At 54.1% G+C, this 69,335-nt stretch overlaps 2 protein-coding genes across 2 annotated transcripts; one reads left to right on the top strand and one right to left on the bottom strand.

The window, feature by feature from the left end:
* Positions 1-16,306: 16,306 nt before the first annotated feature.
* LOC144610955 (fucolectin-like) lies at positions 16,307-21,151 on the top strand. The gene is made up of 4 exons (XM_078429992.1): positions 16,307-16,379; positions 16,891-17,167; positions 17,807-17,974; positions 20,689-21,151. Exons 1-3 carry the CDS (start codon positions 16,313-16,315, stop codon positions 17,964-17,966), a joined length of 504 nt encoding a protein of 167 aa, XP_078286118.1. The 5' UTR covers positions 16,307-16,312; the 3' UTR covers positions 17,967-17,974; positions 20,689-21,151.
* Positions 21,152-30,851: 9,700 nt separating this feature from the next.
* Positions 30,852-59,741, bottom strand: LOC144608510 (fucolectin-like). The gene is made up of 4 exons (XM_078426370.1): positions 59,675-59,741; positions 59,070-59,349; positions 39,553-39,725; positions 30,852-31,122 (listed from the first exon to the last, which is right to left on the bottom strand). Exons 1-3 carry the CDS (start codon positions 59,739-59,741, stop codon positions 39,566-39,568), a joined length of 507 nt encoding a protein of 168 aa, XP_078282496.1. The 3' UTR covers positions 30,852-31,122; positions 39,553-39,565.
* Positions 59,742-69,335: the final 9,594 nt, after the last annotated feature.

Genomic DNA, 69,335 nt, shown 5'->3' with positions numbered 1-69,335 from the left:
GCCTTTGAATGATGCGATCTCCCGAAGCCCCCCCCCCCCCCCCACCGGACTTTTCACTGATCCGATCACCCGCACCCCCCCCCCCCCGGGCCTTTAACTGATGCTAAGAGTGTGTCTGGGGGAGAGAAAATGTGGGGGGGGGCTGAGAATGGGGAATGGGACAACAGGGGTAGTGCGGAGGGGAATTGGTGGTGGGGAAAGAGGGGTACTGGGAAAAGGGGAGGTCCATATCCCTCCCCTCTCCCCCATCCCTCCCTCCCCCCTCTCTCCCCCCCCCCCCCCCACCTCCCTCCCTCCACAAAAATATGGGGGGGGGGTTGAGAATGGGGAATGGGACAACAGGGGTAGTGCGGAGGGGAATTGGTGGTGGGGGAAAGAGGGGTACTGGGAAAAGGGGAGGTCCATATCCCTCCCCTCTCCCCCATCCCTCCCTCCCCCCTCTCTCCCCCCCTCCCTCCCTCCACAAATACCACCCCATCTCTCATCACCCTCCCCCCCTCCCTCCACCCTCCATCCTCAACACATCCCTCCCTCCACCACTCCCTCCACAACTCCCTCCCCCAAACCTCCCTCTCCCTCCCTTCCCCCCTTCACTCCCTCACCCCCTCACGGATACAATGGAAACCCTAAGAGGACGGGCCAAAGGGGAGAGTGTGGGGAGAGTAAGAGTGGGGATGGGGGACGAGAGAATGGGGGAGTGGGGAATGGGCCCAACGGGCACACTTTGTCTAGTATACTATTAAAACTCAGATCTTGTGTTATATATATATATGTTTTTTTTTGTGGTTTGGCCGCGTATATAGGTAACAGCGATTGCGGCAAATCGGTGACCGTAGCGCGACGGTTTTCACACCGCCTTAATCGCCAATCTCGCGCTCGCTCGGCCGTGATATTTTCATTTACTTTGGTCGCGTGTTTTTTAAGTTACAGAGGTTTTAAAGCGCTACCCCCCCCCCCCCCCCCCTTTTCAGGGGGGCGCTGCGGTGCAGATTTAGTCTTCAGCGTGTGATGTCACAATGCCCCTGTGAGATGAGCTCGAGCTGAGCCCCTTCCCCCCCCCCCTTCAGCGTGTGATGTCACAATGGACAAGCAGCTGCTATTGGGTGTCTACTCTTTACAAATTTACATATTTTTATTTTTAACCATTTTTTTCAAGGTCTTCAGCTTGTGACGTCACAATGCTTGTGTGAGATGGGTTCTACATTGTTGCAAAAAGCAGCTGATTGTTTTTAAAAGTTGTGTTTTTTATTGCAAGTCACTTAACATAGACAGATCAGCATGGGGCCCCTATGCTCGTGGGCCACCGGGGCAAGTGTTTCGAAAAAAGAAAGGGGAGGTCCCCCTTCCCCCCTCAACCCCTTCCTCCCCACTCCTTCCCACCTCCATCCCCATTCCCTCCCCCCCTCCTCCCCAACTCCCTCCCCATCCCTCCCCACCTCCCTCACCTCTCGGGGACGGGCCCAACGGGGAAAGAGGGGTACCGGGAAAAGGGGAGGTCCCCTCCCTCCCCCCCTTCCCCCCTTTCCCCCTCCCCTCCCTCCCCTCCCTCCCCTTCCACCCTCCCCTCCCCCCTCCGTCCCCCTCCCCTCCTCCCTCCCTCCCCCCATCTCCCCGCCTCCCGGTTACAATGGAAACCCTACGAGGACGGGCCCAACGGTGAAAGAGGGGTACTGGGAAAAGGGGAGGTCCCCCTCCCTCCCCCCTTCCCCCCTCCCTCCCCCTCCCTCCACCTCCCCCCTGCCCCCCTCCCCCCTTTCCCTCCTCTCCACCCCCTTCCCTCCCCTCCTCCCTCCACACCTCCCTCCTCCCTCCCTCCCCCCTCCCTCCCCGCCTCCCGGTTACAATGGAAACCCTACGAGGACGGGCCCAACGGGGAAAGAGGGGTACTGGGAAAACGGGTGGTCTCCCTCCCTCCCGCCTTCACCCCTCCCTCCCCCTCCCCCCCTACCCCCTCCCTCCCCTCTCCCTCCCCCTCTCCCCCCCTCCGTCCCCTCCCCCATCCACACCTCCCTCCTCCCTTCCCTCCCCCCCACTCCCCTCCCGGTTACAATGGAAACCCTACAAGGACGGTCCCCCTCCTTCCCCCCTCCCTCCCCCCTACCCCCTCCGTCCCCCCACTCCCCTCCCGGTTACAATGGAAACCCTACAAGGACGGGCCCAACGGGGAAAGAGGGGTACTGGGAAAAGGGGAGGTCCCCTCCCTCCCCCTTCCCCCTCCCTCCCCCTTCCCCCTCCCTCCCTTCTACCCCCTCCCTCCCCCCTTCCCCCTCCCCTCCCCCTCCCCTCCTCCCTCCTCCCTCCCTCCCTCCTCCCTCTCTCCCACTTCCCTCCCTCCCCTCCTCCCGGTTACAATGGAAACCCTACGAGGACGGGCCCAACGGGGAAAGAGGGGTACTGGGAAAAGAGGAGGTCCCCCTCCCTCCCCCCTTCCCTCTCCCCTCCCCTCCCTCCCCCTCCCCCTCCCCCCCTCCCTCCCCTCTCCCTCCCCTTCCCCCCTCCCCTCCCCCTCCCCCATACCCCGCTCCCTCCCCTCTCCCCCCTTCCCCCCTCCCCTCCCCTCCCCACTCCCATCCCCCCTCCCCTCCCCCCTCCACACCTCCCTCCTCCCTCCCTTCCCTCCCCCCCACTCCCCTCCCGGTTACAATGGAAACCCTACGAGGACGGGCCCAACGGGCACACTTGTGCTAGTATATACTATTAAAACACAGATCTTGTAGGTTTGTATCAGGATTTGTGTATATATCAGTGATTCCGGCAAAACGGTAAACCGTGGCGCCACGGTTTTTGCACCGCCTTGATCACCAACCTCCCGGCTGACCGGCCGCGATATTTTCATTTAATTTGTTCGTATGTTTTTAAAGTTACAGAGGTTTTAAAGCGCTGCCCCCCCCTTATTGAAGTTTCTATAGGGGGCGCTGCGGTGCGGATTTAGTCTTCAGCGTGTGATGTCACAATGGACAAGCAGCTGCTATTGGGTGTCTGCTCTTTACAAATTTACATCTTTTTATTTTTAACCTTTTTTTTCCAAGGTCTTCAGCTTGTGACGTCACAATGCTTGTGTGAGATGGTTGCAACATTGTTGCGAAAGGCAACTGATTGTTTTTTAAAGTTGTGTTTTTTATTGCAAGTCATTTAACATACACAGATCAGCATGGGGCCCCTATGCTCGTGGGCCACCGGGGCAAGTGTTTCGAAAAAAGAAAGGGGAGGTCCCCCTTCCCCCCTCAACCCCTCCCTCCCCCCTTCCCCGCTCCCTCCCCCCTCCCTCCAACTCCCCCCTTCCCCCCTCCCCTCCCACCCCTTCCCCCTCCCCTCCCACCCCTTCCCCCCTCCCCTCCCCTCCCCCCCTCCATCCCCCTCCCCTCCTCCCTCCCTCCCCGCCTCCCAGTTACAATGGAAACCCTACGGGGACGGGCCCAACGGGGAAAGAGGGATACTCGGAAAAGGGGAGGTCCCCCTTCCTCCCCTCCCCCCTCCCTCCCCTCCCCCCTCCCTCCCCCCTCCCCCCTTCCCCCCTCCCCTCCCCCCCCTCCCTCCCCCTCCCCTCCCCCTCCACACCTCCCTCCTCCCTTCCCTCCCCCCCACTCCCCTCCCGGTTACAATGGAAACCCTACGAGGACGGGCCCAACGGGGAAAGAGGGGTACTGGGAAAAGGGGAGGTCCCCCTCCCTCCCCCTTCCCCCCTCCCTCCCCCCCTCCCTCCCCTCACCCTCCCCCCTTCCCCCCTCCCCCTCCCCTCCTCCCTCCACACCTCCCTCCTCCCTCCCTCCCCCTTCCCTCCCTCCCCTCCTCCCGGTTACAATAGAAACCCTACGAGGACGGGCCCAATGGGGAAAGAGGGGTACTGGGAAAAGTGGAGGTCCCCCCCTCCCCCCTTCCCCCCTCCACTCCCTCCCCTCCCCCTACCCCTCTCCCTCCCCCCTCCCTTCCCCCCTCCCCTCCCTCCCCCTCCTCCATCCACACCTCCCTCCTCCCTCCCTCCCCCTTCCCTCCCTCCCCTCCTCCCGGTTACAATGGAAACCCTACGAGGACGGGCCCAACGGGGAAAGAGGGGTACTGGGAAAAGGGGAGGTCCCCCTCCATCCCCCCTTCCCCCCTCCCCTCCCCTCCCTCCCACCCACCCCCCCTCTCCCTCCCCCTCTCCCCCCCTCCCCCCCTCCCCTCCCCTCCTCCCTCCCCTCCCTCCCCCCCTCCCTCCCCCTCCCCTCCCCCCTCCCTCCCCCTCCCCTCCTCCCTCCACACCTCCCTCCTCCCTCCCTCCCCCTTCCCTCCCTCCCCTCCTCCCGGTTACAATGGAAACCCTACGAGGACGGGCCCAACGGGCACACTTGTGCTAGTATACTACTAAAACTCAGATCTCGTGAATATATGTTATGTATGTATCAGAAAATAACTGCAGATGCTGGTACAAATCGATTTATTCACAAAATGCTGGAGTAACTCAGCAGGTCAGGCAGCATCTCGGGAGAGAAGGAATGGGTGACGTTTCGGGTCGAGACCCTTCTTCAGACTGATGTCGGGGGTGGGACAAAGGAAGGATATAGGTGGAGACAGGAAGATAGAGGGAGATCTGGGAAGGAGGAGGGGAAGGGAGGGACAGAGGAGCTATCTGCAGTTGGAGAAGTCGACGTTAGATGTCAACTCATCTATATCGGCGAAACCAAGCGCAGGCTCGGCGATCGCTTCGCTGAACACCTGCGCTCGGTCCGCATTAACGCCACTGATCTCCCGGTGGCCCAGCACTTCAACTCCCCCTCCCATTCCCAGTCTGACCTCTCTGTCATGGGCCTCCTCCAGTGCCATAGTGAGGCCCGCCGGAAATTGGAGGAGCAGCACCTCATATTTCGCCTGGGCAGTTTGCGGCCCGGTGGTATGAACGTCATGGTAGAGTAATACAGCTGAGGGTATCGTTGCCTGAAAATCACTGGTATATATCGTGGTGAAGAAAGCTCATTCATCAGATAAAGAACTGAGTACGTAGGTTGGGATGTTATGTCGCCCTTGGTCTTTAGCAATGCCTTTGAGACGATTCTACATGGTAGGCTCGTCTGGAAGGTTAGATTGCACGAAAATGAAAGTGGTGTATGAGGTGGATTGGGTGGTCAAGAAGGTTTTAGATACATTGGCCAGCATCAATCAGGTATTAATAATAGAAGTTGGGATGTTATGTGACTGGTGTATAAACGTTGGTGGGGCCATATGTGGAGTATTTTCTTCCGTTTTGGTTATGCTGCTACATGCAGGGTGTCACTAACAAGGAAAGACTGCAGATACAGTGCATTCAGAAAGTATTCAGACCCCTTCACTTTTTCAACATTTTGTTACGTTTTAAAAATGGATTAAATTCATCTTTTCTAATCAATCTACACTCAATACCCCATAATAAAAAAGCGAAAAGTGTTTAGATTTTTTTGCAAATTAATTACAGAGAAGTAACTGAAATCTCGCATTTACAAAAGTATTCACACCCTTAGCTATGACACTCAAAATTGAGCTTAGGCTCATCCTGTTTCCATTGATTATCATTGAGATGTTTCTACAACTTGATTGGAGTCCACCAGTGGTAAATTAAATTGATTCGACATAATTTGGAAAGGCACACGTGTCTATACAAGGTCCCACAATTTACAGTCCATGTCAGAGCAAAGCCAAGCCATGAAGATGAAGGAATTGTCCGTCGACCTCCGAGACAGGATTGTGTCGAGACACAGATCTCGGGAAGGGTACAAAGCAATTTCTGCAGCATTGCATGTCCCGAAGAACACAGTGGGCTCCGTCATTCTTAACTGGAAGGATTTTTGAACCACAAGGACTCCTCATAGAGCTGGCCGCCCGGGGGAGCGGTGGAGAAGGGAGAAGCAATCGGGGGAGAAGGACCTTGGTCAGGGAGGTAACCAAGAACCCGAAGGCCACTATGACAGACCTCCAGAGTTCCTCTGTGAATATTGGAGAACATTCCAGAGGGACAAATATATCTGCAGTACTCCACCAATCAGGCCTATATGGTGGAGTGGCCAGACGGAAGCCACTCTTCTGTAAAAGGCACATGACAGCACGCTTGGATGGTCTGATGAAAACAAGATTGAACTATTTGGCCTAAATGCCAAGCAGCACCGCTCATCACCTGGCCAATACCATACCTACGGTGAAGCATGGTGTTGGCAGCATCATGTTGTGGTGATGTTTTACAGGGGCAGGAACTGGGAGATCAGGCAGGATCGAGGGAAAGATGAACGGAGCAAAGTACAGAGAGATCCTTGACGAAAACCTGCTCCAGTGCGTCTGGAACTCAGACTGGGGCGGAGGTTCACCTTCCAACAGGACAATAACCCTAAGCACACACCCAAGACAACGTAGGAGTGGCTTTGTGACAAGTCTGTGAATGTCCTTGAGTGGCCCAGCCAGAGCCCGGACTTGACCCCGATCTCTGGAGGGACCTAAAAATAACTGTGCATCATCGCTCCCATCCAACCTGACAGAGCTTGAGAGTATCTGCAGAGAAGAATGGAAGGAATGACCCAAATACAGGTGTGCCAAGCGTATAGAGTCATACCCAAGAAGACGAGGCCGTAATTGCTGCCAAAGGTGCCTCAACAAAGTACCGAGTAATGGGTCTAAATATTTATGTAACTGTGATTTTTCAGTTATTTCCTTTTAGTGGCCAGCTCTATGAAGAGTCGTGGTGGTGCTTCACGGCCTATTATTTTACAAACATTTCTAAACACTTGTTTTCGTTTTTTTCTTATGAGGTATTGTGTGCAGATTAATGACAAAAAAAGTGCATTTAATCCATTTTTAAATAAGGGTGTAACGTAACCAAATGTTCAAAAAAATGAAGGGGTCTGCATACTTTCTGAATGCGCTGTATTTACGTGGAAATTGCCGGGATTCGAGGGCCTGACTCTATAGGAAGTTCAGCATAACTCTTATCGAGGTGTATAAAATCACCAGGGGCACAGATACGGCGAATACAGTATCTTTACATGGAGTAAGGGAATAAGAACCAACGGGAATATGCTTAAGATGAGAGGGGTGGGGATTTAATAAGAAGTCGAGGGGCAACATTTTCACTCAGTGGGCAGTGGATATATAGTATGAATTGCCGGAGGAGGTAGTTGGGGTACTACGACAATATTGAAAAGATATTTGCTCAGGTACCTGTTCCTAGAATATTTAGAGTGACATACAGTAAACGTGGGCATCCACTTTGGTGGTAAGAACAGGAAGGCAGATTATTATCCGAATGGTGTCAAGTTAGGAAAGGGGAAAGTACAAAGATATCTGGGTGTCCTTGTTCATCAGTCACTGAGAGTAAGCATGCAGGTAGAGCAGGCTGTGAAGAAAGCTAATGGCATGTTGGCCTTCATGACACGAGGAGTTGAGTATGGGAGCAAAGAGGTCCTTCTGCAGTTGTACACGATCCTAATGAGACCACATCTGGAGTACTGTGTGCAGTTATGGTCTCCAAAATTGAGGAAGAACATTCTTGCTATTGAGGGAGTGCAGCATAGGTTCGCTAGGTTAATTCCCGGAATTCCGGGGCTATCGTATGTTGAAAGACTGGAGCGACTGAGCTCGTATACACTAGAATTTAGAAGGATGAGAGGGGATCTTATTGAAACGTATAAGATTATTAAGGGATTGGACACGCTAGAGGCTGGAAACATGTTCCCAATATTGGGTGAGTCCAGAACCAGTGTCCACAGTTTAAGACTAAGGGGTAGGCCATTTAGCACGGAGATGAGGAAACAATTTTTCACTCAGACAGTTGGAAATCTGTGGAATTCTCTGCCTCAGAAGGCAGTGGGGCCAATTCTCTGGATGCTTTTAAGAGAGAGTTAGATAGAGCTCTTATTGATAGCGGATTCAGGGGGTATGGGGAGAGGGTAGGAACGGGATACTGATTGTGGATGATCAGCCATGATCACATTGAATGGCGGTGCTGGCTAGAAGGGCCGAATGGCCTATTGTCTATTGTCTATTGGGCAGGTGAAACTAGTGCAGATGGGGCATTTTGGTCGGTGTGGACGAGTTTGGCCGATTCTCCCGTTTCCCTGCTGTACGACGTTCAGAATGTATCATTCTTCAATTAGGTTAATGGTAGAAACCATATGGGGATGGTGGAATGATTTCAGGACTAAAGGGGCCGTGAGTTGTGCTATGCCGGGGGGCTTTTCCTGTGCCATGTTGCTTATCATCTGCTTCAACGATTTGGCTGAGAATGTAAAAGATGTGATTAGTAGGTTTGTAGGTGACACTACAGTAGTGCGCCATAACACCGCAAAGATAAGTATCAGCATGCACAGCTGGTTGTGGGTCAGCTGCGGAACTGGGAAAAAATGAATATAATTCAGACAACTGTTAGTGCTGCATTTTGAGACGTGCAATCGAGGATAGACTTTCACTGTGAACTATTAGGCCCTGGGGAATGTCATCTAATGGATGGACTTCTGAGTTAAAGTACATACCTGTAGTTCCCTGAAAGCGGCATCACAGTTGAACAGAAGGACGAAGAAGGTTTTTGGCGCAATTACCTTCATCAGTCAACGGTGAATATAGAATTTACATTTGTTGAAGATGTAAAAGCGTAAAAAGTAGAAGATGTAAAAGATGTAAAAGAAGATTGTAAAAGCGGCACTTGGAGTATTGTGTTCAGTATTTGGTCACCCTGCTATGGGAAAGATGCATTAAGTTGCAAAGAGCATGAAGAATGATTTAAAAGGAAGTTGACCAAACTCTGGGGATTGAGCTATATGAAGAGGTTATGTAGGCTTGGACTTTCTTCCGCTGAGCATAAGAAGCCGAATGCTGATCTTTTTGAGGTGTATAAAGTCATGAGGGGATTTAGGGTGAAATCACATCATATTTCTCGAGGCTGGAGAAAGATTTAATGAGAACCTGATGGGCAACCTTTTGCACACCGAAGGTGTTGGGAATATGGAACGAGCTGCCAGAGGAAGTGGGTGAGGCAGGTACAATAACAATATTTAATAGACATTTAGATAGTTACGTGGATAGGAAAGGTTTAGAGGAATATGGGCCGAACGTGGATAAATGGGATTTGTTTAGAGAGGGCATCCTGGATGGTACGAACGGATTGAGTCGAAGGCCATCTAATCTTTCTCTGCGTTGTCTGACTATGATTCCTGGGAAATCGTTCACTATGTTAAAGCAGGCCCTTGGGGAAAATATGGTCATCAGGCAAACTCAACATTGCTTTCTGAGTGGGAATCATGTTTCAACAAAATATTGGAGTTATTTGAAAGAAGATGAATTGTGAATGAAGGGGGAAATGGTGGATGAGCTATTCTGAGATTTACAGCAGGGATGTAATGGTTCTAGAGAGAGTTCAGGAGAGATTTAGAAGGATGTTGGCTGGATTGCAGAGATTGGGTTATAAATCGAGATGGAATAGGTTTTGGGCGTGTTTTCCTTTCAGCAAAAGAGGCCGAGCGATGACACAATAAATATAAAACAATATAAACAATAAAATAATAAATATAAAATATATAGGCGTAGATAGACAGAAGGTAGACAAAAAATGCTGGAGTAACAGCGGGTCAGGCAGTATCTCTGGGGAGAAGGAATAGGTGACGTTTCGAGTCGAGACCCTTCTTCCGACTGAAGAAGGGTCTCGACCCGAAACACCATCCATTCCTTCTCTCCAGTGGTGTAGCCTGGCCCGCTGAGTTACTCCAGCATTTTGTGTCTATCTTCGATTTGAACACGCATCTGCAGTTCTTTCCTACACATAGATAGACATAATTTGTTTTTCATGGAAAGGGTGTCGAAAACTGGAGGGCGTAGGCTTATGTTGATAGGGGTGGGAGTTTGTGGAGACCTGAGAAGTATATTTTTCACACAAGAGGTAATTCAAAATTCAAGATTCAAGATTCAAGATAGCTTTATTTGTCATCCAATATTGGACGAAATTCAGTCACCCACAGTCCAACAATAAAAGCATTAAATAAGCATTAAAATTACACAACCCCAAAAAACTCCCAAAACACAGTCCAACAATAAAAGCATTAAATAGGCATTCAAATTACACAACCCCAAAAACCCCCAAAACACAGCCCAACAATAAAAGCATTAAATATGCATTCAAATTACACAACCCCAAAACCCCCAAAAACACAGTCCAACAATAAAAGCATTAAATAGGCATTCAAATTACCCAACCCCAAAAACACACAAAAAAAGAAACATCCATCAAAGAAACATCCATCACAGTGAGTCTCCTCCAGTCCTCTCTCTCCTCACTGTGATGGAAGGCCACAATGTCTTTCCCTTCTCCTGCTGTCCTCGCCCGCAGTCAGGTTGTTGTGGTTGTAGGCCGCGCCGGACGGTCCACAGCGGGCCAAGCCCAAGGCGCGTCGCGTCGCAGCCGCTCCCGCAGCCTCCGAAGACGGCCGGCTCCGCTGATGATAAGTCCGATCCGGGGCGGGCGAACACGCTGCTGCTGCCGCTGTTGTTGCACGTCGGGGCGGTCGTGGCTCCCGACATTGAAGCCCCCGCCCAGCAGAGAAATATCCCGCGGCATATCTTAGGCCGCGCCGGACGGTGAAATGTCCTCGACCCAAGCCCCGCGATCCGGGGCGGGCGAACCCGCTGCCGCTGCCGGAGCTCCCGATGTCGGCATCCACGCGGCCCGAGCCTAAGGCAAGTCGCAGCCGCTCCCGCAGCCTCCGAAGACGGCCGGCTCCGGTGATGGTTAGTCCGATCCGCGGGCTCTGCGAACCAGAGCCCTGGAGGCCGACAGCTCCAGGAGTTGGGCCGATGGTAGGCCGCAGCAGGAACGGAGACACGGCCCAGAAAACAAAGGTCGGGTCTCCGTTCGGAAGGGACATCTATTTACAATGTTACAGTTCCCCCCCTCCCCCCCCCCCCCCCCCCCCCACATACACACACAGTACACAAACACAAAAACACCACATCACAACTACAATTAAGACCAAAAAAAACAACAAAAACACAAAGACAAATGGACCGCAGGTGAGCCGCAGCTGCTAGGGCAGCGCCGCCATTTTGACCATAATTGAGTTCTGTGTCGAGCTACCAGATCAGGTGGCGCAGGCAGGAACAATAATAGTAGGTAGGAGGCATCTGGGCACGTACTCAATTCGCAGGGTTGAAGAGGATAGGAAATGAATGCAGGTCTGGGATTCGTGGTCGGTACGGCTGAAGGGTCTGTAGAAGTCTATGACTTCCAGGTAGTTGAGAGGATGCCGCATTAAAGGTTAACGTGGAAAATTAAACCTCGTGGGATAGGACGGGACATATTTATGTGAATCGATCAGTCAGTTAACAACCTGCAACCACACAAAGATCTCACTGGGGACCCTCTGATTATTTTAAATCGGACTTTACTGCACTTTATTTATACTAAATATTATGCCACTTATCGTGCATCTGTGGAAGGCTCGATTGTAATCATGTATTGTCTTTCTGTTCACTGGTTAGCACGGTTAAACAAATAGCGTTTCACTATACCTCGTTACACGTGACAATAAACTAAACCAAACTAAATATTTATCTGTTGCACCACTCTTTCTAGGGTTATTATAAACGGTGCATCAACTGGAGTGTACAAGATGGCATGATCCCGAGAGGTATCCTCACGGTCGATGTACAAAGAGTGTTTCCTCCTGTGGAAGATTTGCAATTAGAGCCCACCATTTAAGAACAGGAAGACACTGGTTCAAAAATGCATGTAAGTAGGAGTAGGATTTGACTTCCAGGACACAAGGGCATGCCCATCCCATTTGAGGAAGGATCGTGCCCCAAAACGTCATCTGTCCGTTCCCTCCACAGACACTGCCTGGCCCGTTGAGTTCCTCTAGCACTTTGTGTTTGGGTCAACATTGCAGCATACGCAGTATCTCAAGTCGTCATTTCATATGATGGTGCCTGATTAATGCTGCTCTCACTCTTTCTTCTTTTCCAATTCCCCGTGATCCCCAATTCCTTAATCTTTCAAACATTGGTCTATTTCTATCTTATTTACATCTAACGACACCACCGCCAGGAAGAGAGGATCCAATGGGTTTGCTCTGCTCCCCTAGAGGACACGCAGACAGATATGAGGCTAGATACATGACCATGACTATTCTAAACCAAAAATGGTACTACTGTGTGTGAACTAAGGGTGAACGGTTACGGAAGGCAGACGGGAAGGGGGACTTCGGGAGCATTCAAGTGATGGCTCGACGGGCTGAGACTCTCTCTCTGCTATAATGTTTACATCGATGCCCATTCCGTCTGCTCCTTTCTTTGGCTGCAACAGGCTAAACGAGGTGGTTCATCATCTATGACAGAGTAGATGGGGGTTCTCCAGTATATCAGCTATTTATTAACCAACTCCTCACAGACCTCCGCCAAGATGGGCTGAGGTGGGGGTCAGCTGTGAGATTGAGTGGCCCATTGTCTGATAGGACTCCCACACGTATGGGTTGTGAAGGTAGGTAGCTCATCAACAGTGACAGAGTCACAAAGTCGTAGGCCTGTTTGGCATGGAAACAGGCCCTGCGGCCCACCTTATCCATGTCGACCAAGCTGGCACTCTGAGCTGGTCCCATTTGCCTGCATCTCGCTCATATCTCTCCAAACCTTTCCTATCCACAGATTTGTCTGGCTCAGTGATGCAGGAACCAGGGGTCACCTCTTCCCGTTGACGTAGCTGTCGATTAACATGGAAGGGGGCTTCCCTGTCCTGTTTGGTGGCTCCACCGTGAAGCCTTATTGGACCTTTCCACCTTGGAACCGGGAAGCTTGGGTTCGAGGCCTGCAATCCTGGCAGATTGAACAATCAATACGTTGGCCAACTCTAACCAGCAACTAACCTGGATGTTCTCTTTTCATAAACACCCGGCCAAGATACTCGGCACGGTGCTCTCTCATACCCACCCTCACAATGCACCAGACATAACCATTCAAAAGGGGATCATTTTCCAATGTTCTGTCGGTTCTGGACCAGTTCCTGTAGATTGGAGGGTAGCTAATGTAATCCCTATTTTTCAGAAAGGAGGGAGAGAGAATGCTGGGAATTATAGACCAGTTGGCCTGACATCGGTGGTAAGGAAGCTGCAGGAGTCGATTATTAGAGATGTAATAGCGGCGCATTTAGATAGCAGTAACAGGAACGGTCCTAGTCAGGAAGGATTTACGAAGGGGAAATCATGCTTGACTAATCTTCTGGAATTTGTTGTCCATTTTCATGGCTACATCCTCAAAAAATTCCAGAAGATTAGTCAAGTGTGACATCCCGGCATGTTGGCCTTCATAACAAGGAGCAAATAGGTCCTTGTGCAGTTGTACAGGGCCCTTGTGAGACCAAGGTTAATTCCCGCGATGGCAGGACTGTCCTATGTTCAAACAAATGGAGCGACTGGCTTGTATACACAGGAATTTAGAAGGATGAGAGGATCTTATTGAAACATGTAAGATTATCAAGGGACTGAACACGCTCGAGGCACGAAACATGTTCCAGATTTTGGGGGAGTCCAGAACGAAGGGTCACAGTTTAAGAATGGCCATTTAGAACGGAGATGAGGAATACCTTTTTCACCCAGAGGGTTGTGAATCTGTGGAATTCTCTAGCTCAGAAGGCAATGGAGGCAAGTTCTCTGGAAGCTTTCAAGACAGCGTTAGATAGAGCACTTAAGGATAGCGGAGTCAAGGGATATGGGGGGAAGGCAGGAACGGGGTACTGATTGTGGATGATCAGCCATGATCACCGTGAATGGCGGTGCTGGCTCGAAGGGCCGAATGACCTACTCCTGCACCTATTGTCTATTGTCTATTGTGTGTTGTTGGGGAGTCCAGAACCAGGGTCCACAGCTTAAGATAGGGGTAGGCCATTTAGAACTGAGATGAGCGAAAACTGTTTCACCCAAAGAGTTGTGAATTTGTGAAATTCTCTGCCTCAGAAGGCAGTTGAGGCCGATTCACTGGATGCATTCAAGAGAGAATTTGATAGCCCACTTAGGGTTAGCTGAATCACGCGATACGGGAGAAGGGAAGAACTGGGTACTGATTGTGGATGATCAGCCATGATCACATGGAAATGTGTTGCTGGCTCGAAGGGCCGAATGGCCTACTCCTGCACCTATTGCCTATGTATCTATGTCTACGTAGCTATGGGTAAGCTGTCCAGGATTGCTATGAAGATAGGTATCTTAATTTAGAGAGTGGTGGACCTTTAAATAACTGGAGAATTCTGCCCGTGTTATCTTCACTGACAAAGCGTTGTTGATTGCCATTTACAAGTCCCGAGTCTATAGACTCAGCCCGTGAATACGCTCCCCATGAATCCTTACTTCTTACGTTCTGTGTCTCCGAAGGTCCATTTTCCCCATTGCCCCGACCACCCCACCCAGCCCTGAGCTCCCACCATTTCCACACTTCCGCTTTCTGGTGGAACGTTTCTCTTTCCTCACACTTCCCGAGTAACGGCCGCCTCACATTGCGCACCCCTCTCCTTTCATCGCACTTGTGCAATTCCCCATTGCCCAAGACTGAGCAAATGGCACGAGGCGCCTGGCCAATGGAAAGGCGTCTGTGGTCGGCATGTGACCGATGGGCTGCGGAGCCATCCCACAGCTGCCTCGATATAAACACGGAGCAGGAGAAGGTTCCTCAGCTCCCGTGAGGACCCTGTGGAAGGTGAGCAACTTTTGCTGTCCCTTGGGTATAGCCTGCGATTGAGGGAGTGGAGTCACCCACTTGGTGACACAAAATGCTGGGGTAACTCAGCGGGTCCGGCAGCGGGAGAGAAGGAATAGGTAACGTATCCGGTCGAGACCCATCACCCACTTTGTGCCTAACTTCGATTTAAACCAGCATCTGCAGTTTTTCCCTGCATATTCCGTTCCTCGATAGATGAGGGATTATTTCGCAGCGAGAGAAGAGGCTGCAGAGCAAAGCCTTCTGCTCCGATGATTGGTATGAGAGGTGGAATCTCAGTTCAGGGCAGCTAACCCAGACCACCCTGTCCTGGGAATCTTTGAGGGGATTTTAATCTGTACATAACCCGTGCTGCTTCTGCTCAGAGAGGGAGATGTGAGAACCTACGCTGTCTAATCCATGCTACCAAGGACATAGGTCATCAAAAGGAGGAGGACCTGCAGAGTCAATAAAGGGAGCTAACAAGAAGGTTGATAAAAACAGGAGCTGTAGTTTTTATCAACCTTCTTGTTAGCTCCCTTTGGGATATAAACACTGGATTATATCCAGTGTTGAGCATTAATGAGAAGAGGAATAGGAGGACAGGGGAGAGGAATGAATGGCTAGAAATCCGATGCAGACGGGAGGGCTTTAAATTGTGGGAAGACTAGGCTCACATCGGGTGACACTTGAACTAGCGGGGCGGGGAGGATAGGATAAACCAATATAATTGCGGGTAGGTTTACCCGAGCTACTCGGAGGGGGTTAACATTGTCCGGCAGTGTGGTGGGACCTATAGTAGTAATGAGGCAGTTGGCAAAGTTGAACCACCTGAAGAGGTTATGGCGTGGAAGTTCAGTGGGCGGACCGGCGGGGGCGAAACGGGAAGTGAAGAAGGTTTAGGAAACTGCAATCATAACCCCTAACAAGCAATTATATGCGGACACTGGTTGCTCATCTAAATGGTCAAAGTAGGTTTGCCCAAATTATTCTTACCACTGCTGCTTAAGACGACTCATTTTGTTCCATTAGCTCTCCATGCCAATTTTCTAACCACCCCATGTAGCTTATTAACTACAAGGAGGAGTTGGATAAAGTTGGATTATTTTCTCTGGATAATCGGAGGCTGAGGAGAGAGCTGATAGAACAATATAAAAATATGAAAGGTCTGGACAGCGTATCCTAGGGTGGAAATGTCAAACACCAGAACATATCTTTGAGGTTAAAGGCTTCAGATGTTGACGGTTCAACTGAAAAGTCTTTCGTGGGATAAGCACTTTATCAACATTCCGAAGTCTGTTCGTAATTCCATCATGAAACTGGAAATATTGGCCGGAGAGTGGGCTCTGTGAGGTGAACAGCAGATATGCTATTCTAGGGGATCCAGGAGGGGGGGGAGATCAAGGGAAGTAAGTGGGTGAATGAATAGGCTGCTGTGAAGCGGAAAGGATAGTATAGACCTATTGGGTTGAATGGCCAGCAACCGGGTTTGTCTTTCTCTGCAACGATCCCCAGATGAGACGGCAGTGTCTGGGCACAACGGCAGCATCAGAGCAGCGACACTGGGCTGTACATATTAAAGCTGGTATTTCTCTCTCAAGGACGAGAGGACAAGTGGAATCCCTGTCTGCAGCCACCTTCTAAAAAGATGGACAGTCGACTACTGCTGGTCTTTGTCTGTGTCTGGGGTGTGGCCAAACCTCACTACCCCACAGGTAAGGCTTTTACTCTGTCTCAGTTCTCGTTGGTTCGAAATCTGCTGTGGGAATGACACCGGGTTCCTCCACCTCTCCTCAATGGGTATTGGGCGCACTGGTGCTGATCGGAGGAGGGGGGGTGGCACTGGTGAGCGACTGAGTGACCCAGGCAGTCCGCTCTCAACACAAGGGGAGCTGAAGCAAGTAGAAAGTCTGGAAGCTCTGCGTCGGTCGCTCGTTGACTTCCATGGGGATAGGGAGTGGTGGGAAGTGATGGTGGATCATCGGTGGTCAGAGTGGTGAGGCCGAGGAGACGGTTTTAATGAAAGAATGACAGCTAGACATGACGGCAGAGCCGCGAGTGGCAAGGGGGGCCGGATGTGGTGGGTGGGGAGGGGAGACTGCCGGAGCCGGAGGTGGTGGGTGGGGAGGGGACACTGCCTCTTGCCCATGTACCACATCTTTACACCCCCCTTTGCGGAAAATGGGTGTAAGACAAATTCTGACGCCGCCTTCGCGCTTTGTGCAGGCAACCTGTGCGCCACCATCCGCGCCAGCCAGTCCAGTCTGATGGACTTCCACGGAAATGCCGCCAACGCCATCGACAGGAACCCAGACAGCAACTACGAGAAGGGGTCGTGCAGCAGCACCGCGGTGGAGATGTCGCCCTGGTGGAGCGTGGACCTTTTCTACCATTTCCGCGTCTACGTGGTGAAAATCACCGCCAGCAGAACAGGAGACGGCATCAATGATGCCGAGATCCTCATTGGAGACGACAAGGCAGTCAATGGCAGTGGAAACCAAGTGTAATGCCCCACACCCGCGATACGCAAACCCCGAGTCACGTAACCCCCGAGTCCCGTACACCATATTCACGCAAACCCTGAGACATGTAAACCGCGAGATATTCAGGCCCCAAGAGACCCCAAGAAACGACAATCCCAGGGATCCCTGCTCGCGAACATTTCGACACCCCCTCTAACGTAGAACATAGAATTGCACTGCGCAGTACCAAGCTCCCAAGCCCACATAGTACGTGCCAAACACGATAACAAGTTAAACTAATTTCCTCTATCTGCAAGTGATCTAGATCCGTCTATTCTCTGCAAGTTCGCGAAAGCCACATTAACGCCATTATCTATCTGCCTCCAAAACCAACCTCAGCAGTGTGTGCCAGACAGCCACCAGCCTCTGTGTAAAACGAAACTTGCCCCGCAAAATTGCCTTCAACAATCCCTTTCACCTTAAACCTATGTCCTCCAGTCATTGGCAATTCAACCCTGACAATGTCTACTCTGTCTGTATCTCTCACCTTACAGCAAAACCTTCTAATTGAGTTAACACGTTAAGATTCCTCTACACGTTAAGATTCAGTCGTCTTCTACATAATGTACAAACTAGACCCCACTCCAGATACGTTGCTCATTGTCCGTCTGTTTTTACAGCTGTGCAAGGAACGTGAGGGTTCCCCGGGGCGAGTCTGTCTCCGTGTTCTGCAAACCACTTGGCGTGCACGGGCGGTACATCACCATCACCATCCCCGGGAAGACGACATCTCTGTCACTCTGTGAGGTGGAGGCGCTTGGAGCACCCGAACCTCACTAACTCTCACGGTGAGTATACGTTTTGGGATGGAGTCGCATATTTCAATTCTCAATTAGCCCGCGCTCTCCGTTCCCACGTCCCATTTCCCCAGCCCAATCTCAACGTCTGGCTGTGGGTCCGCAACCCTGCTAGTCATATCATGTCCCCCTCTCCCTCTCTCCCCGCCCCCCCTCTCTCCTCCCCGTCTACCCCTCTCCAACTTTCCCCCACTCACTCTCTCCACTATGCCGCACTCTCCATCTCTCTGCCACTCATCCCCTCTCCTCCTCCCCTCCCCACTCATCCCCCCACCCTCCCCTCTCCCTCTCTCCCTTCCTCTCCCCCTCTCCCCTCTCCCCACTCACTCTCTATCTCCTATAACCGTCTCCCCACCCCCCCCTCTCTCTCCCCTATCTACCTCACCCCCGCTGCCTCCCCGCCATCCTCTCCCATTCTCCCGCACTCCCTCTCTCCCGCTCTTTCCCCCTCTCTCCCACTCGCCCTCTCCCTCTCTCTACCGCTCTCCTCTTCCCCTCTTCCCCTCACTCTCTCCCGATCCCCTCTCCTCTCTCCCCTCCACTCCCGCTCTCCCCTCTCCCCACCCAACAATCTCCCCTCTACCTCCCTCCTCTCTCTCTCTCTCTCTCTCTCTCTCTCTCTCTCTCTCTCTCTCTCTCTCTCTCTCTCTCTCTCTCTCTCTCTCTCTCTCTCTCTCTCTCTCTCTCTCTCTCTCTCTCTACCTCTCTCTCTCTCTCTCTCTCTCTATCTATGTCTCTCCCTCTTTCTTTCTCTCTATCCATCCATCCATCCATCCATCCATCCATCCATCCATCCATCCATCCATCCATCCATCCATCCATCTATCTATCTATCTATCTATCTATCTATCTTTCTCGCTTTCTCGCTTTCTCTCTCACTCTATTTCTCTCTCGCTCTCTGTCTCTCTCTCTCTCTTACACACACACACACACACACACATTTCAATTACAGGTTATTTATAGAATTATCTTTTATCGATATCAGAGACGTGCAGAGATACGTGTAGAGACACAGGGAGCAGAGTGCATATGGGCTATATATTTATGGAATATTAAAGGTGCAGTGAAATTAGTGCGAATATGAAGAGACGAAAGAGCGTGCGAAACTTCAAATAATTAATTTCCGAAAACAATTATTGATGGGGAGAGTCGGGAGATGGAAGCAGACTGAAGCAGCCCAGCCAGACATTCCGTCCCAATACCAGGCCAATGGTGACAGATATTTAGTCATCGTCAGAGCTGTAGTTCACGGAAATAGGCCCTTCGGCCCACCTTATCCATCACAACCATGTTTGCATATTGGACGAGTCCTTTTCGTCTGCTTTTTCCTAGAAACCATTCCGAGCATTTTCTCTGTCCAAATATATTTGAAAATGTTGCATCTTCTTCTACAGCTTCCTCAGGCTGCTCCCTCTGGTTGCTGACTACCCGCTGATTTGAATTGTTGACGCTGAGATCTCTTTTTAATCTCTCCCCCCTCATCTTCGTCCTGTGCCCTCTAGTTTTCGAAACTTCTAGTCTGGGTAAAAGACTGTGAGTGTTCACTTTATCCGTGCTCCTCATGATCTTGGACACCTCAACAAAGTCATCCCTCTACCGTCCACGCTTCATGGAAAATAGTCGTAGCCTGTCATCCTCTCCCTATAACCTCAGCCCGCACGTAAAGCTAACATTCTGGTAAATCTCTTCTGCAATTTACTTGCCGAGCATCTGAGAATAGGCAATAGCTGCCGACACGTGCTACATCTTGGCGAAATGAATGCTATTCATCTGGAGCCATGAATCAAATGGCGTCCAAAATTGGCGCTGGCTTTGATCGGTATAACGTATTCTGTCATGGTTACACAGAAAATACTGGAGTAACTCAGCAGAGAACGTGGACAGGTGACTTTTCCGGACGACCCATTCTTCAGATGGAAAACGTCAACAATCCATTTTCTTCAAATACTGCCTGACGCGCTTAGTTACTCCAGCATTTTAGACTTTAGACTTCATAGATACAGAGAAAAAACAGGTCCTTCGGCCCAACGAGTCGGCGCCGACCAGCGATCACCCCGCACTCTAACACTATCCTGCAACATTTTGTGTCTATCTTTGGTATTAACCAGCAACGACAGTTCCTTTTTATTACACTCTGTGATGGGGTTGCGTTGTGCAGTGTATTGTTTTTTTCATATTTCATATTTCAGATACAGCGCGGAAACAGGCCTTTTCGGCCCACCAAGTCTGCACCGCCCAGCGATCCCCGCACATTAACACTATCCTACACACACTAGGGACATTTTTTTTACATTTACCCAGTCAATTAACCTACATACCTGTACGTCTTTGGAGTGTGGGAGGAAACAGAAGATCTCGGAGAAAACCCACGCAGGTCACGGGGAGAACGCACAAACTCCGTACAGACAGCACCCGTAGTCAGGATCGAACCTGAGTCTCCGGCGCTGCATTCGCTGTAAGGCAGCAACTATACCGCTGCGCCACCGTGCCGCCCATAGATAGATAGATAGATCCCTGTAGATAGATCCCTGCCGTTTACCGTCCCTGGGCTAAAGGTCGGTAGCTTCGCGTTTCTTCTCTCCCTCCAAACTGGCGCTGTAGACGGCTTCCCGCTGGGACACGCAGCTCTCTCTGCTGCAGCGAGCTGAGCGGGAGGAATGATGGGAGCAGGAGGCACGGCCGCTTCAATCTTACCTCTGTTTCAGGTACACCGACGCGGAGACTTGCGCGGAACCGACAATCTCCACTTTGTGCTTCCGGCTTATGCATCAAATCCGGGTGGAGATCCATCCCCTTAACGCCGGGCCGCTCGGCCCTGTCCCCGCTTCAAGCAACACAACTGCAACCCTTTCAGTGATTGTGCAGCCGGCTCAGAGCGAAAGACAGTGGGCTGATGGGTGCGATGTCGCCACCATAGAAAGAACAACTCCGGCGAGCGACGGAAGACCGGGAGCTGGGGCAGAGCCGGTAGCGGACGTCGAACACACTGCCGGCAAGACAGAATACCCCGCACCTACCCACTGGGCTTCTAAAGGCCTCCGCCCCGTCCCCGAACTGGATCTGTGCTGCAGCCCGTCAGTCCCGGTCTGACGGACCGGTGCCCGGCCACCATCGTCCCCTGCTAGCACTGGGGCGTCCTCTCTCTGAGCTCGAGTACGACCCGCAACCTGTGCATCTTCTGTCTGAATAAATCATGCTACGGCTGTTTGCAAACCCTCCTTGTCGCGATTCAATCTGTTCCTGTGTACCAATCACACAAGTGTGGGGTTTAGTGCAGGAGGCTGGAGTTTAGCGACAGGTAACTTTACACATCAATCTGAAGAAGCGTTCTGTCCATTTCCTCCACAGTTCCTCCAGCACTTTGTGGTCTGCTCAACATCTAGCACCCGCAGTCCCTTGTTTTTTATTGTTACGACTGTGCAGAGTGTTGGCGCGGTCATACCTAAAGGCCGATGCACAGTTCTGGGTATCTTATTTAAGAGAGAATATCATTGCATTGGAGGCAGTCCAAAAGAGATTCGCTAGGCCACTTCCTGGGAGGAGAGGGCTCTCCTGTCACGTGAGGCTGAAGGAATTAGATGCTTGTCCCTATGTAGAATATACAACAGCATAACAGAGGACGGGCCCTTCGGCTCAATGGCGTCCGTGCCGAAAACGATGCTAAAGCAAACCAATCGGTTCTGTTTGCACCAGCTCGTCCATTCCCTACATATCCCTGTGCCCCGTTGTGTGAAAAAGTTGCCCCTCAGATTCCTATTAAATCCTCTGGCCTTTGACAGCTCAGCCATCAGAAATAGCTTCTGACCATATTGATGCCATATTTATTACCATATTTATGCCTCTCGTAATTGCATGTACTTCTATCCGGTCGATGCCCTTCTTCAGACCTGAAGCGTCACCTATTCCTTTGCCCCAGAGATGCTGCTTGACCCGCTAGGTTACTCCAGCATTTTGTGTCTACCTTCCATTTAAACCAGCATCTGCAGTTCTTTCCTATACTTCTATCACGTCTCCTCTCAGCCTCCAGAGGAACAATCCTTGTCTGTCCAAACTCTCCTTGTAGTTAATATCTTCTCTGATCCAGCCTACTGGTAAACCCCCGCTGTCCCCGCTGTACCCTCTGCAAAGCCCCCCACATTCTTCCTGTGATAGCCGCACCTGACAAAATTATGGGGAACTTATACAGCAGAAGTGTCCAAAGCAAGACGTCAAATGTTTCGGGTAATGGGACAGAGCCTTAGATGGGATATAATGAAAGAATGTTTCAAGTTGGGCGTCATCTTTTCCTTTGTTATTGTTGACAATAACAAAGGATAATGTTATTTGTCCTTTAATAACATTAAGGACAAACCTTGTCCTTTTGGACTAACCCAAAGTATCAGGGTTACTTTGATAACCCAAAGTATCAGTGTGGATATATTAAAGGGATTTCTGAAGGAATAACGTGATCGAATAATTCAGGAAGTTCAAGGGAGAGCGGGTATGTGATGTGGAAGGTCTGGGTCATAGCAAGGCTTTTGATGCTGTATCACGCGGCAGGTTGACTGCGAGCTGCGAGGCTATGCGAATCCAGGCGAAAGTGACAAGCTAGGTCCAGAAGAGCTGAGTGAAGCGAAGGATTAATGCTGGTGGGAACTTCAATGCCAGTGTGCTGTGTGCGATGAATGCTGTGGTGTGCTGGCAGATGCAAATGATTTTTATTTAAATGTATGCGTTCTGGTTGAAGAGATGTCAGTGATTGCTGAATGAATGTCGTTGAGTGTTGCGACTTGTCAACCAAGCCACTCGGAAGCTGATGCTGATTGCTGTAAAAATCTTTACTCATCAGCAGAAGCATATATTGTTTCGATAGACTCTCCGAAACTCAAAATACATCGTTTATAGAAACAGACACATTGAAATTCGGCGCAGGAGGAGGCCATTCGGCCCTTCGTGCCAGCACCGCCATTCATTGTGATCATGGCTGATCATCCATAATCAGTAACCCGTGCCTGCCTTCTCCCCATATCCCTTGATTCCACTAGCCCTCCGAGCTCTATCTAACTCTCTCTTAAATTCATCCAGTGATTTGGCCTCCACTGCCCTCTGCGGCAGAATTCCACAAATTCACAACTCTCTGGGTGAAAAAGTTCCTTCTCGCCTCAGTTTTAAATGGCCTCTCCTTTATTCTAAGACTCTGGCCCCTGGTTCTGGACTCCCCCGACATTGGGAACATTTTTCCTGCATCTAGCTTGTCCAGTCCTTTTTAAGATTTTATATGTCTCTATAAGATCCCATCTCATCCTTCTAAACTCTAGTGAATACAAGACTAGTCCTTTCAATCTTTCCTCATATGACAGTCCCGCCATCACAGGGATCAATCTCGTGAACTTACGCTGCAGTGGCTCAATTACAAGAATGTCCTTCCTCAAATTAGGAGACCAAAACTGTACACAATACTCCAGATGTGATTTCCCCAGGGCCTTATAGAAGTGCAGAAGAACATCTTTACTCCTATACTCAAATTCTCTCGTTATGAAGGCCAACATGCCATTAGCTTTCTTCACTTTATTTATATGTTAGAAAAATAAAGACGTCAAGTAAAGACGATGAGTTACAATGTCAATGCATTTAATTGCCGATGAAACGTTAACATTTTGAGTACAGACCAATGAACATTGTAGAATTTCATATCTCTAATGGGAAAATACTGCAACTGTCGACGCCCCTGGACGTTCAAAAGCCTATGCTGGGACAAAGTAATTACTATGGGCTGTCTAGGAGCTTCTGGGGACAGAAAACTCTAAATACCCTAAATTAGCCATAGAGTCGTGAATCGGTGGCATTCATTACCACAGCCGTCAATGGATATTTGAAAGGCGACGATTGACAGGTTCTTGATTAGCAAGGGTGTCAGGGGTTATAGCAGGAGAATTGGCTTGAGAGGGAAAGATTGATCGGACGTGATTGACTGGCCGAGTCGACTCGGTGGGCCGAATGACCAAATGCTGTTTCGATGGCTTGAGAGGTGTTGTGAGGGCTTATTCCTTTGAGTACACGCATACCCAATTATTGATGGACGAACAATTATCGCGATGGTCAAAATAAATGTGGCCTGGAGGCATCCTTCATCTCTGCCATAATAGAGTGAAATATCTAGCTGGACATAACTGGTTTATTGTCGCCCAATAACATGCCCCACTGTCTCACATTCCGCTCATGTGTTCGAGACTAGACCTGAATGCTTGCAATGTACACTGAATATTTGTGAACACTGAAGAAGGTTCCAGGCTTCGGATGGGAGGGGGGATACCACGGGGCGAGCTAGCAGGGGGGTAGAACGTCTGAGATGGAGGGGAGGCACCACGGGACGATGGGTGGGGCAAAGGGGGGGGACTACAGGACTGACTGGGTGAGTGTTGAAAGTTATAGTCACCAGAGGACTGCGGGTTGGTCAGACGGTCAGTGGAATCCAACCCGCGGACTGAGGGAAGGAGGCGACAAACTAGCATGCTGAAGATGGGGAGAGTCAGCGGGGCCGTGTGGAGCACATCCCCAAATCGCGTGGAACGGTGGAGATTGTCAGTCGGAACGACTGCCCTTACTGGCCGAGGCAGAGGACCGCAGAACAGGATGTGGGATGGAGGTGGGGGGGTGGTGAATGACGGTGGCGGGCACTATAGACACATTGGGTGGACAGGGTGGGTTTCTTGTAATATAGGTCTGGTGACCATCCTCGGGGGAAGCAGCACATGGGAGGGCGACTGGAGTCGACTACTGAGCTCCGAGGTGAGGGATGATAGGGGTGAGATGAGATGCGACTGTGGCTGGGGGAGGGGGGTGTAATGGAGGTGTTCGGAGTGACGAGGCCAAGCTGTTGAGGGGACCGGGTGGGTGCAGCCGGCAAGGAATACGGAAAGTCGGGGACGCATTTGAATCTTTGGGTGCAGCTCCATCTGAGCGAGAATTTTGGAGACTGTTCCACCCTGACAGGCGGAGGGCTCGGGTATGGTAGTAATTGAGAGCTGAGATTGGAATGGGATAGAAATCGGCAGGTGGGGAAGGGGTTAGCTGTTGTTATGGGACTGAGCCTGGAGCTGGAATTGGGGCAGGACTGAGCCTGGGGGTGGGGCTGAGCCCTGGCTCTCGTGGATGTGGCGGGACTGAGCCCTGGGAGTCGGGCAGTGGCGGAGCTGAGCCCAGGTGGTGATGCTGTAGCGGGGCTGAGTACTGGGGGTGGGGATTGTGGCGGGGCTGAGTTTTGGGGGTGGGGACTGTGGAGTGGGTAAGTCTTGGGGGTGGCATTGTGGCAGGACTGAGTCCTGGGGGTGGGTGAGCCTGGTGAGTCCTGGCTATAGCCCCGCCACAGCCCCCACCCCCAGGACTGAGTCCCGCCACAGCCCCCAACCCCAGGACTGAGACCCGCCACAGCCCCCACCCCCAGGACTGAGTCCCGCCAAAGCCCCCACCCCCAGGACAGAGTCCCGCCACAGCCCCCACCCCCAGGACTGAGTCCCGCCAAAGCCCCCACCCCCAGGCCTCAGCCCTGCCACAGAATATGATCTCAATGGTGTCAGAATAGGTAAAAGGGAAGTGCCACAAGACCTGGGTAACCTTGTGCACCAGTCATTGAAAGTAAACATGCAGGTACACCAGGCAGTGAAGAAAGGTAATGACATGTTGGCCTACATAACGAGAGGATTTGGGTATAGGAGTAAAGACGTCCTTCTGCAATTGTACAGGGTCCTGCTGAGACCACATGTGGAGCATTGTGTGCCGTTTTGGTCTCCTAATTTGAGGAAGGGCATCCGTGCTGTCGAGGTCGTGCAGCTCACGTTCACGAGGTTAATCTCCGGGATTCAGCACCCTACTGTCAGATGAGGAAAGTTTGGAAAGACTGGGCTTGTATTCACTGGAATTTAGAACGATGAGAGGGGATCTGAGAGAAACGTATAAAATGATTTTTAAAAATACTGGATAAGCTAGATGCCGCAAACATGTTCCCAATGTTGGGCAAACCCAGAACCAGGAGACACAGTCTAAGAATAAAGGGAAGGCCATTTTAAACTGAGATGAGAACAAACTTTTTTCACCCAGAGAGTTGTGAATTTGTGGAATTTTCTGCCACAAAAGGCAGTCGAAGCCAATTCACCGGATGATCTAAAAGAGAATTAGATATAGTTCATGGGGCTAGCGGAATCAAGGGATACTGGTAGAAGGCGGGCACGGGTTACTGATTGTGGACGATCAGCTATAATCACAATGAATGGCGGTGCTGGCTCTAAGGGCCAAATGGCCATCTCCTACAGCTATTTTCTCTCTTTCTATGTCATAGAGCTCCGATGCGGGCCAATCGGCACATCCCGTCCATGTGTGAATGAATGCACCCCGGGCACCCATTAAAGCTTTCCCCAGGCACATTAAACCTATACCTTGGAGAGTCATAACGGAAATAAGCCAATGGGCCCAACTCGTCCACACCGACTAAGCTGCTCCAACTAAGCGAGTCCAATTTACAAGCGTTTAACCCAAATCTCTCTAAACCTTTCCTATGCATGTACTAGTAGATTTCCCTTAGAACTGCTGTTATAGTACCTGCGTCCACTACCTTCTCTGGCAGCTCGTTTATGTATCGAGTGAAAAGGTTGCCACACATGATTCCTATTAAATCTTTTCCTTGTCACCTTAATTCTGTGATCTCTGGTATTTGATTCACTTACCTCGGGTAAAAGACTTTGTGCATTCACCCGATCTATTCCCTCGTGATTATATACATCTCTCTAAGTTCACCCCTTATCCTCCTGCGCTCCAAGGAATAAACTACTCCAAAGACGTACAGGTATGTAGGCTAATTGGCTGGGTAAATGTAAAAATTGTCCCTAGTGGGTGTAGGATAGTGTTAATGTACGGGGATCGCTGGGCGGCACGGACTTGGAGGGCCGAAAAGGCCTGTTTCCGGCTGTATATATATGATATGATATGATAATAGGCTGTCCAATCGCCCCCTATACCTCAAGCCCTCGAGTCATGGCAACACCCTTGTTGTAATCCATGTATAACCTGTGTATACTGTGTTATTATGTGTTTGTCTATATTCCGGCGCTGCAGCAAAACGATTTTTCATTGCAGCTATACCTCACAGTGCTTGCGCACATGACAATAAACTCGATTTAAGGTGGAAAGAGGGCAGAGAAGATTTTCATCTGGAAAGAATGAAAATGATCAACGAGGTGGTTGCTCGGACCTCCTTGGAACGCAGATGGCTGATCTGTGATCCTATAGAGACGTAGAAAATCATTAGGGGAATTGATAGTATGAATGGATGAGTGAATGAATGAATGAATGAATGTATGAATGAATGAATGAATGAATGAATGAATGAATGAATGAATGAATGAATGAATGAATGAATGAATGAATGAATGAATGAATAGGTTTATTAGCCAAGTATGCACACATACAATGCACCGTCTTTTATTCAGAGTAAGAGAATCAAGAACAAGAGGACTTGAGTTAAATTCTGAGAAAATTTTAATCGGAACCTTGGGGGGGGGGTGGTTACCCAAAGAATGAGAGATCTACGCAATGCGCTGCCAGAGGAGGTAGTTGAAGCGGATGTTATTGCAGCGCTGATACAATATTTGGACATGTAGATGGAAAGGATAGTTTTTATGGGATATGGGCCAAACACATACTAATGCAGATGGGGAATGTTGGTCAGCGTGGACGATTCGGACCAGAGGGCCTGCTTCCATGCTGAATGACTCTGTGACTGAACTAAACTCTATAAAACCATTTCGGCGCGCTTATCAGTTTAATGGCATCTTTCCGGGAGCAGAATAAAGAAATCGGCACACATTGGTCCACCAATGTCGTGAAGTTGTACACCTATATTGTCCATGTCGGCCATGTCGGCGTTCTGGGCTGGACACATTGGCCCACAGCCCTCTAATCCATTCCTAGCCGTATATCTATTCAAATACTTTTAAACGTCGTAATTGTATCCGCTTCTACAAAATGATTTGGCAGCAAATTGCCAAATACGGACGACCGTCTGAGTGAAAGAGTTGCCTCAGGGGTCCACCTTAAATTTCTCTCCACTTGGATTAAGCATATGTTCACGAGAAACATAGATACATGGAAAATAGGTGCAAGAGTAGGCCATTCATAGATTCAATATGACAATGGCTGATCATCGAAAATCAATACCCCGTTCCGAATTTTTCCCCATATTCTTTGATACCCTTTGATGAGAGCTAAATCTAATTCTTTCTCTTTTTAACACATTCGGTGAATTGGCCTCCACTGCCTTCTGTGGCAGAGACGTTCATAGACTCACAACTCTCTAGGTGAAAAAGTTTTTCCTCGTCTCAAGTATAACTTCACGTCCCAACCCATGTATTCCGTTCCCTCTCTGACGAAGGATAGCGTGCAAAAGCCCTCTTCAACACTCCATCCCTCTGAACAGTTAAACGAGTGCGTGAACAGTTAAACGAGTACTTCGGTTCTGTCTTTACTAAGGAAGACTAAAAACAACCTCCCATAAATACTAGAGGACCGAGGATCTAGTGGGAGGGATGAACTGAAGGGCATCCCTCGAGTCAAGAAATTGTGTTATGTAAACTGTTGGGACTGAATGCAGATAATTCCCCTGGGCCTGGTGGTCTGCATCCCAGAGTACTCCAGGAGGTGGCTCTACAAATCCTGGATGCATTGGTGATCATTTTTCAATGTTCTCTCAATTCTTGATCAGTTCTTGTGGACTGGAGGGGGTAGCCAATGTAACTCCACATTTTAGGAAATGAGGAAGAGAAAAAATGGGAATTATAAACCAGTTAGCCTTACATCAGATGTTATAGCAGCGCATTTGGAAAGCAGTGACAGGATCGGTCATAGTCAGCATGGATTCATTAAGGGGAAATCATGCTTGACTAATCGTCTGGAATTTTTTGAGGATGTAACAAGTAGAATGGATATCGGAGTGCCTGTGGATGGGGCGTATCTGGACAATCAAACAGCCTTTGATAAAGCCCCACATAATAGATTAGTGTGCGAAATTAGAGCACATAATATTGGAGGTAGGGTATTCACATGAATAGATAACTGGTTAGCAGACAGGAAACGACGAGTAGGAATTAACGAATCTTTTTCAGAACGGTAGGCAGTGACTAGTGGGGTGTTGCAAGGCTCGGTGCTGGGACCCCAGTTATATACAATATATATTAACGATTTAGACGAGGAATTAAATGCGACACCTCCAAGCTTGCGGATCACACAAAGCTGGGTGGCAGAGTGAGCTGCGATGAGGATGCTATGAGGCTGCAGGGTGACTTGGATAGGTTGGGGGAGTGGGCAGATGCATGGCAGATGCAGTATAATGTGGATAAAAGTGATGTTATCCACTTTGGTGGCAAGAACAGGAAGGCAGATTATTATCAGATTATGAATAGGGGGGATCGGTGTGTGCTTGTAAATCAGTCACTGAAAATAAGCATGCAGGTACAGCAGACAGTGAAGAAAATTAATGACATGTTGGCCTTCATTGCAATTTATGCAAGGAGGTCCTAGTGCAGTGGCACTGTGAGACCGCAATTGTGTGCAATTTTGGTCTCCTATTTTGAGAAAGGTCATTATTGCAGCGTAGGTTCACCGGGTTAATTCCCGGGATGGCGGGACTGAAATATGATGAAAAAATGGGTCGACTGGGCTTGTATTCACTGGAGTTTAGAAGGATGAGAGGAGATCTTATAGAGACGTATACAATTATAAAAGGACTGGACAAGCTAAATGCAGGAAAATTGTTCCCAATGTTGGGAGAGTCCAGACACAGGGGGTCACAGTTTAACCAGAAGGGGTAAGCCATTTAGGACTGAGATGAGGAAAAACTTCTTCACCCAGAGAGTTGCGAATCTGTGGAGTTCTCTGCCACAGAAGGGAGTGGCGGCCAATTCATTGGATGTTTTCAAGAGAGACTTAGATTTAGCTTTTAGGGCTAAAGGACCAATGCATATGGGGAAAAAGCAGGAACGGGATACTGATTTGGAATGATCAGCCATGATCATATTAAATGGCGGTGCTGGCTCGAAGGGCAGAAGGGCCTACTCATGGACCTATTTTTCTATGTTTCTATGCCCCTCTGTTTCTCTGCAGCCCTAAAGGCACAAGGTTAGACACCTTCCAGCTTTCCAGCATCTCACCCGTATCCAACGATGATTCGTATATCTCATCCAGTACCCCCGTAATTTCTCTCTTGTCTTCAGATAGATACATCTGATTAGGACCCGGAAATGTATCTACCTATCTTCATCCCTTTCTCCATGGAAAATACAGGGGAAGATAGAATGGGAACACGCCCATCGGCCCACAATGTCAGTGCTGAATGTCATGTTAATCATGTTAATCTCCTCTACCTGCACGTGATCCATACCCCATTATTCTCCGCATATTTTTCCCTGCAGGAGAAATATCCAATGTCCCATCTCCTGCGCCGCTTCACAAAAACGACCACGTTGAGCTTCTCCTTTAATATTTGTCCCTTTCTATTTGTCCTTTAATATAAAATTTATTTTGATTCTTCTGGTTCTTCTTAACCATGGCTATCTCATTGGCATGTGCAACTGAAACAAGCCTTCCTGTTGCTAAGCCCTGCACTGAAGGCCTGTTTGCCACATCGCACCCCATCCACGCTGCTGCTGAGACCGACACAAAGTGATCGAGTAACTCAGCGGGTCAGGCAGCATCTCTGGATCCTTCTGGAAGGGGTCGACATTGTGACTATCTTTGGTATAAACCAGCATCATTCCGTTCATTGTTTCCATACTTGCTGCACCCGCCTGCTTGTGTGATTGGTGATGAGAAACAGATTGAGTCGGGACAAGTAGGGTTTGCTAAAGCTGTAGCGCTGATTTATTCAGACAGAAGATGTACAGGTTGCGGGTCACATACAGGTGAGAGAGGGCGGCTTAGTGCCGGCAGTGGGTGGCGGCCGACACCGGTCGCTCTCCCACCACCACCCTGCCGCCGTTCGCTCTGAGGCGGCTGCAGAATCATTGGAAGGCTGGCTCGCTGTGTCGTGCTGCTGGAAGCGATATTGGGCCGGGATGGCCCGGGATGGACCTGGATCGGTTCTCCATCTGAACTCGTTGCACAAGCCGGAAGCACTGGAAGGTTGTAGAAGGAAAAACAGACGGCACGCCGTCAGTTAATGGCTAGTTTCCTCCAGAAACTGCGGGTGCGACCGACTGGATGGGGGTGGGTGGGGGTGGGTGGTGGTGGGTGGGGGGATGATGGGGGTGGGTGGGGGTAGGTGGGGGTGGGTGGGGGTGGAGAGGTTATTGAACAATGTCCCTTTGTTCAGGATCGGGATTACTCTGCGTTTGGAGAAGCAAGGATTGGTCAGGGCTCTGTCAATCCTTTGACGATACAACTCCGAGTGCGTGAGGTAGTGCTGCTGCACTGGTCCACACGGTGTTGGTTGTTCCGAAGATTTACAACACATTGGATCCGCGACAATTGTGGTAACTTGCATCTGTAACAGGAGATGGGGTATTGATTGGATTATTGATTGGACTCTGGTCACCATCGGATCGGGGCTGGGGCCAACACATACTGTTTAGACATTAGCAATATTTAAAGACATCGATTCAAAGTGGAGGGAAGGGGTGGTTACTCGGGACCACGTTGGTCAGTTGCTTAAATGGGCAGGAGGAGAATGGCAGGTGTAAGTTGATTCTGTGAAATGTGATGTTTACGTATGGCAAGAAGTAATACCGTCATGGGCATATTATATCCCCAGGTAGGACTGAACAGAGGGAACTTTGTGAAGACGTCCAAGTGTCCGTGAAAGTGACACCACAAGTTGGTTCCATATTAGTTATAGCTCACGCGTTGATTCGCCCCACTGCAGCTCGCTTTCATATAAACCAGTATCCGCAGTTGTGTAAGAAAGAACTGCAGGTGCTGGTTTACAAAATGCTGGCGTAAATCAGCGGACAGACAACATCAATAGAGAAAAGGAATAGGTGACGTTTCGGGTAGAAACCGTTAATCGAGTCTGAGTCTGAAGGTCGCAGGAGAGCAGCAGCAGCCAGATCAGCGAGGTAGTGGGTTGGCTGAAAGAAGGCCAGGAGGCTGAGGTGAGGAGGCTGAGGTGAGGAGGTTACAATTGTTTTAAGCCAGAACTGTTTATAGACACAAGGTAATGGCGGAAAAGTTGGTGCAGTGTGTTTCCTGCAGGATGTTGGAAGACAGGGACGTCGCTGGAGCTTCTGGGAGCTACACCTGCAAGAACTGTGTCCAGGTGCAGCTCCTGAAGGGACGTGTGGTGGAGGTGGAGAGGCAGTTGGATGACCTCAGGGCCAACCGGGAATGCGAGAGTTTCCTCGACAGGACCTATTGTGAGGCTGTCACGCCAAAGGTCCAGGTCGAGCGAAGGTGGGAGACTGTTTCAGGGGGGAGGGGACGAGGACTACAGGAAACCCCAGTGGCTGTGCCTATTGCAAATAGGTATACCCTCTTGGGAACTGTCGGGGCAGAAGACGTTTCCAGTCCGAGTGGCGGACCTGTTGGCAAGGATACTCGACAGGGGAGACCGAAGTCAGGAAGAGCCGTAGTGGTCGGTGACTCCATCGTCCGAGGGACGGACAGAAGATTCTGTGGCAGCAGGGGGGACTTGAGGATGGTCTGTTGCCTCCCTGGTGCCAGGGTTCAACACATCACGGACCGGCTTCAGAAAATCCTAGTGAGGGAAGGCGATCAACCTGAAGTCGTTGTGCACGTGGGCACGAATGACGTCGGGCGGAAGAGGAAGGAGGTGCTACAGCGGGAGTTTAGAGAGTTAGGAAAAAGACTGAGAAGTAGGACGTCGAAGGTGGTTATCTCTGGAATGCTACCGGTACCTAGTGAGGTGAGGCCAGGAACAGAGAGATAGAGGGTATGAATTTATGGCTGAGGGGCTGGTGCAGAGAGCAGGGATTTAGATTTCTGGACCATTGGGATCTCTTCTGGGCTATGGGTGACTTGTACAAAAGGGACGGGTTACATCTTAACAGCAGGGGGACAAACATTCTTGCAGGCAGGTTTGCTAGTGCGACACCTGTGGCTTTAAACTAAGTAGTGGGGGGGGAGGGGTTAACAAATTGTGAATATGAAGATGAGGTAAAAGGGAATACAGGAGATAATGCAAAAGACTCTCGGAAGAATGGGAACAGAAGTTCTAGAGGGGAAAAGAAATTAAGGGCAGGGCCATTTGTGACCGATGTGAGAGGGGAGGTAAATACAGAAGTTAAAGTGTTGTACTTAAATGCGCGTAGTATAAAAAATAAAGTGGATGAGCTTGAGGCTCAGTTAGTCATGGGCAAGTATGATGTTGTGGGGATCACTGAGACATGGCTACAAGAGGACCAGGGCTGGGAACAGAATATTCAGGGGTACACAACGTATAGAAAAGACAGACAGGTGGGCAGAGGGGGTGGGGTTGCTCTGATGGTAAGGAATGATATTCATTCCCTTGCAAGGGGTGACATAGAATCAGGAGATGTTGAAACAGTATGGATAGAAATGAGAAATTGTAAGGGTAAAAAGACCCTAATGGGAGTTATCTATAGGCCCCCAAACAGTAGCCTCGACATAGGGTGCAAGTTGAATCAGGATATAAAATTGGCGTGTCAAAAATGTAATGCTACGGTGGTTATGGGAGATTTCAACATGCAGGTAGACTGGGAAAATCAGGTTGGAAATGGACCCCAGGAAAGAGAGTTTGTAGAGTGCCTTCGAGATGGATTCTTAGAACAGCTTGTACTGGAGCCTACCAGGGAGAAGGCAATTCTGGATTTAGTGTTGTGTAATGATCCTGATCTGATAAGGGGACTAGAGGTAAAAGAGCCATTAGGAGGCAGTGATCACAACATGATAAGTTTTACTCTGCAAATGGAAAGGCAGAAGGGAAAATCGGAAGTGTCAGTATTACAGTACAGCAAAGGGGATTACAGAGGCATGAGGCAGGAGCTGGCCAAAATTGACTGGAAGGAGGCCCTAGCAGGGAAGACGGTAGAACAGCAATGGCAGGTATTCCTGGGAATAATGCAGAGGTTGCAGGATCAATTTATTCCAAAGAGGTGGAAAGACTCTAAGGGGAGTAAGAGACACCTGTGGCAGACAAGGGAAGTCAGGGACAGCATAAAAATTAAGGAGAGGAAGTATAACATAGCAAAGAAGAGTGGGAAGACAGAGGATTGGGACTCTTTTAAAGAGCAACAAAAGTTAACTAAAAAGGCAATACAGGGAGAAAAGATGAGGTACGAGGGTAAACTAGCCAATAATATAAAAGAGGATAGCAAAAGTTTTTTTAGGTACGTGAAGAGGAAAAAAATAGTCAAGGCAAATGTGGGTCCCTTGAAGACAGAAGCAGGGGAATTTATTATGGGGAACAAAGAAATGGCAGAGGAGTTAAACCGTTACTTTGGATCTGTCTTCACTGAGGAAGATACACACAATCTCCCAAATGTTCTAGGGGCCGGAGAACCTAGGGTGATGGAGGAACTGAAGGAAATCCACATTAGGCAGGAAATGGTTTTGGGTAGACTGATGGGACTGAAGGCTGATAAATCCCCAGGGCCTGATGGTCTGCATCCCAGGGTACTTAAGGAGGTGGCTCTAGAAATAATGGAAGCATTGGAGATCATTTTTCAATGTTCTATAGATTCCGGACCAGTTCCTGTGGAATGGAGGATAGCAAATGTTATCCCACTTTTTAAGAAAGGAGGGAGAGAGAAAACGGGTAATTATAGACCAGTTAGCCTGACATCAGTGGTGGGGAAGATGCTGGAGTCAATTATAAAAGACGAAATTGCTGAGCATTTGGATAGCAGTAACAGGATCATTCCGAGTCAGCATGGATTTACGAAGGGGAAATCATGCTTGACAACTCTACTGGAATTTTTTGAGGATGTAACTAGGAAAATTGACAGGGGAGAGTCAGTGGATGTGGTGTACCTCGACTTTCAGAAAGCCTTCGACAAGGTCCCACATAGGAGATTAGTGGGCAAAATTAGGGCACATGGTATTGGGGGTAGGGTACTGACATGGATAGAAAATTGGTTGACAGACAGAAAGCAAAGAGTGGGGATAAATGGGTCCCTTTCGGAATGGGAGGCAGTGACCAGTGGGGTACCGCAAGGTTCGGTGCTGGGACCCCAGCTATTTACGATATACATTAATGACTTAGACGAAGGGATTAAAAGTAACATTAGCAAATTTGCAGATGATACTAAGCTGGGGGGTAGTGTGAATTGTGAGGAAGATGCAATAAGGCTGCAGGGTGACATGGACAGGTTGTGTGAGTGGGCGGATACATGGCAGATGCAGTTTAATGTAGATAAGTGTGAGGTTATTCACTTTGGAAGTAAGAATAGAAAGGCAGATTATTATCTGAATGGTGTCAAGTTAGGAGGAGGGGGAGTTCAACGAGATCTGGGTGTCCTAGTGCATCAGTCAATGAAAGGAAGCATGCAGGTACAGCACGCAGTGAAGAAAGCCAATGGAATGTTGGCCTTCATAACAAGAGGAGTTGAGTATAGGAGCAAAGAGGTCCTTCTACAGTTGTACCGGGCCCTGGTGAGACCGCACCTGGAGTACTGTGTGCAGTTTTGGTCTCCAAATTTGAGGAAGGATATTCTCGCTATGGAGGGCGTACAGCGTAGGTTCACTAGGTTAATTCCCGGAATGGCGGGACTGTCGTATGTTGAAAGGCTGGAGCGATTGGGCTTGTATACACTGGAATTTAAAAGGATGAGGGGGGATCTTATTGAAACATATAAGATAATTAGGGGATTGGACACATCAGAGGCAGGAAACATGTTCCCAATGTTGGGGGAGTCCAGAACAATGGGCCACAGTTTAAGAATAAGGGGTAGGCCATTTAGAACGGAGATGAGGAAGAATTTTTTCAGTCAGAGAGTGGTGAAGGTGTGGAATTCTCTGCCTCAGAAGGCAGTGGAGGCCAGTTCGTTGGATGCTTTCAAGAGAGAGCTGGATAGAGCTCTTAAGGATAGCGGAGTGAGGGGGTATGGGGAGAAGGCAGGAACGGGGTACTGATTGAGAGTGATCAGCCATGATCGCATTGAATGGCGGTGCTGGCTCGAAGGGCTGAATGGCCTACTCCTGCACCTATTGTCTATTGTCTATTGTCCTCGGTGAGTAAAGTTCGGCACCTTTAAAAAGAGCGCCAAGTGTCAGCCCGGGGCAATGATCTTGAAGGTCGCAGAGGAGCAGCGAAGGGGTGGATTGGCTGAGACATCCGAATTAATTGAGTGGACTGTCTTGATTCGATAAAATTTAGTGCAGGTGTAGCGAGCTGCTTGTTGGGAGCGACCTTGTTAAGGCGAAGTGCCTTGGAGCGGGTAAGTGCGAATCATTGGCTCAAGAGTCTTCGGCGAGAAGACCAAGGCGAGGAGGCGACATTTATTCGGTTGTGTATTTAATTTAATGTAAATATTTAACCTTATTGACGTGATGGCAGGAATATTACTGCAGTGCATTTGCTTCAAGGATGTGGGAAGTCAGCGGCACTGCTGGTGTCACTGACCATTACACCTGTGGGAACTGACCACTACACCTGCGGGAACTGACCACTACACCTGTGGGAACTGATCACTAAACATGTGGGAACTTATCACTACACCTATGGGAACTGACCACTACACCTGTGGGAACTGACCACTACACATGTGGGAACTGACCACTACATATGTGGGAACTAACCACTACACCTGTGGGAACTAACCACTACACATGTGGGAACTGACCACTACACCTGTGGGAACTGATCACTACACCTATGGGAACTGACCACTACACCTGCGGGAACTGACCACTACACCTGCGGGAACTGACCACTACACCTGTGGGAACTGACCACTCCACCTGTGGGAACTGACCACTACACCTATGGGAACTGACCACTACACCTGCGGGAACTTACCACTACACCTGTGGGAACAGACCACTCCACCTGTGGGAACTGACCACTACACCTATGGGAACTAACCACTACACCTGTGGGAACTAACCACTACATCTGCGGGAACTGACCACTACGCCTGTGGGAACTGTGTCCAGATGCAGCTCCTCAAGGACCGAGTTAGGGAACTGGAGCAGCAGCTGGATGACCAGCGGTCCATCCGGGACGACGAAAGCTTCCTGGACAGGACCTACAGTCAGTTTGTCACTGCACGAATGCAGGAGATGCGACGGGTAGAGACAAGGAGAAAGGGGATGAAGCGAGTGCAGGTGACCTCGGTGGGAGTACCTCTTGAAAACAGGTACACTCTCTTGGGAGCTGTCGGGGCAGACGACGCTTCCAGTCCGAGCGGCGGATTGGTGATACGTATCTTGACGCTGAGGCTCAACCGGCGACACCCACGTCAGGCAGAGCCATAGTGAGAGCGAAACATATAAGATTATTAAGTGGTTGGACACGTTAGAGGCAGGAAACATGTTCCCAATGTTGGGGGAGTCCAGAACTAGGGTCACAGTTTAAGAATAAGGGGTAGGCCATTTAGAACGGAGATGAGGAAAAACTTTTTTGAGTCAGAGAGTTGTAAATCTGGAATTCTCTGCCTCACAAGGCAGTGGAGGCCAATTCTCTGAATGCATTCAAGAGAGAGCTAGATAGAGCTCTTAAGGATAGCGGAGTCAGCGGGTATGGGGAGAAGGCAGGAACGGGGTACTGATTGAGAATGATCGGCCACGATCACATTGAATGGTGGTGCTGGCTCTAAGGGCCGAATGGCCTACTCCTGCACCTATTGTCCATTGTCTATTGTCTACTGATGGGTGATTCCATTATCACAGGTGCGGACAGGAGATTCTGTGGCGAGACTTGAGGACAGTGTGTTGCCTCCCTGGTGCCAGGCTCCAAGATGTCTCAGACAGCCTTAAGAACAACCGCGAGAATGAAGGTGAACAGTCGGAAGTAGTTGTGCATGTAGGCACAAGAGGGGGGGATTCTGCAACATGTATAGGGAACTAGGTAGAAGGCCCAAAAGGAGAACTTCGAGGGTGGTTATGTCTGGGTTGCTTCCAGTACCTTATGCTAGTGAGGGTAGGAACAGGGAGATAGGAGATCTGAATGTGTGGCTGCGGAGTTGGTGCACGCGGCAGAGATTTAGATTTCTAGGTCACTGGGATCTGTTCGAGGCAGCGGTGACCTCTACAAAAGGGAAGGGTTGCACCTTAATTTGAGGGGAACCAACAATCTGGCATGCAGGGTTGCTCGTGCTACACGGGTGGGTTTGAAAGAAACAGTGTGGGTGGGGGGGGGGGTGGAGTCAATAACGTGGAAGCGAGGAGGAGGAGGAGGAGGCCATTCGGCCCTTCGAGCCAGCACCGCCATTCGTTGTCATCATGGCTGATCATCCACAATCAGTAACCTGTGCCAACTTCTCCCCATATCCCTTGATTCCACTAGCCCTCCGAGCTCTATCTAACTCTCTCTTAAATTCATCCAGTGATTTGGCCTCCACTGTGTGCAATTCTGGTGTCCTAACCTGTGGAAGGACATTATTGCTATTGTGCTATTGCAACGTATGTCCACCTGGTTAATTCCCGGGATGGCGGGACTGACATATGATGAACGAAAGGGTCGACTGGGCTTGTATTTAGAAGTTTGAAAAGGGATCTTATGGAAAGATATACAATTCTTAAATAATTCTAGATGCAGGAAAATATGTTCCTGACGTTGGGGAAGTCCAGAACCACGGGTCACAGTTTAAGAATAAGCGGTATGCCATTTTGGACTGAGATGAGGAAAAACGTCTTCACCCAGAGAGTTGTGAATCTGTGGAATTATCTGCCTAAGTAGGCAGTGGAGGCCAATTCACTTGATGTTTTCAAGGGAGAGTTACATTTTGCTCTCAGGGCCAAAGGAATCAAGGAATATGGGGGAAAAAGCAGGAACGGTGTACTGATTATAGATGATCAGCCATAATCAGATTGAATGGCTCCAAGGGTCGAATGACCTACTCCGGCACCTATTGGTGTATGTTTCTATATTTCTATGTTCACTCCGGCATTCATTATCTGCAGTTCTTTCTTTCTGCCTTCAGCTTTAGTGGGATAAGGACCACGTGGGTGAATGGGACTTAGATGGAGCATTGGGGTCGCCATCAACAGCTGGGCCGAAGGGCTGTTTCCAGACTGAATGACGGTGACTATGCAAAGTGTAGATGCAGAGTAAACTCCCCGCTTCACTGTGGTGGACGGGTAGGATGGAGTGGGGACCGGAGGGGAGGGGCACGGGGTGGGAACGGGAGGGGAGCGGAGGGAAGAGAGGGGGAGGGGAATGAAGGGGAGTGGGGAGGGGAATGGGGGAGGAAGGGAGGGGTGGGGGAAAGGCTGGAGAGCGGTGGGGGGAATGAAAGTTCGGAGGGGAGGAAAAGAGTGGAGGGAGGAGAGGGGAGGGGACGGGGGAGAGGAGAGGGAGTACGCGAGAAAGGAGACGAAACACGTGGGAGGGTTTGGATGGAGGATAGAGGAGAGATGGCCACGGTGTACGAGAGTGATGGTGGTGGACGGTGGCGGGCTGTACTCACGCTAAAAGCGGGCTCAGTGTTCCTCATGCGCTCCGAACGCCTCCACCTCGCACAACATGACGAAAGCCGAGCACCTGGGTAAGAAGATGTTGAGAAAGCGACCGTGCACACCAGCTGGCTCGCAGTTGAAGATGGCGGTCTGACCGTCGGCGATTGAGTCGATCTTTGCACATCTGCGGACAAAGAGAGGATAAAGACCGCGTCTGGGTTTGAAGTGCATCTGGGCGTGCGGGTGTCTGGGGTGGGGAATGTGTGTGGGTGCGTAGTCTATGGGAAAGGGAGTGTGTGGGAGTGAGGGGGTATCGTGCTATTGGAGTGCTTGGGTGGAAGGTGTCGGGGTGGGAGAGTGATGTCCGTGGGAGGGGAGACTGTGAGCGAGGGAGTGTCTGCGCGAGAGAGTACATGTGAGAGGGCGAGTGCCTGTGGATGGGGAGTGTCTGTGGGTGGGGGTGTCTGTAGGTGTGGGTGTCTGTGGGTGTGGGAGTGTCTGTGGGTGGGGGTGTCTGTGGGTGGGGGTGTCTGTAGGTGTGGGTGTCTGTGGGTGGGGGGGTGTCTGTGGATGGGGGTGTCTGTGGGAGGGCGAGTGCCTGTGGGTGTGGGAGTGTGTGTGGATGGGGGTGTCTGTGGGTGTGGGAGTGTCTGTGGGTGGGGGTGTCTGTAGGTGTGGGTGTCTGTGGGTGGGGGGGTGTCTGTGGATGGGGGTGTCTGTGGGTGTGGGTGTCTGTGGGAGGGCGAGTGCCTGTGGGTGTGGGAGTGTGTGTGGAAGGGGGTGTCTGTGGGTGTGGGAGTGTGTGTGGGTGGGGGTGTCTGTGGGTTTGGGAGTGTGTGTGGGTGGGGGTGTCTGTGGGTGTGGGAGTGTGTGTGGGTGGGGGTGTCTGTGGGAGGGCGAGTGCCTGTGGGTGGGGGTGTGTCTGTGGGTGGGGGTGTCTGTGGGTGGTGGTGTCTGTGGGTGGGTGTGTGTCTGTGGGTGGGGGTGTCTGTGCGTGGGGGTGTCTGTGGGTGGGGGTGTCAGTGGCTGGGGGTGTCTGTGGGAGGGGGTGTCTGTGGGTGGGGGTGTTTCTGTGGGTGGGGGTGTCTGTGGGTGGGGGTGTTTGTGGGTGGGGGTGTCTGTGGCTGGGGGTGTCTGTGGGTGGGGGTGTCTGTGGGTGGGGTTTGTCTGTGGGTGGGGGGATGTCTGTGGGTGGGGGGATGTCTGTGGGTGGGGGCGTCTGTGGGTGGGGGCGTCTGTGGGTGGGGGTGTCTGTGGCCGGGGGAGTGTCTTTGGGTGGGGGTGTCTGTGGGTGGGGGTGCCTATGGGTGGGGGTGTCTGTGGGTGGGGGGTCTGTGGGTGGAGGAGTGTGTGTGGGTGGGGGAGTGTCTGTGGGTGGGGTGTCTGTGGGTGGGGGGGTGTCTATGGGTGGGGGTGTCTGTGGGTGGGGGAGTGTCTGTGGGTGGGGGAGTGTCTCTGGGTGGGGGAGTGTGTGTGGGTGGGGGAGTGTATCTGGGTGTGGGGCGTGTGTGTGTGCGGCAGTGTCTGTGGGTGGGGGGATAGTCTGTAGGTAGGGGGTGTCTGTGAGTGGGGTGTCTGTGTGTGGGGTGTGTCTGTGGGTGGGATATGTCTGCGGGTGGGGGTGTCTGTGGGTGGGGGGTGTCTGTGGGTGGGGGGTGTCTGTGGGTGGGGGTGTCTGTGGGTGGGGTTGTCTGTGGGTGGGATGTGTCTGCGGGTGGGGGTGTCTGTGGGTGGGGGTGTCTGTGGGTGGGGGTGTCTGTGGGTGGGTGGTATCTGTGGGTGGGGGTGTCTGTGGGTTGGGGGTGTCTGTGGGTAGGGGGATTGACTTGTATGGAGGGTGTCTGTGGGTGGGGGAAAGTCAATGGGTGGGGGCAGTGTCTGTGGGTGGGGGTGTCTGTGGGTGTGACAGTATCTGTGCGTGGAGGAGTGTCTGTGGGTGGGGGTGTCTGTGGGTGGGGGAAAGTCAGTGGGTGGGGGGAGTGTCTCTGGGTGGGGGTGTCTGTGGGTGGGGGAGAGTCAGCGGGTGGAGGCAGTGTCTGTGGGTGGGGGAGGGAAAGTCAGTGTGTGGGGGAGTGTCTGTGGGCGGGAGTGTCTGTAGGCGGGAGTGTCTGTGGGTAGGGGGAGTGACTGAGTGTAGCGGGTGTCTGTGGGTGGGGGTGTCTGTGGGTGGGAGAGTGTCTGTGAGCGGGAGTCTGAGGGTGGGGGAGTGTCTATGGATGGGGGTGTCTGTGGGTTGGGGTGTCTGTGGGTGTGGGGTGAAAGCGGGTGGGGCGGTGTCTGTGGGTGGGGGGTGTCTGTGAGTGTGGAGAATGTGGGTTGTGGTGTCTGTGGGTGTGGGGTGAAAGCGGGTGGGGTGGTGTCTGTAGGTGGGGTTGTCTGTGGGTGGATGGAGTGTGTGTGGGTGGGGGATGTTTGTGGGTGGGGATGTCTGTGGGTGAATGGAGTGTATGTGGTTGGGGGGTGTCTGTGGGTGGGACAGTGTCTGTGAGTGGGGAGTGTCTGTGAGTGGGGGGTGTCTGTGGGTTGGATGTGTCTGTGGGTGGGGGAGTGTCTGTGGGTGTGGGGTGTTTGTGAATGGGGGTGTCTGTGGGTGTGGTGTGTATGCGGGTGGGGGTTTCTGTGGGTGGGTGGTGTCTGTGGGTGGGGGTGTCTGTGGGTGGGATATGTCTGCGGGTGGGGGTGTCTGTGGGTGGGGGGTGTCTGTGGGTGGGGGGTGTCTGTGAGTGGGTGTGTCTATGAGTGGGGGGTGTCTGCGGGTGGGGGAGGGTCTGTGGGTGGGGGAGTGTATGTGGGTGGGGGTGTCTGTGGGTGGGAATGTCTGTGGGTGGGGGAAAGTCGGTGGGTTGGGGGAGTGTCTGTGGGTGGGGTTGTCTGTGGGTGGGGGAGTGTCTGTGGGTGTGGGTGTCTGTGGGTGGGGGAGTGACTGTGGGTGGGGGTGGGGGTGTCTGTGGGTAGGGGGATTGACTTGTGTGGAGGGTGTCTGTGGGTGGGGGAAAGTCAATGGGTGGGGGCAGTGTCTGTGGGTGGGGGTGTCTGTGGGTGTGACAGTGTCTGTGCGTGGGGGAGTGTCTGTGGGTGGGGGTGTCTGTGGGTGGGGGGTGTCTGTGGGTGGGGGTGTCTGTGGGTGGGGTTGTCTGTGGGTGGGGGGTGTCGGCGGGTGGGATGTGTCTGCGGGTGGGGGTGTCTGTGGGTGGGGGTGTCTGTGGGTGGGGGTGTCTGTGGGTGGGTGGTATCTGTGGGTGGGGGTGTCTGTGGTTTGGGTGTGTCTGTGGGTGGGGGGTGTCTGAAGGTGGGTGGGGGATCTGTGGGTGCGTGGGTGTCTGTGGGTGGGTGGGGGGGTCTGTGGATGGGTGGGGTCTGTGGGTGGGTGGGGGGTCTGTGGGTGGGTGGGGGGTCTGTGCGTGGGTGGGGGGTCTGTAGGTGGGGGGTGTCTGTGAGTGGGTGTGTCTATGAGTGGGGGGTGTCTGCGGGTGGGGGAGGGTCTGTGGGTGGGGGAGTGTATGTGGGTGGGGGTGTCTGTGGGTGGGAATGTCTGTGGGTGGGGGAAAGTCGGTGGGTTGGGGGAGTGTCTGTGGGTGGGGTTGTCTGTGGGTGGGGGGTGTCTATGGGTGGGGGTGTCTGTGGGTGGGGGAGTGTCTGTGGGTGGGGGAGTGTCTCTGGGTGGGGGAGTGTGTGTGGGTGGGGGAGTGTATCTGGGTGTGGGGCGTGTGTGTGTGGGGCAGTGTCTGTGGGTGGGGGGATAGTCTGTAGGTAGGGGGTGTCTGTGAGTGGGGTGTCTGTGTGTGGGGTGTGTCTGTGGGTGGGATATGTCTGCGGGTGGGGGTGTCTGTGGGTGGGGGGTGTCTGTGGGTGGGGGGTGTCTGTGGGTGGGGGTGTCTGTGGGTGGGGTTGTCTGTGGGTGGGATGTGTCTGCGGGTGGGGGTGTCTGTGGGTGGGGGTGTCTGTGGGTGGGGGTGTCTGTGGGTGGGTGGTATCTGTGGGTGGGGGTGTCTGTGGGTTGGAGGTGTCTGTGGGTAGGGGGATTGACTTGTGTGGAGGGTGTCTGTGGGTGGGGGAAAGTCAATGGGTGGGGGCAGTGTCTGTGGGTGGGGGTGTCTGTGGGTGTGACAGTATCTGTGCGTGGAGGAGTGTCTGTGGGTGGGGGTGTCTGTGGGTGGGGGAAAGTCAGTGGGTGGGAGGAGTGTCTCTGGGTGGGGGTGTCTGTGGGTGGGGGAGAGTCTGTGGGTGTGGGTGTCTGTGGGTGGGGGATTGACTGTGGGTGGGGGTGTCTGTGGGTAGGGGGATTGACTTGTGTGGAGGGTGTCTGTGGGTGGGGGAAAGTCAATGGGTGGGGCAGTGTCTGTGGGTGGGGGTGTCTGTGGGTGTGACAGTATCTGTGCGTGGGGGAGTGTCTGTGGGTGGGGGTGTCTGTGGGTGGGGGAAAGTCAGTGGGTGGGGGGAGTGTCTGTGGGTGGGGGTGTCTGTGGGTGGGGGAGAGTCAGCGGGTGCGGGCAGTGTCTGTGGGTGGGGGAGGGAAAGTCAGTGTGTGGGGGAGTGTCTGTGGGCGGGAGTGTCTGTAGGCGGGAGTGTCTGTGGGTAGGGGAGTGACTGAGTGTAGCGGGTGTCTGTGAGTGGGGGTGTCTGTGGGTGGGAGAGTGTCTGTGAGCGGGAGTCTGAGGGTGGGGGAGTGTCTATGGATGGGGGTGTCTGTGGGTTGGGGTGTCTGTGGGTGTGGGGTGAAAGCGGGTGGGGCGGTGTCTGTGGGTGGGGGGTGTCTGTGGGTGTGGAGAATGTGGGTTGTGGTGTCTGTGGGTGTGGGGTGAAAGCGGGTGGGGTGGTGTCTGTAGGTGGGGGTGTCTGTGGGTGGATGGAGTGTGTGTGGGTGGAGGATGTTTGTGGGTGGGGATGTCTGTGGGTGAATGGAGTGTATGTGGTTGGGGGGTGTCTGTGGGTGGGACAGTGTCTGTGAGTGGGGAGTGTCTGTGAGTGGGGGGTGTCTGTGGGTGGGATGTGTCTGTGGGTGGGGGAGTGTCTGTGGGTGTGGGGTGTTTGTGAATGGGGGTGTCTGTGGGTGTGGTGTGTATGCGGGTGGGGGTTCTGTGGGTGGGTGGTGTCTGTGGGTGGGGGTGTCTGTGGGTGGGATATGTCTGCGGGTGGGGGTGTCTGTGGGTGGGGGGTGTCTGTGGGTGGGGGGTGTCTGTGGGTGGGGGTGTCTGTGGGTGGGGTTGTCTGTGGGTGGGGGGTGTCGGCGTGTGGGATGTGTCTGCGGGTGGGGTTGTCTGTGGGTGGGGGTGTCTGTGGGTGGGGGGTGTCTGTGGGTGGGGGGTGTCTGTGGGTGGGGGTGTCTGTGGGTGGGGGTGTCTGTGGGTGGGTCGTATCTGTGGGTGGGGGTGTCTGTGGTTTGGGTGTGTCTGTGGGTGGGGGGTGTCTGAGGGTGGGTGGGGAATCTGTGGGTGCGTGGGTGTCTGTGGGTGGGTGGGGGGGGGGTCTGTGGATGGGTGGGGTCTGTGGGTGGGTGGGGGGTCTGTGGGTGGGTGGGGGGTCTGTGCGTGGGTGGGGGTTCTGTAGGTGCGGGGTGTCTGTGAGTGGGTGTGTCTATGAGTGGGGGGTGTCTGCGGGTGGGGGAGGGTCTGTGGGTGGGGGAGTGTATGTGGGTGGGGGTGTCTGTGGGTGGGAATGTCTGTGGGTGGGGGAAAGTCGGTGGGTTTGGGGAGTGTCTGTGGGTGGGGTTGTCTGTGGGTGGGGGAGTGTCTGTGGGTGTGGGTGTCTGTGGGTGGGGGAGTGACTGTGGGTGGGGGTGTCTGTGGGTAGGGGGATTGACTTATGTGGAGGGTGTCTGTGGGTGGGGGAAAGTCAATGTGTGGGGGCAGTGTCTGTGGGTGGGGGTGTCTGTGGGTGTGACAGTGTCTGTGCGTGGGGAGTGTCTGTGGGTGGGGGTATCTGTGGGTGGGGGAAAGTCAGTGGGTGGGGGGAGTGTCTGTGGGTGGGGGTGTCTGTGGGTGGGGGAGAGTCAAGCGGGTGGGGGCAGTGTCTGTGGGTGGGGGAGGGAAAGTCAGTGTACGGGGGAGTGTCTGTGGGCGGGAGTGTCTGTAGGCGGGAGTGTCTGTGGGTAGGGGAGTGACTGAGTGTAGCGGGTGTCTGTGGGTGGGGGTGTCTGTGGGTGGGAGAGTGTCTGTGAGCGGGAGTCTGAGGGTGGGGGGAGTGTCTATGGGTGGGGGTGTCTGTGGGTTGGGGTGTCTGTGGGTGTGGGGTGAAAGCGGGTGGGGTGGTGTCTGTGGGTGGGGGGTGTCTGTGGGTGGATGGAGTGTGTGTGGGTGGGGGATGTTTGTGGGTGGGGGATGTCTGTGGGTGGGGGGAGTGTATGTGGTTGGGGGTGTCTGTGTGTGGGACAGTGTCTGCGAGTGGGGAGTTTCTGTGAGTGGGGGGTGTCTGTGGGTGGGATGTGTCTGTGGGTGGAGGAGTGTCTGTGGGTGTGGGGTGTATGCGGGTGGGATGTGTCTGTGGTGGGGGAGTGTCTGTGGGTGTGGGGTGTTTGTGAATGGGGGTGTCTGTGGGTGTGGGGTGTATGCGGGTGGGGGTTTCTGTGGGTGGGTGGTGTCTGTGGGTGGGTGTGTCTGTGGGTGGGGGTGTCTGTGGGTGGGTGTGTCTGTGGGTGGGGGAGTGTCTGTGGGTGGGGGGTGTCTGTGGGTGGGGGAGTGTCTGTGGGTGGGGGGTGTCTGTGGGTGGGGGTGTCTGTATGAGGGGTGTGTCTGTGGATGGGGGTATCTGTGGATGGGGGTGGCTGGGTGGAAGGTAGGGTCCGTGGGAGGGGGTGTCTGTGGGTAGGGGGTGTCTGGGGGTGGGGGGAGCGTCTGTGGGTTAAAGGGAGTGACTGTGGGTGGGGGTGTCTGTATGAGGGCGGTGTCTGTGGGGGGGAGTGTCTGCGGGTGCGTGGAGTGTGGGTTGGGGAAGCGCCTGTGGGTAGGGGAGCGTCTGTGGAGGTAGGGAATATCCGTGGGTGGGGGGTGTCTGTGGGTGGGGAGAATGTGGGTGGGGGAGCGTCTGTTTGTGGAGGAAGCGTCTGTGGGTGGGGGATGTCTATGGGTGGGGGATGTCTGTGGGTGGGGGATGTCTGTGGGTGGGGGGTGTCTGTGGGAGGGGAGTCTCTGTGGGTAGGGGGTGGCTGTGGGTGGGGGGTGTCTGTGGGTGGGGGGTGGCTGTGGGTGGGTTGGCCGTGTGTGGGGGCAGTGTCTGTGGGTGGGGGATGTCTGTGGGTGGGGGATGTCTGTGGGTGGGGGATGTCTCTGGGTGGGGGGTCTCTGTGGGTGGGGGTGTCTGGGGGTGGGGTGTCTGTGGGTGGTGTTTGTGCCCGTGGATGGGTTAGTGTCTGTGGGTGGGGATGTCTGTGGGAGGGGGTGTCTGTGGGCGGGGGGTGTCTGTGGGTGGGGGATGTCTGTGGGTGGGGGGTGTCTGTGGGTGGGGGTGTCTGTGGGTGGGGTGTGTCTGTGGGTGGTTGGGGATCTGTGGGTGGGTGGGGGTCTGTGGGTGGGTGGGAGGGTCTGTGTGTGGGGGGTGTCTGTGAGTGGGGGTGTCTGTGAGTGGGGGGTGTCTGCGGGTGGGGGAGTGTCTGTGGGTGGGGGAGTGTCTGTGGGTGGAGGAGTCTGTGGGTGGAAATTTCTGTGGGTGGGGGAAAGTCAGTGGGTGGGGGGAGTGTCTGTGGGTGGCGTGTCTGAGGGTGGGGGAGTTTCTGTGGGTGGGGGTGTCTGTGGCTGGGACAGTGTCTGTGGTTGGGGGAGTGTATGTGGGTGGGGTGTCTGTGGGTGGGGGAAAGTCAGTGTGTGGGGTGAGTGTCTGTGGGTAGGGGTGTCTGTGGGTGTGGGAGGGTCTGTAGGTGGGGTGTCTGTGGGTGGGGGAGGGTCTGTGGGTGGGGGTGTCTGTGGGTGGGGGTGTCTGTGTGTGGGAGAGTGTCTGTGGGTGGGGGAGGGTCTGTGGGTGGGGGATGTCTGTGGGTGGGGGATGTCTGTGGGTGGGGGATGTCTGTGGGTGGGGTGTCTGTTGGTGGGGGTGTCTGTGGGTGGGGGTGTCTGTGGGTGCGGGTGTCTGTGGCCGGGGGAGTGTCTTTGGGTGGGGGTGTCTGTGGGTGGAGGTGGCTATGGGTGGGGGTGTCTGTGGGTGGGGTGTCTGTGGGTGGAGGGGTGTGTGTGGGTGGGGGAGTGTCTGTGGGTGGGGGTATCTGTGGGTGGGGGTGTGTCTATGGGTGGGGGTGTCTGTGGGTGGGGGAGTGTGTGTGGGTGGGGGAGTGTCTGTGGGTGGGGGGAGTGTCTGTGGGTGGGGGGAGTATCTCTGGGTGGGGGAGTGTCTCTGGGTGTGGGGCGTGTGTGTGTGGGGCAGTGTCTGTGGATGGGGGGATAGTCTGTGGGTAGGGGGTGTCTGTGGTGGGGGGTGTCTGTGGGTGGGGGTGTCTGTGGGTGGGGTTGTCTGTGGGTGGGGGGTGTCTGTGGGTGGCATTTGTCTGCGGGTGGGGGTGTCTGTGGGTGGGGTTGTCTGTGGGTGGGGGGGGTCTGTGGGTGCGTGGGGGTCTGTGGGTGGGTGGGGGGATCTGTGGGTGGGGGGTGTCTGTGAGTGGGGGTGTCTGTGAGTGGGGGAGTGTCTGCGGGTGGGGGATGTTCTGTGTGTGGGGGAGTGTCTGTGGGTGGCGGTGTCTGTGGGTGGGAATGTCTGTGGGTGGGGGAAAGTCAGTGGGTGGGGGGAGTGTCTGTGGGTGGGGGTGTCTGTGGGTGGGGGAGTGTCTGTGGGTGGTGGTCTCTGTGGATGGAGGAGTGTCTGTGGGTGGGGGTGTCTGTGGGTAGGGGATTGACTTGTGTAGAGGGTGTCTGTGGGTGTAGGAAAGTCAATGGGTGGGGCAGTTTCTGTGGGTGGGGGTGTCTGTGGGTGGCATGTGTCTGCGGGTGGGGGTGTCTGTGGGTGGGGTTGTCTGTGGGTGGGGGGGTCTGTGGGTGCGTGGGGGTCTGTGGGTGGGTGGGGGGATCTGTGGGTGGGGGGTGTCTGTGAGTGGGGGTGTCTGTGAGTGGGGGGGTGTCTGCGGGTGGGGGATGTTCTGTGTGTGGGGGAGTGTCTGTGGGTGGCGGTGTCTGTGGGTGGGAATGTCTGTGGGTGGGGGAAAGTCAGTGGGTGGGGGGACTGTCTGTGGGTGGGGGTGTCTGTGGGTGGGGGAGTGTCTGTGGGTGGTGGTCTCTGTGGATGGAGGAGTGTCTGTGGGTGGGGGTGTCTGTGGGTAGGGGGATTGACTTGTGTAGAGGGTGTCTGTGGGTGTAGGAAAGTCAATGGGTGGGGCAGTTTCTGTGGGTGGGGGTGTCTGTTGGTGGGACAGTGTCTGTGGGTGGGGGAGTGTATGTGGGTGGGGTGCCTGTGGGTGGGGGAAAGTCAGTGGGTGGGGGGAGTGTCTGTGGGTGAGGGTGTCTGTGGGTGGGGGAGGGTCTGTGGGTGGGGGTGTCTGTGGGTGGGGGAGGGTCTGTGGGTGGGGGTGTCTGTGGGTGGGGGAGGGTCTGTGGGTGGGGGTGACTGCTGGTGGGGGTGCCTGTGGGTGGGTGGGGGAGTGTCTGTGGGTGTGGGAGGGTCTGTGGGTGGGGGTGTCTGTGGGTGGGGGAGAGTCAGTGAGTGGGGGCAGTGTCTGTGGGTGGGGGAGGGAAAGTCAGTGGGTGGGGGAGTGTCTGTGTGCGGGAGTGTCTGTAGGCGGGAGTGTCTGCGGGTAGGTGGAGTGACTGAGTGGAGCGGGTGTCTGTGGGTGGGGGTGTCTGTGGGTTGGGGAGTGCCTGTGGGCGGGAGTCTGAGGGTGGGGGAGTGTCTGTGGGTGGGGGTGTCTGTGGGTTGGGGTGTCTGTGGGTGTGGGGTGAAAGCGGGTGGGGTGGTGTCTGTGGGTGGGGTGTCTGTGGGTGTGTTAAATGTGGGTTGGGAGCGTCTGTGGGTGGAGGAAGCGTCTGTGGGTTGGGAGCGTCTGTGGGTGGAGGAAGCGTCTGTGGGTTGGGGATGTCTGTGGGTGGGGGATGTGTGTGGGTGGGGGATGTCTGTGGGTGGGGGATGTCTGTGGGTGGGGGATGTCTGTGGGTGGGACAGTGTCTGTGGGTGGGGGATGTCTGTGGGTGGGGGGTGTCTGTGGGTGGGATGTGTCTGTGGGTGGGGGAGTGTCTGTGGGTGTGGGGTGTGTGCGGGTGTGGTGTCTGTGGGTGGGTGTTATCTGTGGGTGGGGGTGTCTGTGGGTGGGTGGGGGGTCTGCTGGTGGGGGGTCTGTTGGTGTGGGGTGTCTGTGGGTGCGGGGTGTCTGTGGGTGGGGGAGTGTCTGTGGGTGGGGGGTGTCTGTGGGTGGGGGAGGGTTTGTGGGTGGGGGAGTGTCTGTGGGTGGGAATGTCTGTGGGTGGTGGAAAGTCAGTGGGTGGGGGGGTGTGTGGGTGGGGGAGTGTCTGTAGGTGGGTGTCTGTGGGTTGGGGTTTCTGTGGGTGGGGGTGTCTGTGGGTGGGGGGTGTCTGTGGGGGTGTCTGTGGGTTGGGGAGTGTCTGTGGGTGGGGGTGTCTTTGGGTGGGGGTGTCTGGGGGTGGGGGTGTCTGAGGGTGGGGGTGTCTGGAAGTGGGGGTGTCTGTGGGTGGGGGTGTCTTGGGGTGGGGGGATTGACTTGTTTAGAGGGTGTCAGTGGGTGGGGGAAAGTCAATGGGTGGGGGCAGTGTCTGTGGGTGGGTGATGTCTGTGGGTGGGACAGTGTCTGTGGGTGGGCGTGCCTTTGGGTGGGCTGTCTGTGGGTGGGGGTGTCTGTGGGTGGGGTGCCTGGGGATGGGGTGTCTGTGGGTGGGGGGTGCGCCCGTGGACGGGCCGTGGCCGTGGGGTGTCTGTGGGTGGGGGTGTCTGTGGGTGGAGGGGTGTTTGTGAGGGTGTGGTTTTGCATGGGGGTGGGGGTGTCTGTGGGTGGGGTGTCTGTTGGTGGGGGGTGTCTGTGGGTGGGGTGTGTCTTTAGGTGGGGGGTGTCTGTGGGTGGGGGTGTCTGTGGGTGGGTGGGGGGTCTGTGGGTGGGTGGGGGTCTGTGGATGGGTGGGGGTCTGTGGGTGGGTGGGTGGGTGGGGGGGTCTGTCGGTGGGTGGGGGTATGTGGGTGGGTGGGTGGTCTGTGGGTGGGTGGGGGGTCTGTGGTTGGGGGGTGTCTGTGAGTGGGGGTGTCTGTGAGTGGGGGGTGTCTGCGGGTGGGGGAGGGTCTGTGGGTGGGGGTGTCTGTGGGTGGGAATGTCTGTGGGTGGGGGAAAGTCAGTGGGTGGGGGGAGTGTCTTTGGGTGGTGGTGTCTGTGGGTTGGAGATTGTCTGTGGGTGGGGGTGTCTGGGTGGAGGAGTGTCTGTGGGTGGGGGTGTCTGTGGGTGGGGGGATTGACTTGTGTAGAGGGTGTCTGTGGGTGGGGGAAAGTCAATGGGTGGGAGCAATGTCTGTGGGTGGGGGTGTCTGTGGGTGGGACAGTGTCTGTGGGTGGTGGTGTCTGTGGGTGGTGGAAAGTCAGTGGGTGGGGGTGTATCTGTGGGTGGGGGTGTCTGTGGGTGGGGGGGGTTTGTGGGTGGGGGTGTCTGTGGGTGGGGGAGGGTCTGTGGGTGGGGGTGTCTGTGGGTGGGGGAGTGTCTATGGTTGGGGGTGTCTGTGGGTGGGGGAGGGTTTGTGGGTGGGGGTTTATGAGTAGGGGTGTCTGTGAGTGGGGGGTGTCTGTGGGTGGGGGAGGGTCTGTGGGTGGGGGTGTCTGTGGGTGGGAATGTCTGTGGGTGGGGGAAAGTCAGTGGGTGGGGGGAGTGTCTTTGGGTGGTGGTGTCTGTGGGTTGGAGATTGTCTGTGGGTGGGGGTGTCTGGGTGGGGGAGTGTCTGTGGGTGGGGGTGTCTGTGGGTGGGGGGATTGACTTGTGTAGAGGGTGTCTGTGGGTGGGGGAAAGTCAATGGGTGGGGGCAATGTCTGTGGGTGGGGGTGTCTGTGGGTGGGACAGTGTCTGTGGGTGGTGGTGCCTGTGGGTGGTGGAAAGTCAGTGGGTGGGGGTGTATCTGTGGGTGGGGGTGTCTGTGGGTGGGGGAGTCTGTGGGTGGGGGTGTCTGTGGGTGAGGGTGTCCGTGGGTGGTGGTATCTCTGGGTGGGTGTGTCTGTGGGTGGGATTGCCCGTGGGTGGGGGTGTCTGTGGGTGGGGAAGTCTGAGGGTGGGGGTGGCTGTGGGTGGGGACTGCCCGTGGGTGGGGGTGTCTGTGGGTGGGGTTGTCTGTGGGTAGGGGAGTGTTTGTGAGGGAGTGGTTGTGCACGTGGGTGGGGGTGTCTGTGGGTTGGGGTGTCTGTGGGTGGGGGTGTCTGGGGGTGGGGGTGTCTGTGGGTGGGGGGGTTTCTGTCGGGTGGGGGGTGCCCGGGTTTGGGGACTGCCCGTGGATGGGTTACTGTCTGTGGGTGGGGGTGTCTGTGGGTGGGGGTGTCTGTGGGTGGGGTTGTCTGTGGGTAGGGGAGTGTTTGTGAGAGGGTGGTTGTGCACGGTGGGTGGGGGTGTCTGTTGGTGGGGGTGTCTGTGGGTGGGTGTGTCTGTGGGTGGGGGTGTCTGTGGGTGGGGACTGCCCGTGAAAGGGTTAGTGTCTGTGGGTGGGGGTGTCTGTGGGTGGGGGTGTCAGTGGGTGGGGGGAGTGCCCGTGGGTGGGGGTGTCAGTGGGTGGGGGTGTCTGTGGGTGGAGATGTCTGTGGGTGGGTGTGTCTGAGGGTGGGTGTGTTTGTGGGTGGGGGTGACTGTGATTGGGGGTGCCCGTGGGTGGGGAGTGCCCGTGGGTGGGGGTATCTCTGGGTGGGTGTGTCTGTGGGTGTGGGTGTCTGTGGGTGGGGGAGTGTTTGTAAGGGAGTGGTTGTGCACGTGGGTGGGGGTGTCTGCGTGTGGGGGTGTCTGTGGGTGGGGGTGTCTGTGGGTGGGGGTGTCTGTGGGTATGGGTGTCTGTGGGTGGGGAGTGTTTGTGAGGGAGTGGTTGTGCACGGTGGGTGGGGGTGTCTGTGGGTGGGAGGAGTGTTTGTGTATGGGGGAGTGTTTGTGGGTGGGGGAGTCTGTGGGTGGGGGTGTCTGTGGGTGGGGGTGTCAGTGGGTGGGGGAGTGCCCGTGGGTGGGGGTGTCAGTGGGTGGGGGTGTCTGTGGGTGGAGATGTCTGTGGGTGGGTGTGTCTGAGGGTGGGTGTGTTTGTGGGTGGGGTTGAATGTGATTGGGGGTGCCCGTGGTTGGGGAGTGCCCGTGGGTGGTGGTATCTCTGGGTGGGTGTGTCTGTGGGTGGGGGTGCCCGTGGGTGGGGGTGTTTGTGGGTGGGGGAGTCTGTGGGTGGGGGTGTCTGTGGGTGGAGGAGTGTTTGTGAGGGAGTGGGTGTGCACGTGGGTGTGGGTGTCTGTGGGTGTGGGTGTCTGTGGGTGAGGGTGTCTGTGGGTGGGGTTGTCTGTGGGTAGGGGTGTCTGTGTGTGGGGGAGTGTTTGTGAGGGAGTGGTTGTGCACGGTGGGTGGGGGTGTCTGTGGGTGGGAGGAGTGTTTGTGGGTGGGGGAGTGTTTGTGGGTGGGGGAGTCTGTGGGTGGGGGTGTCTGTGGGTGGGGGTGTCCATGGGCGGGATAGTGTCTGTGGGTGGGGTGTCTGTGGGTGTGGGTGTCTGTGGGTGGGGTGTCTGTGGGTGGGGGTGTCTGTGGGTATGGGTGTCTGTGGGTGGGGAGTGTTTGTGAGGGAGTGGTTGTGCACGGTGGGTGGGGGTGTCTGTGGGTGGGAGGAGTGTTTGTGTATGGGGGAGTGTTTGTGGGTGGGGGAGTCTGTGGGTGGGGGTGTCTGTGGGTGGGGGTGTCAGTGGGTGGGGGAGTGCCCGTGGGTGGGGGTGTCAGTGGGTGGGGGTGTCTGTGGGTGGAGATGTCTGTGGGTGGGTGTGTCTGAGGGTGGGTGTGTTTGTGGGTGGGGTTGAATGTGATTGGGGGTGCCCGTGGTTGGGGAGTGCCCGTGGGTGGTGGTATCTCTGGGTGGGTGTGTCTGTGGGTGGGGGTGCCCGTGGGTGGGGGTGTTTGTGGGTGGGGGAGTCTGTGGGTGGGGGTGTCTGTGGGTGGAGGAGTGTTTGTGAGGGAGTGGGTGTGCACGTGGGTGTGGGTGTCTGTGGGTGTGGGTGTCTGTGGGTGAGGGTGTCTGTGGGTGGGGTTGTCTGTGGGTAGGGGTGTCTGTGTGTGGGGGAGTGTTTGTGAGGGAGTGGTTGTGCACGGTGGGTGGGGGTGTCTGTGGGTGGGAGGAGTGTTTGTGGGTGGGGGAGTGTTTGTGGGTGGGGGAGTCTGTGGGTGGGGGTGTCTGTGGGTGGGGGTGTCCATGGGCGGGATAGTGTCTGTGGGTGGGGTGTCTGTGGGTGTGGGTGTCTGTGGGTGGGGTGTCTGTGGGTGGGGGTGTCTGTGGGTGGGGGTGTCTGGGGGTGGGGGTGTCTGTGGGTGGGGGTAGTGCCCGTGGATGGGTTAGTGTCTGTGGGTGGGGGTTTCTGTGGGTGGAGGAGTGTTTATGAGGGTGTGGTTGTGCAACGGAGGTGGGGGTGTCTGTGGGTGGGGGTGTCTGTGGGTGGGGTTGTCTGTGGGTGGGGGTGTCCGAGGGTGGGGGGAGTGCCTGTGGGTGGGGGAGTCTGTGGGTGGGGGGAGTGTTTGTGGGTGGGAGGAGTGTTTGTGGGTGGGGGAGTGTTTGTGGGTGGAGGTGTCTGTGGGTGGGGGGTTTCTTTCGGGTGGGGGGTGCCCGTGGTTGGGGACTGCCCGTGGATGGGTTACTGTCTGTGGGTGGGGGTGTCTGTGGGCGGGGGTGTATGTGGGTGGGGTTGTCTGTGTGTAGGGGTGTGTTTGTGAGGGGGTGGTTGTGCACGGTGGGTGGGGGTGCCTGTTGGTGGGGGTGTCTGTGGGTGGGGTGTGTCTGTGGGTGGGTGTGTCGGTGGGTGGGGGTGTCTGTGGGTGGGGACTGCCCGTTAAAGGGTTAGTGTCTGTGGGTGGGGGTCTGTGGGTGGGGGTGTCAGTGGGTGGGGGGAGTGTTTGTGGGTGGGGCAGTGTTTGTGGGTGGGGGAGTCTGTGGGTGGGGTAGTGTCTGTGGGTTGGGGTGTCTGTGGGTGGGGACTGCCCGTGGATGGGTTAGTTTCTGTGGGTGGGCGTGTCTGTGGGTGGGGGTGTCAGTGGGTGGGGGGAGTGCCCGTGGGTGGGGGTGTCAGTGGGTGGGGGTGTCTGTGGGTGGAGATGTCTGTGGGTGGGTGTGTCTGAGGGTGGGTGTGTTTGTGGGTGGGGGTGAGTGTGATTGGGGGTGCCCGTGGTTGGTGGTATCTCTGGGTGGGTGTGTATGTGGGTGGGGGAGTCTGTGGGTGGGGGTGTCTGTGGGTGGAGGAGTGTTTGTGAGGGAGTGGGTGTGCACGTGGGTGTGGGTGTCTGTGGGTTTGGGTGTCTGTGGGTGGGGATGTCTGTGGGTGGGGGTGTCTGTGTGTGGGGGAGTGTTTGTGAGGGAGTGGTTGTGCACGGTGGGTGGGGGTGCCTGTGGGTGGGAGGAGTGTTTGTGGGTGGGGGAGTGTTTGTGGGTGGGGGAGTCTGTGGGTGGGGGTGTCTGTGGGTGGGGGTGTCCATGGGCGGGGTAGTGTCTGTGGGTGGGGTGTCTGTGGGTGGGGGTGTCTGTGGGAGGGGGAGTGTTTGTGAGGGAGTGGTTGTGCACGTGGGTGCGGGTGTCTGTGGGTGGGGGTGTCTGTGGGTGGGGGTGTCTGTGGGTGGGGGTATCTGTGGGTGGGGGAGTGTTTGTGGGTGGGGAGAGTGTGGGTGGGGCGAGTGTGGGTGGGGAACGTCTGTGGGTGGGGGTGTCTGTGGGTGGGGTGTCTGTGGGTGGGGGTGTCTGTGGGTGGGGGTGTCTGGGGGTGGGGTGTCTGTGGGTGGGGCTAGTGCCCGTGGATGGGTTAGTGTCTGTGGGTGGGGGTTTCTGTGGGTGGAGGAGTGTTTGTGAGGGTGTGGTTGTGCACGGAGGTGGGGGTGTCTGTGGGTGGGGGTGTCTGTGGCTGGGGTTGTCTGTGGGTGGGGGTGTCCGAGGGTGGGGGGAGTGCCTGTGGGTGGGGGAGTCTGTGGGTGGGGGAGTGTTTGTGGGTGGGAGGAGTGTTTGTGGGTGGGGGAGTGTTTGTGGGTGGAGGTGTCTGTGGGTGGGGGGTTTCTTTCGGGTGGGGGGTGCCCGTGGTTGGGGACTGCCCGTGGATGCGTTACTGTCTGTGGGTGGGGGTGTCTGTGGGCGGGGGTGTCTGTGGGTGGGGTTGTCTGTGGGTAGGGGTGTGTTTGTGAGGGGGTGGTTGTGCACGGTGGGTGGGGGTGCCTGTTGGTGGGGGTGTCTGTGGGTGGGTGTGTCTGTGGGTGGGTGTGTCTGTGGGTGGGGGTGTCTGTGGGTGGGGACTGCCCGTTAAAGGGTTATTGTCTGTGGGTGGGGGTCTGTGGGTGGGGGTGTCAGAGGGTGGGGGGAGTGTTTGTGGGTGGGGCAGTGTTTGTGGGTGGGGAGTCTGTGGGTGGGGGTGTCTGTGGGTGGGGGTGTCCGTGGGTGGGGTAGTGTCTGTGGGTTGGGGTGTCTGTGGGTGGGGACTGCCCGTGGATGGGTTAGTTTCTGTGGGTGGGGGTGTCTGTGGGTGGGGGTGTCAGTGGGTGGGGGGAGTGCCCGTGGGTGGGGGTGTCAGTGGGTGGGGGTGTCTGTGGGTGGAGATGTCTGTGGGTGGGTGTGTCTGAGGGTGGGTGTGTTTGTGGGTGGGGTGACTGTGATTGGGGGTGCCCATGTGTGGGGAGTGCCCGTGGGTGGTGGTATCTCTGGGTGGGTGTGTCTGTGGGTGGATGTGCTCGTGGGTGGGGGTGTCTGTGGGTGGGGGAGTCTGTGGGTGGGGGTGTCTGTGGGTGGAGGAGTGTTTGTGAGGGAGTGGTTGTGCACGTGGGTGGGGGTGTCTGTGGGTGAGCGTGTCTGTGGGTGGGGGTGTCTGAGGGTGGGGGTGTCTGTGGGTAGGGGTGCCTGTGGGTGGGGGAGTGTTTGTGAGGGAGTGGTTGTGCACGGTGGGTGGGGGTGTCTGTGGGTGGTAGGAGTGTTTGTGGGTGGGGGAGTGTTTGTGGGTGGGGGAGTCTGTGGGTGTGGGTGTCTGTGTTTGGGGGTGTCCGTGAGTGGGGTAGTGTCTGTGGGTGGGGGTGTCTGTGGGTGGGTGTGTCTGTGGGTGAGGGTGTCTGTGGGTGGGGACTGCCCGTGGATGGGTTATTGTCTGTGGGTGGGGGTGTCTGTGGGTGGGGGTGTCTGTGGGTGGGGGGAATGCAAGTGGGTGGGGGTGTCAGTGGGTGGGGGTGTCTGTGGGTGGAGATGTCTGTGGGTGGGTGTGTCTGTGGGTGGGTGTGTTTGTGGGTGAGGGTGACTGTGATTGGGGGTGCCCGTGGGTGGGGAGTGCCCGTGGGTGGGGGTATCTCTGGGTGGGTGTGTCTGTGGGTGGGGGTGTCCGTGGGTGGGGGTGTCTGTAGGTGGGGGAGTCTGTGGGTGGGGGTGGCTGTGGGTGGGGATTGGCCGTGGGTGGGGGTGTCTGTGGGTGGGGGTGGCTGTGGGTGGGGGTGCCCGTGGGTGGGGGTGTCTGTGGGTGGCGTGTCTGTGGGTGGGGTGTCTGTGGGTGGGGGAGTGTTTGTGAGGGAGTGGTTGTGCACGTGAGTGGGGGTGTCTGTGGCTGGGGGTGTCTGTGGGTGGGGGTGTCTGTAGGTGGGGGTGTCTGTGGGTGGGGGAGTGTTTGTGGGTGGGGAGAGTGTGGGTGGGGCGAGTGTGGGTGGGGAGCGTCTGTGGGTGGGGGTGTCTGTGGGTGGGGTGTCTGTGGGTGGGGGTGTCTGTGGGTGGGGTTTCTGTGTGTGGGGTTGTCTGTGGGTGGGGGTGTCTGGGGGTGGGGATGTCTGTGGGTGGGGGTAGTGCCCGTGGATGGGTTAGTGTCTGTGGGTGGGGGTTTCTGTGGGTGGAGGAGTGTTTGTGAGGGTGTGGTTGTGCACGGGGGTGGGGTGTCTGTGGGTGGGTGTGTCTGTGGGTGGGGTTGTCTGTGGGTGGGGATGTCCGAGGGTGGGGGGAGTGCCTGTGGGTGGGGGAGTCTGTGGGTGGGGGGAGTGTTTGTGGGTGGGAGGAGTGTTTGTGGGTGGGGGAGTGTTTGTGGGTGGGGGAGTCTGTGGGTGGGGGTGTCTTTGGGTGGGGGTGTCTGTGGGTGGGGTTGTCTGTGGGTAGGGGAGTGTTTGTGAGAGGGTGGTTGTGCACGGTGGGAGGGTGTGTCTGTTGGTGGGGGTGTCTGTGGGTGGGTGTGTCTGTGGGTGGGGGTGTCTGTGGGTGGGGACTGCCCGTGGATGGGTTGGTGTCTGTGGGTGGGGGTGTCTGTGGGTGGGTGTGTCTGTGGGTGGGTGTGTTTGTGGGTGGGGGTGACTGTGATTGGGGGTGCCCGTGGGTGGGGAGTGCCCGTGGGTGGGGGTATCTCTGGGTGGGTGTGTCTGTGGGTGGGGGTGCCCGTGGGTGGGGGTGTGTGTGGGTGGGGGAGTCTGTGGGTGGGTGTGTCTGTGGGTGGGGGAGAGTTTGTGAGGGAGTGGTTGTGCACGTGGGTGTGGGTGTCGGTGGGTGGGGGTGTCTGTGGGTGGGGGTGTCTGTGGGTGGGGGTGTCTGTGGGTAGGGTTGCCTGTGGGCGGGGGAGTGTTTGTGAGGGAGTGGTTGTGCACGGTGGGTGGGGTGTCTGTGGGTGGGAGAAATGTTTGTGGGTGGGGGAGTGTTTGTGGGTGGGGGAGTCTGTGGGTGGGGATGTCTGTGGGTGGGGGTGTCCGTGGGTGGGGTAGTGTCTGTGGGTGGGGGTGTCTGTGGGTGGGTGTGTCTGTGGGTGAGGACTGCCCGTGGATGGGTTAATGTCTGTGGGTGGGGGTGTCTGTGGGTGGGGGTGTCAGTGGGTGGGGGGAGTGCCCGTGGGTGGGGGTGTCAGTGGGTGGGGGTGTCTGTGGGTGGAGATGTCTGTGGGTGGGGGTGTCTGTGGGTGGGTGTGTCTGTGGGTGGGGGTGTATGTGGGTGGGGGTGTCTGTGGGTGGGCGGGTGTCTGTGGGTGGGGGTGTGTTTGTGGGAGTGTCTGTGGGTGGGGGAGTGTTTGTGAGGGAGTGGTTGTGCACGGTGGGTGGGGGTGTCTGTGGGTGGGGGTGTCTGTGGGTGGGGTGTCCGTGGGTGGGGTGTCTGTGGGTGGGGTGTCTGTGGGTGGGGGAGTGTTTGGGTGCACGGTGGGAGGGGGTGCCTCTGGGTGGGGTGTGTCTGTGGGTGGGGGGTGTCTCTGGGTGGGGGGAGTGCCCGTGGATGGGTTAGTGCCTGTGGCTGGGGTGTCTGTCGGTGGGGTGTCTGTGGGTTAGGGTGTCTGTGGGTGGGGGTGTCTGTGGGTGGGGTGTCTGTGGGTGGGGGGTGTCTGTGGGTGGGGGGTGTCTGTGGGTGGGGTGTCTGTGGGTGGGGTGTCTGTGGGTGGGGTGTCTGTGGGTGGGGGATTGTTTGTGAGGGGGTGGTTGTGCACGGTGGGTGGGAGGGTGGTGTTCTCACTCACAGAGTGTTGTTGTTCCCGTTGTTCTCCAGCGAGTCCCCGATGCGTATCTCGGCGCCGCTCAGCATAGCGGCCCCGCGGCTGGCGGGGGTGATGTTCACCACGAAGATGCGGTAGTGGTGGTGCAGATCCACCCTCCACCAGGGGCAGCACTGTTTCTGCGTGCTGCTGCAGGAGGAGTGCCGGAAAACAGGGTCCAGGTTCCCATCGATGGCGTTGTTGGGGTCAGCGTAAGAATGAAAGGTGGTCGACTGCGTGGCTCGAACTCCGGCAGCCAAGTTCTCTGCGGCGTAAACCTCCAAGTGAAACGTCTGCCTATACAGGAGCAGCCAGCTGCAAATCCATGCAGCGAGGCATGCGCCATCCCCACCCAATTCATTTCTCAATGTCCTGAACGCTTTGCAACATCACAAACCTGATATATATATAGGCACATAGAGATACAAAGAGACTGAGAGAAGGACAGAGAGAAACAGATAGAGAGAATCGCACAACAGACAAGGCAGAGAGACAGGCAGAGAGAAACAGACAGAGAGACAAATCCCCCCCCCCCCCCCCCCTTCAACCCAAACCCCGTCCCTTTCTCTCTCGGACCCAGCAGGACTTACCCTGTGGCTTTGTTAGGTGCAGTATCCCACAGAGAGAAGCGAGCAACAACAGGTGACGCGGCTTCATCCTGCGGGGCACAAACACACCGGGTTGATTCACGTCGAGGACAGGTGTGATCGAGCGCCCAGCCATTGAAGGGGAACGCGGGAAGGTGTAATTCCACCCATCTACTCTGCGCGAGTTCACGGGTAAAGCCAGCGCCCCCGCCTTTTCCCCGCAGCTTTCCATGATTCTCCTTTGAATTGAGGCAGCCCAGTGGCGCAGCGGGTAGAGCTACTGCCCCAGAGACCCGGGTTCGACCCTGAGCTCGGCTGCTGTCTATGTGGAGTTTTCACGTTCTCTCCGGGTACTCCGCTTTCCTGCCACATCGCAAGATGTAAGTTTGTCCCTCCCGTGTGTTGGGCAACGTTAGAATCGGGTAAGAGTTAATGGAAATGTGCGGAAAATGAAATGGGATTATCACAGAGCTCGTGTCAGTGATCGGGTGCTTTATGGTTGGCACCGATCCGATGGGCCGAAAGGTCTGCTTCCGTGCCACGTGACTGTATGCACAATAACATTTGAGGACAGAAACACGCGGGCTGCAGATGCAGGAATCTGGAGCATTAACCAAACTTCAGGGGGAACTCAAGGAGTCGGGCAGCATCGGTGGGGTGATGTTGATGAATGATCGCGATCCAGAACATCAACCACCTGCCTGCCTCTACAGATGCCGCAAGGTTTTCCTCATGAAGTTTGCTTTTGCCTTTAAGATATAACCTGCTGCATCTGCTTCAAATTCTCAGGGCCCAGGGAGTTTCACTACCATAAGGTCATCTCTCAGACTCCAACGCTCTAAATATAAAATCTTCAGCTTAGTGCGACTCCGTATAAAAGTTAAGGGTATCAGTTTCAGCGCTCAGAGTGTTGTTCCAGGAGTAAAGAAGCGACTCACCTTCCGCAGGGCGTCCACGGGAGCTGCGGAACGTGTGAGATGCGGGTTTATATGAGACAGCCCAAGCGGTCAGGTGCAGGCGAGAGCTGGCGGCGCATTGGACGCCAGGTTGGCGTTGGGCAATGGGACATTGAGCAAGGGGCGAGTGTGGACAGGGAGGGGATGTACAGTGTGTGGGGTCCACACCGGGGGCTGAGGAAGGGCAAGTGTGGACAGGGAGGGGATGTAGTGTGTGGGGTTGTTACTGCTCATGGCTGAGTGAAGCCGAACCCCTCACATCACCGGCTCCTGTGGGGGAATCGGAGCTTCGGAGCTCAGTCCCACCCCTGGCTCCGCGCCGGGACCTGGTGTCGCGGAAATCCCCGGGTTACAGTGTGGGGCAGCGGCGTGCTCTCGCCCTAGCGGCGGCCTGCAATGTTTGAGTGCGGGTTGGTGGCGTAACTGATAGATGTCAGACCCCCCCCTCCACACCCCCCCCCCATGTAGATACGTGTAGGGTGAGATAAGTGTCAGACCCGCCCACTCCACAACCACACCCCCCACCCCGTGTAGGTGGTTGGGATGTATCAGCTCCCCCCCATAACCCTCCCCCCGTGTAGGTAGGTGGGATGTGTCAGACCCCACCCCCTCCACAACCACCCCCCCCCCCACCCCAGCGTAGGTAGGTGGAATAACTGTCAGACCCCGCCACCTTCACATTCCCCCGTGTGGGGTGTGTCGGAGATAGTAGCAGACACAGTCATTGAGTCAAATAGCTTGGAAACAGGCCATTCGGTCCCTCGCCCATGCCTACCTGGATGCCCAATATACTCTCGCCCACTTGCTCGCGTTTGGCCCATATCCCCCGAAACATTGTATATCCAGGTCCCAAAGTCTTCTAAATGTTGCTATGCATTTATGCTGCTATGCTGGCAAATGATAGGTGGACACAAAATGCCGGAGTAACTCAGGGGGAGTAACTAAGCGAGACCCTTCTCCAGACTCGAAACGTCACCCATTCCTTCTCTCCAGAGATGCTGCTTGTACCGCTGCGTTATTCCAGCATTTAGTGTCTACCTTCGATTTAAACCAGCATCTGCAGTTCTTTCCCACACAAATGATGCAGGTGAGGGGCGGAGAGGTGATCGACAGATAGAAGGAAATGTGCGAGGTGCTGTCAGGTTGTCCTTGGCCCAGGCTTGGTTAACCCAGTGATAATGGTTGTAGACAATCATTTAGACGAGCAGTTCACATGGACAATTCAAAGAGACTGTTCAAGGACTAAGTGTATTCTCGTGTAACATTTCTTCCCCTCGTCCCCCAGCCGCCACCCCCCCCCCCCCACCCACCCCCCCCCCCCCCCCCCCCCCCCACCCCCAGATTATACACTTACACGTGAGGGGTAATATAAACATCTTGCAGTTCTGGTCGCCCCATCACAGGAAGGACATGGCCTTATAAAGAATATAGAAGAGATTTAGCAGAATGATTCACGAATTAGAGGATGTTAGTTATAAGGAGAAGTTGAATAAACTTGGATTGTTTTCTCGGGAGTGCTGAACGTTGAGGAGAGACCCGAAAGCAGTTCATAAATTATAAGAGGCATTGATAGGGTAGACAGTCAGAACCCTTCTACCCAAAATGGAAATATTCAAAACTACAGAGCATAGCTATAGGATAAGTGGGGCAAAGGTTAACCGAGATATGAGGGGGCGGGGGGCAACATTTTTACACAGAGGGTGTTGGGTGCAAGCAAATGCGGTCATGACGTTTAAGAGGTATTTAGATAGGCATGGGGAAAGAGACATTCTGATGGTCTGTGTTGAATATATTCATTAATTAAACAATGAGAACATTTTTCCTGCATCTACCATGTCCAATCCCTTAAGAATTTTATATTTCTATAAGACCCCCTTTCATCCTTCTACATTCCAGCGAATACAAGGCCAGTAGACCCATTATCTCATCACATGTCAGTCCCGCCATCCCGGGAATTAACCTGATGAACCTACGCTGCACAGCCTCAGTAGCAAGAATAGCCTTCCTCAAATTTGGAGACTACAACTGCGCACAATACTCCAAGTGTGGTCTCACCATGGCCTTGTACAACAGCAACAGGACCTCCTTGTTCTTCAACTCATATCCTCTCGTAATGAAGGCCAATATGCCATTAGTTTTCTTCACTGCCTGCTGTACCTGCATGCTTACTTTCAGTGAGTGATGTACAAGGACAAACATGTCTCGTTCCACCTCCCCTTTAATAAATGAGAGGTCATCTGCCTTCTGATTTTGCCACCAAAGTAGATGGCCTCTCATTTATTCACATCATACTGCATCTGCCATGTATCTGACCGGTCACCCAACCTGTCCAAGTCACCCTGCAGCCTCATAGCATCCTCCTCGCAGCTCACACTGTCACTCAGCTTTGTGTCATCCGCAAACTTGGAGATGTTATATTTGGAGCCGTTACATTGGAGACTACATTCGTGAGACCGCATTTGGAGTATTGTGTTCAGTTCTGGGCACCATGTTATGGGAAAGATATTGTCAAACTTGAAAGGGTTTAGGGAAAATTTACGAGGATGTTGCTAGGACTAAAGGGTCTGAGCTATAGGGAGAGGTTGAGCAGGCCGGTCTCTATTCCTTGGATGGCAGGAGGATCAGGGGTGATCCTATAGAGGAGTATCAAATCATGAAATGAATAGATCGGGTTGACGCACAGAATCTATTGCCCAGAGTAGGGGAATCGAGGATCAGAGGACATAGGTTCAAGGTGAAGGGGAAAAGATTTAATAGAAATCTAAGGGGCAACGTTTTCACACAGAGGGTGGTGGGTGCATGGAACAAGCTGCCAGAGGATATGGTTGCGGCCGGGACTATCCCAACGTTTAAGAAACAGTTAGACAGATACATGGATTGGACATGGATTGGACATGGATACATGGATTGTCCAAGCGCAGACAGGTGGGACTAGTATAGTTGGAACATGTTAGCCGGTAGGGGCAAGTTGGGCCGAAGGGCCTGTTTCCACACTGCATCACTCATGCACACTGCATGCACGATGACTCTGTTTAGTTCCCTCGTCTAAGTCGTTCAGAAATCTTGTAAATAACTGGTGTCCCAGCACTGAGCCTTGCGGCAAGGTTAATAGACAATAGACAATGGACAATAGGTGCAGGAGGAGGCCATTCGGCCCTTCGAGCCAGCACCGCCATTCAATGTGATCATGGCTGAGCATTCTCAATCAGTACCCCGTTCTTGCCTTCTCCCCATACCCCCCGACTCCGCTATCCTTAAGAGCTCTATCCAGCTCTCTCTTGAATGCATTCAGATAATTGGCCTCCACTGCCTTCTGAGGCAGAGAATTCCATAGATTCAACACTCTCTGACTGAAAAAGTTTTTCCTCACACCAGTTCTAAATGGCCTACCCCTTATTCTTATTCGCGGGAAATGGGACTAGCGTTGTTGGGTCATTTTCATGGACATTGATGAGTTGGCCCAAAGGCCCTCTGTGCTGTCTGACTACAATATATCACCAGAGGGCCGAGGCGAATTTCTCCCGTAGAACAGGGATTCCTGACCAAGAACTGCGGTGCTGGCTCGAAGGGCCGAATGGCCTACTCCTGCACCTATTGTCTATTGTCTATTGTCAAACTGAATTGTGCTGAGACCATCACATCAGTGCAGCATGAGTCATGAAAGCACATGCCGCCACATGTCCCCTTGTCTCTTGAGACAGTAAGGTCCATGTAGTGAACGAACAATCCCTCGGTTTGTGGAACAGAGACAGGTGGGTTAGGGGTGAGCCATGTGTCAGTGAAACCAAGTGCCCAGCACTCCTGGCTCCATGAGGAAGTGCTGTCCGTCCACATTTCACAAGCCTCCATACAACCAACCGTTTGTCTGTTGAGCCATCGGCTCCTTTCCCAATTGTCAGTTGGTGGGAGCCACGTTCCACTGGAGGCGAAGCAGAAGTTTCTCAACCTGACGCAACGGTGGCTCAATGGGACGTCCCACCCAGAAACCGCACGCAACGTACTGACCACCTGGACAGACTGACCACCAGGAGAGGGCTCGAACAGACTAACCAACGGGAGAGGGCTCGGACAGACTGACCACCGGGAAACGGCTCGGACAGACTGACCACCAGGAGAGGGATCGGACAGACTGATCACCGGATCAGAACTCGGACAGACTAACCACCGGGAGAGGGATCGGACAGACTGACCGCAGGGCAGGGCCCTAACAGACTGACCAGTCGGTCAGATTGTGGGAAAGGCGGTACTGAGCAAACGCCGCATTGTGGGAGTGGGGTACTGAGGGAGCGCTGCACTGTGGAAGGGGCGGTACTGAAGGAGCCCCGCACTGTAGGAGGGGCAGTACTGAGGGAGCGCGGCACTGAGGGAGCGCCGCACTGGGGGAGGGGCGGTACTGAGGGAGCGCAGTATTGAGTCTGCGCCGTACTGTGGCAGGGGTGGTACATAGTGTGGTACTGAGGAAGCGTCGCATTGTAGAGGGGCGGTACTGAGGGAGCGCCGAACTGGCGGAGGGGCGGTACTGAGGGAGCGCCGCACTGTGGCAGGGGCAGTTCTGAGGGAGCGCCGTATTGAGTCAGCGCCGTATTGTGGGAGGGGGCGGTACTGAGGGAGTGTGGAACTGAGGAAGCGCCGCCATGTGGGAGGGCGGTACTGAGGGAGCGCCGCACTGTGGGAGGGGCGGTACTGAGGGAGCGCCGTATTGAGTCAGCGCCGTACTGTGGGAGGGGGCGGTACTGAGGGAGTGTGGAACTGAGGAAGCGCCGTCATGTGGGAGGGGCGGAACTGAGGGAGCGCCGCACTGTGGGAGGGGCGGTACTGAGGGAGCACCGCACTCTGGGAGGGGCGGTACTGAGGGAGCGTCGCACTCTGGGAGGGGCGGTAGTGAGGGAGTGTCGCACTCTGGGGGGGGGGCAATACGGAAGGAACGCCACATTGTGGGAGGTGATGTGCAGACTGAACGTCCAACCATTGTAAACAGAAGTTTAGTTTAGCTTATTATCGTCACATAGGAAACATAGAAAACAGGAGGCCATTTTGTCCTTCGAGCCAGCACCGCCATTCATTATGATCATTGGCTGATCATCCACAATCAGTAACCCATGTCTGCCTTCTCCCCATGTCCCTTGATTCCACTAGCCCCTAGAGCTCTATCTAACTCTGTTAAATTCATCCAGTAAATTGGGCTTCACTGCCTACTTTGGCAGGAATTCCACAAATTCACAACTGGCTGGGTGAAAAGTTTCTGCCTGCTGTACCTGAACGCTTACTTTTAGTGTCTTGTGTACAAGGACACAAAGGTTGCGTCTCACTTCACCTTTACATAATCTGACACCATTGAGATAATAATCTGCCTCCTTACGTCACGTGTCCGAGGTAGAGTGAAAAGGTTTAGTTTGCAAGCTTTCAGTCAAATTACAACTATACATGATAAAAATCGAGCCGTCCACAGAGGCAGGGATCCTCCATTTGTCTCCTGATTTGCTCTGCCTTTCCGTATGGTGATGGTAGGATGGTCAATATTGGAACTCTGCTCCCCCTGCTGCCTGAAACATGTTCAACATGTGTCACCCTACAAACAATTTCCCTTGTTCCCTCCCAACGCAGCCTGGTAACATCTCACTGGGCCCATTGGGATTGATTTACCTTTAAATCCGCTGACTGTGGAGCCGCGCGTAGAGCACAGCCTCCGCAGCTACTGCCGATTCAAAGTTTTACGGGAGGAGAACTTCCACACAGGGAGTCAAACCCCCAGTGCACGGTGACAGGCCCCTCGGCCCAAGACGTCCAAAATGTTTGGCCCATATTCTTCTTAACTATTCCTAACCACGGACCAGTCCAAATGTCTTGTACTTGCCTTGGCTACTTCCTCTGGAAACTCGTTCCATAAAAACATCAGCCATTGTGTGAAACAGTTGCCCCTCGGGCTCCAATTCAATATTTCCCTCTCACCTTAAACACACTGTTAACTCTTAGTTCTCTCACCATGGAAAAAATACTTTGTGCGTTCACCCTATCTCTTCCCCTCGTGATTTTATACACCCTATAAAAGACCACCCCTCATCTTCCTGTGCTCAAAGGAATAAGGTTCCAGCCTGCTCAACTTCTCCCAATAGTTCAGGCCTTCTAGTCCTGGCAATAGCCTCGTCAAATGTTCGCTGCACTCTTTCCAGCTCAATGATTTCATTCTAAAATTGTCCATGCCAACCAAGGTGTATTTCTATGCTAGTTCCACTTGCATGAGTTTGGTCCGTGTCTCTCTGAACTTTTCCTGTCCAACTTATTTCAAACATAATTTGACCCATCTTTAGCAGTTCCTCCAGCAGCACATTCCGTTTGCCCAGCACCTGCTGAGTATACTTACCTCAGTTTGCAAATGTTGCCGCACTCGCATTAAACCTATACCCTCTAGTCTTAGTCTTCACTTCCCTGGGGGAAAAAAGGCCCCTCATGATTTTCTAAACCTCCTTCCCAGTACACTGTGACCCAACTCCACACCAAATACCAAGTGCGGTCTCACACACAACTTGTACCGCTGTACCATGAAGTCCAACTCCTGTACTCAGTGCCCTGACTGATGAAGGCACGTCTATAATAGTGCGTTACTGTCGATTAGCGCGGCCACGTACAAGGAACTGTGTGCTTGTACCCCTATGTCTCTGTTCACTCCGCAGGGCCTTTATAATGATATATTAGACAGTAGACAATAGGTGCAGGAGGAGGCCATTCGGCCCTTCGAGCCAGCACCGCCATTAAATGTGATCATGGCTGATCATTCTCAATCAGTACCCCGTTCCTGCCTTCTCCCCATACCCCCTGACTCCGCTATCCTTAAGAGCTCTATCTAGCTCTCTCTTGAATGCATTCAGAGAATTGGCCTCCACTGCCTTCTGAGGCAGAGAATTCCACAGATTCACAACTCTCTGACTGAAAAAGTTTTTCCTCATCTCAGTTCTAAATGGCCTACCCCTTATTCTTAAACAGTGGCCCCTTGTTCTGGACTCCCCCAACATTTGGAACATGTTTCCTGCCTCTAACGTGTCCAACCCCTTAATAATCTTATAAGTTTCGATAAGTTCTCCTCTCATCCTTCTAAATTCCAGTGTATACAAGCCTAGTCGCTCCCGTCTTTCAACATATGACAGTCCCGCCCTTCCGGGAATTAACCTAGTAAACCTACGCTGCACGCCCTCAATAGCAAAACCTATGCTGCACGCCCTCAATAGCAATATTAGAATGAGGTTTTCCACTTTGGTGGCAAGAACAGCAAGATTCTTATCTGAGTAGTGTCAGATTAGGAGAAGGGGAAGTGCAACAAGACTTGGGTGTGCTTGTACATCAGTTGCTGAAAGTCAGCATGCAGGTACAGCAAGGCAGTGAAGAAACCTAATGGCATGTTGGCCTTCATTGCGAGAGGATTTAAGTTTAGGAGGAACAGCGTCCTATTGCAATTGTACCGGGCTCTGGTGAGACCGCACCTGGAGTATTGTGTGCAATTTTGGTCTTCTAATTTGAGGAAGGACATTATTGCTATTGAGGGAGAGCGGCGTAGGTTTACCAGGTTAATTACCGGGATGGCGGGACTGGCGTATGATGAAAGAATGGGTCAACTGTGCTTGTATTCGCTGGAATTTAGAAGGATGAGAGGGGATATTATAGAAACATATAAAATTCTTAGAAGATTGGACAGGGTAAATACAGGAAAAATGATCCCGATGTTGAGGGAGCCCAGAAACACAGTTTAAGAATAAAGGGTCGGTCATTTAGGACTGAGAGGGGGAAAACTTTTTTTCACCCAGAGAGTTGTAATTCCGTGGAATTCTCTGCCACAGAAGGCAGTGGAGGCCAATTCAATAGATGTTTTCAAGAGATAGTTAGTTAGCTTTTAGGGCCAAGGGAATCAAGGGATATGGCGAAAAAGCCGGAACGAAATAATGATTTTTGATGATCAGCCATGATCATATTGAATGGCGGTGGCGGCTCGAAGGGCCTAATGGCCTCCTCCTGCACCTATTATCTGTTTCTATGGTAAACCAGCATCTACAGTTCCTTCCAACACATCTCAATTTCAGATATTATTATCAACATCATTCATTTTGCCTTCTCTCCTTGCTTAAAGTGTGCTGTTTTCCCTTGATGGTTGTAATATTACAGTTCCATTATCATCTTATTGGAATTGTATATAGTACATTCTTACAGTTTCACAATCGAAATTTAGTAGCTCATCTTGTCTGTACAGATAGTGTTCCCAGCACTGATCTCTGTGGAATGCACCATACCATTAAAGCAGTGTGAAGTTCAAGGTGATAATAAAATTAAACTGCGTGTTCTAATTTATTTATTTGTATTATCAAGCAAATTTATGTTGATTGGGTGGGAAGATGGGGTGCAACCCTCTAACTCGCCCTCTCCATCTGCCACCCTCTTCACCACTCCCCTCCCTCTCTCTCCCCCTCTCACGTTCGCACCCCCTCTCCCAGTCTCCCCCGATCCCTCTCTCTCCCCCTCATTCGCTCGTCCTCTCTTCCTCCCTCTGCCCATTTCACTCTCTCTCTCCCTCTCCCTCCTCACACCTCACCCATTTCCCACTCCACCCTCCCTCTCTCACTCTCTCTTCCCCTCCCTCTCACTCACCTTCTCCCTCTCTCCAATTCTCCCACTCCCCCTCTCCCCCGCTCCCCCTACCTCTATCTCCCCCTTTCCCTTTTCAG

The sequence above is a fragment of the Rhinoraja longicauda genome, chromosome 2, assembly GCF_053455715.1.
Source record: "Rhinoraja longicauda isolate Sanriku21f chromosome 2, sRhiLon1.1, whole genome shotgun sequence".
NCBI classification, from domain to species: Eukaryota; Metazoa; Chordata; class Chondrichthyes; order Rajiformes; family Arhynchobatidae; genus Rhinoraja; species Rhinoraja longicauda.
This window is presented reverse-complemented; position numbering and strand designations above follow the sequence as displayed.

Coding starts and splice junctions, on each gene's coding strand:
- LOC144608510 (XM_078426370.1), bottom strand. CDS start 59,741: ATGAAGCCGCGTCACCTGTTGTTGCTCGCTTCTCTCTGTGGGATACTG. Junction 59,350..59,674: donor GCACCTAACAAAGCCACAGG/GTAAGTCCTGCT, acceptor TTTACGCCGCAG/AGAACTTGGCTGCCGGAGTT. Junction 39,726..59,069: donor AACGGGAACAACAACACTCT/GTGAGTGAGAAC, acceptor CTTTGTCCGCAG/ATGTGCAAAGATCGACTCAA.
- LOC144610955 (XM_078429992.1), top strand. CDS start 16,313: ATGGACAGTCGACTACTGCTGGTCTTTGTCTGTGTCTGGGGTGTGGCC. Junction 16,380..16,890: donor CAAACCTCACTACCCCACAG/GTAAGGCTTTTA, acceptor CGCTTTGTGCAG/GCAACCTGTGCGCCACCATC. Junction 17,168..17,806: donor AATGGCAGTGGAAACCAAGT/GTAATGCCCCAC, acceptor CTGTTTTTACAG/CTGTGCAAGGAACGTGAGGG.